This window comes from Triticum urartu, chromosome 7 (assembly GCF_003073215.2).
Source record: "Triticum urartu cultivar G1812 chromosome 7, Tu2.1, whole genome shotgun sequence".
In the NCBI taxonomy this organism is placed as follows: domain Eukaryota; kingdom Viridiplantae; phylum Streptophyta; class Magnoliopsida; order Poales; family Poaceae; genus Triticum; species Triticum urartu.
The window spans coordinates 113,289,431-113,361,519 of record NC_053028.1 but is presented as its reverse complement, the minus strand read 5'-3'; the positions used below and the strand labels follow the sequence as shown (position 1 = coordinate 113,361,519).

General features: G+C 44.6%; 3 protein-coding genes and 1 long non-coding RNA gene across 4 annotated transcripts; 2 read left to right on the top strand and 2 right to left on the bottom strand.

Moving 5' to 3' along the window:
- Nucleotides 1-46,604: 46,604 nt before the first annotated feature.
- LOC125523690 (inositol-tetrakisphosphate 1-kinase 4-like) lies at nucleotides 46,605-47,978 on the bottom strand. The gene has a single exon (XM_048688750.1). It carries the CDS (start codon nucleotides 47,799-47,801, stop codon nucleotides 46,773-46,775), a length of 1,029 nt encoding a protein of 342 aa, XP_048544707.1. The 5' UTR covers nucleotides 47,802-47,978; the 3' UTR covers nucleotides 46,605-46,772.
- Nucleotides 47,979-53,898: 5,920 nt separating this feature from the next.
- Nucleotides 53,899-54,874, top strand: LOC125525459. The gene is made up of 3 exons (XR_007291304.1): nucleotides 53,899-53,965; nucleotides 54,055-54,208; nucleotides 54,677-54,874. It is a non-coding gene; the product is annotated as an uncharacterized LOC125525459 (long non-coding RNA).
- Nucleotides 54,875-55,021: 147 nt separating this feature from the next.
- Nucleotides 55,022-57,520, top strand: LOC125518507. Its single transcript, XM_048683331.1, has 8 exons — nucleotides 55,022-55,126; nucleotides 55,226-55,411; nucleotides 55,511-55,808; nucleotides 55,896-56,635; nucleotides 56,715-56,813; nucleotides 56,885-57,141; nucleotides 57,246-57,321; nucleotides 57,401-57,520. The coding sequence occupies exons 1-8, from the start codon at nucleotides 55,022-55,024 to the stop codon at nucleotides 57,518-57,520; spliced, it is 1,881 nt and encodes a 626-aa protein (XP_048539288.1).
- Nucleotides 57,521-65,505: 7,985 nt separating this feature from the next.
- LOC125523814 (protein FAR1-RELATED SEQUENCE 5-like) lies at nucleotides 65,506-70,068 on the bottom strand. The gene is made up of 7 exons (XM_048688884.1): nucleotides 69,902-70,068; nucleotides 69,638-69,805; nucleotides 68,267-68,531; nucleotides 67,468-68,158; nucleotides 66,896-67,353; nucleotides 66,560-66,794; nucleotides 65,506-66,394 (listed from the first exon to the last, which is right to left on the bottom strand). Exons 1-7 carry the CDS (start codon nucleotides 69,928-69,930, stop codon nucleotides 66,357-66,359), a joined length of 1,884 nt encoding a protein of 627 aa, XP_048544841.1. The 5' UTR covers nucleotides 69,931-70,068; the 3' UTR covers nucleotides 65,506-66,356.
- Between the last annotated feature and the right edge of the window lie 2,021 nt (nucleotides 70,069-72,089).

Sequence of the window (72,089 nt, the reverse complement as noted above, 5' to 3'; positions counted from 1 at the left end):
GTAGGAAAAGTACTGTCAGAGGTCTTCTACCTCTCGACACGGGCATGAGTATGAAATACCAATTTCAACTCTTAGAACATCTTATATGCTCTGTGGCGTTCAAAACGGTTTTGAAGTCCTGGTTCTAAGCTGTAAAGCATGGTGCACTAAACTATCAAGTAGTCATCATACCGAGCTTTACCAAACGTTCATAACGTCTATATCTGCTCCTGCAATAGGTCCGTCACCTAGCGGTGCATCAAGGACATAATTCTTCTGTGCAGCAATGAGGATAATCCTCAGATCACGGACCTAGTCCGCATCATTGCTACTATCACCTTTCAACATAGTTTTTCTCTAGGAACATATCAAAAATAAACGGGGATCTACATCGCTAGCTATTGATCTACAACATAGTTATGCAAATACTATCAGGACTAAGTTCATGATAAATTAAAGTTCAATTAATCATATTACTTAAGAACTCCCACTTAAATAGACATCCCTCTAGTCATCTAAATGATCACGTGATCCAAATCAACTAAACCATGTCCGATCATCACGTGAGATGGAGTCGTTTTCAATGGTGAACATCACTATGTTGATCATATCTACTATATGATTCACACTCGACCTTTCGGTCTCCAGTGTTCCGAGGCCATATCTGCATATGCTAGGCTCATCAAGTTTAACCCGAGTATCGTGTGTGCAAAACTGGCTTGCAACCCGTTGTATGTGAACGTAGAGCTTATCACACCCGATCATCACGTGGTTGTTCTAGCACGAAGAACTGATCGCAACGGTGCATACTCAGGGGAGACCACTTATACCTTGAAAATTTAGTGAGATCATCTTAAATGCTACCCGAAACTAAGCAAAATAAGATTATATAAAGGATAAACATCACATGCAATCAAAATATGTGACATGATATGGCCATCATCATCTTGTGCTTTTGATCTCCATCTCCAAAACACCGTCATGATCTCTATCGTCACCGGCATGACACCATGATCTCCATCATCTTGATCTCTATCAATGTGTTGTCACATGGTCGTCTCACCAACTATTGTTTTGCAACTATTTCTATCATATAGTGATAAAGTAAAGCAATCTTATGGCGCTTGCATCTTATGCAATAAAGAGACAACCATAAGGCTCCTGCTAGTTGCTGATAACTTTAACAAAACATGATCATCTCATACAACAATTTATATCTCATCACGTCTTGACCATATCACATCACAACATGCCCCTTATAAAAACAAGTTAGATGCCCTCTACTTTGTTGTTGCAAGTTTTACATGGCTGCTACGGGCTGAGCAAGAACCGTTCTTACCTACGCATCAAAAACCACAACGCGGATTGCTTTTTGATCTTCAGAAAGAACCCTATTCATTGAATCCGATTCAACTAAAGTTGGATAAACGCACACCCACCAGCCACCTGTGTGCGAAGCACGTCGGTAGAACCAGTCTCGCGTAAGCGTACGCGTAATGTCGGTCTAGGCCGCTTCATCCAACAATGCCGCTGAATCAAGAATCAACTAGTGACGGCAAGCAATATGTATATACCGACGCCCACAACTCCTTTGTGTTCTACTCGTGCATATAACTATTGGGTTTCGTAGTAATTTCAAAAAATTTCCTACGCACATGCAAGATCATGTGATGCATAGCAACGAGAGGGGAGAGTGCTGTCTACGTACCCACGCAGACCGACTGCGGAAGCGCTGACACAACGTAGAGGAAGTAGTCGTACGTCTTCACGATCCAACCGATCAAGCACCGAAACTATGGCACCTCCGAGTTCGAGCACACGTTCAGCTCGATGACGATCCCCGGACTCCGATCCAGCAAAGTGTCGGGGAAGAGTTCTGTCAGCACGACGGCGTGGTGACGATCTTGATGCACTACAGTAGCAGGGCTTCGCCTAAACTCTGCTACAGTATTATCGAGGAATATGGTGGCTGGGGGCACCGCACACGGCTAAGGAATAGATCACGTGGATCAACTTGTGTGTTTCTGGGGTGCCTCTGCCTCAGTATATAAAGGAGCCAAGGGGGAGGGGCCGCCGGCCAGGAGGTGGGCGCAGGAGGAGTCCTACTCCTCCCGGGAGTAGGACCCCCCCCCCCCCAATCCTAGTTGGACTAGGATTCCCCGAGGGGGAAAGAGGGAGAGGGGGGCCGGCCACCTATCCTAGTCCTAATAGGACTAGGGGAGGGGGGAGGCATGCGGCCACCTTGGTCTGCCCCTTTCTCCTTTCCACTAAAGCCCATTAAGGCCCATATGTCTCCCGGGGGGTTCCGGTAACCTCCCGGTACTCCAGTAAAATCCCGATTTCACCCGGAATACTTCCGATGTCCAAACATAGGCTTCCAATATATCAATCTTTATGTCTCGACCATTTCGAGACTCCTCGTCATGTCCGTGATCACATCTGGGACTCCGAACAACCTTCGGTACATCAAAATGCATAAACTCATAATATAATTGTCATCGTAACCTTAAGCGTGCGGACCCTACGGGTTCGAGAAAAATGTAGACATGACCGATACACGTCTCCGGTCAATAACCAATAGCGGGACCTGGATGCCCATATTGGCTCCTACATATTCTACGAAGATCTTTATCGGTCAGACCGCATAACAACATACGTTGTTCCCTTTGTCATCGGTATGTTACTTGCCCGAGATTCGTTCGTCGGTATTCCAATACCTAGTTCAATCTCGTTACCGACAAGTCTCTTTACTCGTTCTGTAATACATCATCCCGCAACTAACTCATTTAGTTGCAATGCTTGCAAGGCTTAAGTGATGTGTATTACCGAGAGGGCCCAGAGATACCTCTCCGACAATCGGAGTGACAAAACCTAATCTCGAAATACGCCAACCCAACATGTACCTTTGGAGACACCTGTAGTACTCCTTTATAATCACCCAGTTACGTTGTGACGTTTGGTAGTACCCAAAGTGTTCCTCCGGTAAATGGGAGTTGCATAATCTCATAGTTATAGGAACATGTATAAGTCATGAAGAAAGCAATAGCAACATACTAAATGATCGGGTGCTAAGCTAATGGAATGGGTCATGTCAATCAGATCATTCTCTTAATGATGTGATCCCGTTAATCAAATAACAACTCATTGTTCATGGTTAGGAAACATAACCATCTTTGATTAACGAGCTAGTCAAGTAGAGGCATACTAGTGACACTTTTGTTTGTCTATGTATTCACACATGTATTATGTTTCCGGTTAATACAATTCTAGCATGAATATAAACCTTTATCATGATTATAAGGAAATAAATAATAACTTTATTATTGCCTCTAGGGCATATTTCCTTCAGTCTCCCACTTGCACTAGAGTCAATAATCTAGATTACACCGTGATGATTCTAACACCCATGGAGCCTTGGTGCTGATCATGTTTTGCTCGTGGAAGAGGCTTAGTCAATGGGTCTGCAACATTCAGATCCGTATGTATCTTGCAAATCTCTATGTCTCCCACCTGGACTAGATCCCGGATGGAATTGAAGCGTCTCTTGATGTGCTTGGTTCTCTTGTGAAATCTGGATTCCTTTGCCAAGGCAATTGCACCAATATTGTCACAAAAGATTTTCATTGGACCCGATGCACTAGGTATGACACCTAGATCGGATATGAACTCCTTCATCCAGACTCCTTCGTTTGCTGCTTCCGAAGCAGCTATGTACTCCGCTTCACATGTAGATTCCGCCACAACGCTTTGTTTAGAACTGCACCAACTGACAGCTCCACCGTTTAATGTAAACACGTATCCGGTTTGCGATTTAGAATCATCCGGATCAGTGTCAAAGCTTGCATCAACGTAACCATTTACGATGAGCTCTTTGTCACCTCCATATATGAGAAACATATCCTTAGTCCTTTTCAGGTATTTCAGGATGTTCTTGACCGCTGTCTAGTGATCCACTCCTGGATTACTTTGGTACCTCCCTGCTAGACTTATAGCAAGACACACATCAGGTCTGGTACACAGCATTGCATACATGATAGAGCCTATGGCTCAAGCATAGGAAACATCTTTCATTTTCTCTCTATCTTCTGCATTGGTCGGGGATTGAGTCTTACTCAATTTCACACCTTGTAACACAGGCAAGAATCCTTTCTTTGCTTGATCCATTTTGAACTTCTTCAAAATTTTGTCAAGGTATGTGCTTTGTGAAGGTCCAATTAAGCGTCTTAATCTATCTCTATAGATCTTAATGCCCAATATGTAAGCAGCTTCACCGAGGTCTTTCATTGAAAAACTCTTATTCAAGTATCCTTTTATGCTATCCAGAAATTCTATATCATTTCCGATTAGCAATATGTCATCTACATATAATATCAGAAATGCTACAGAGCTCCCACTCACTTTCTTGTAAATACAGGCTTCTCCAAAAGTCTGTACAAAACCAAATGCTTTGATCACACTATCAAAGCGTTTATTCCAACTCCGAGAGGCTTGCACCAGTCCATAAACGGATCGCTGGAGCTTGCACACTTTGTTAGCTCCCTTTGGATCGACAAAACCTTCTGGTTGCATCATATACAACTCTTCTTCCAGAAATCCATTCAGGAATGCAGTTTTGACATCCATCTGCCAAATTTCATAATCATAAAATGCGGCAATTGCTAACATGATTTGGACAGACTTAAGCATCGCTACGGGTCAGAAGGTCTCATCGTAGTCAATCCCTTGAACTTGCCGAAAACCTTTCGCGACAAATCGAGCTTTGTAGACAGTAACATTACCGTCAGCGTCAGTCTTCTTCTTGAAGATCCATTTATTCTCAATTGCTTGCCGATCATCGGGCAAGTCAACCAAAGTCCACACTTTGTTCTCATACATGGATCCCATCTCAGATTTCATGGCTTCAAGCCATTTTGCGGAATCTGGGCTCACCATTGCTTCTTCATAGTTCATAGGTTCATCATGATCTAGTAGCATGACTTCCAGAACAGGATTACCGTACCACTCTGGCGCGGATCTCACTCTGGTTGATCTACGAGGTTCAGTATTATCTTGATCTGAAGTTTCATGATCATTATCATTAGCTTCCTCACTAACTGGTGTAGGTGTCACTGGAACAGTTTTCTATGATGTACTACTTTCCAGTAAGGGAGCAGGTATAGTTACCTCGTCAAGTTCTACTTTCCTCCCACTCACTTCTTTCGAGAGAAACTCCTTCTCTAGAAAGTTTCTGAATTTAGCAACAAAAGTCTTGCCTTCGGATCTGTGATAGAAGGTGTATCCAATAGTTTCCTTTGGATATCCTATGAAGACACATTTCTCCGATTTGGGTTTGAGCTTATCAGGTTGAAGCTTTTTCACATAAGCATCGCAGCCCCAAACTTTTAGAAACGACAACTTTGGTTTCTTGCCAAACCACAGTTCATAAGGCGTCGTCTCAACGGATTTTGATGGTGCCCTATTTAACGTGAATGCGGCCGTCTCTAGAGCATAACCCCAAAACGATAGCGGCAAATCAGTAAGAGACATCATAGATCGCACCATATCTAGTAAAGTACGATTACGACGTTCGGACACACCATTACGCTGTGGTGTTCCGGGTGGCGTGAGTTGCGAAACTATTCCACAATTTTTCAAATGTACACCAAACTCGTAACTCAAATATTCTCCTCCACGATCAGATCGTAGAAATTTTATTTTCTTGTTACGATGATTTTCAACTTCACTCTGAAATTCCTTGAACTTTTCAAATGTTTCAGACTTTTGTTTCATTAAGTAGATATATCCATATCTGCTTAAGTCATCTGTGAACGTGAGAAAATAACGATATCCGCCACGAGCCTCAATATTCATCGGACCACATACATCTGTATGTATGATTTCCAACAAATCTGTTGCTCTCTCCATAGTCACGGAGAACGGTGTTTTGGTCATCTTGCCCATGAGGCACGGTTCGCAAGTACCAAGTGATTCATAATCAAGTGGTTCCAAAAGTCCATCAGTATGGAGTTTCTTCATGCGCTTTACACCGATATGACCTAAACGGCAGTGCCACAAATAAGTTGCACTCTCATTATCAACTCTGCATCTTTTGGCTTCAACATTATGAATATGTGTGTTACTACTATCGAGATTCAACAAGAATAGACCACTCTTCAAGGGTGCATGACCATAAAAGATATTACTCATATAAATAGAACAACCATTATTCTCTGATTTAAATGAATAACCGTCTCGCATCAAACAAGATCCAGATATAATGTTCATGCTTAACGCTGGCACCAAATAACAATTATTTAGGTCTAATACTAATCCCGAAGGTAGATGTAGAGGTAGCGTGCCGACTGCGATCACATCGACTTTGGAACCGTTTCCCACGCGCATCGTCACCTCGTCCTTAACCAATCTTCGCTTGATCCGTAGTCCCTGTTTCGAGTTGCAAATATTAGCAACAGAACCAGTATCAAATACCCAGGTGCTACTGCGAGCATTAGTAAGGTACACATCAATAACATGTATATCACATATACCTTTGTTCACCTTGCCATCCTTCTTATCCGCCAAATACTTGGGGCAGTTCCGCTTCCAGTGACCAGTCTGCTTGCAATAGAAGCACTCAGTTTCAGGCTTAGGTCCAGGTTTGGGTTTCTTCTCTTGAGTAGCAACTTGCTTGCCGTTCTTTTTGAAGTTCCCCTTCTTCTTCCCTTTGCCCTTTTTCTTGAAACTAGTGGTCTTGTTGACCAACAACACTTGATGCTCCTTCTTGATTTCTACCTTCGCAGCTTTCAGCATCGCGAAGAGCTCGGGAATAGTCTTGTTCATCCCTTGCATATTATAGTTCATCACGAAGCTCTTGTAGCTTGGTGGCAGTGATTGAAGAATTCTGTCAATGACGCAATCATCTGGAAGATTAACTCCCAATTGAATCAAGTGATTATTAAACCCAGACATTTTGAGTATATGCTCACTGACAGAACTGTTCTCCTCCATCTTGCAGCTATAGAACTTATTGGAGACTTCATATCTCTCAATCCGGGCATTTGCTTGAAATATTAACTTCAACTCCTGGAACATCTCATATGCTCCATGACATTCAAAACATCGTTGAAGTCCGGATTCTAAGCCGTAAAGCATGGCACACTGAACTATCAAGTAGTCATCAGCTTTGCTCTGCCAGACGTTCATAACATCCGGCGTTGCTCCTGCAGCAGGCCTGGCACCCAGCGGTGCTTCCAGGACGAAATTCTTCTGTGCAGCAATGAGGATAATCCTCAAGTTACGGACCCAGTCCGTGTAATTTCTACCATCATCTTTCAACTTTGCTTTCTCAAGGAACGCATTAAAATTCAACGGAACAACAGCACGAGCCATCTATCTACAATCAAACATAAACAAGCAAGATACTAATCAAGTACTAAGTTTCATGATAAATTTAAGTTTAGTTAATCAATTTAATTAAAGAACTCCCACTTAGATAGACATCCTTCTAATCCTCTAAGTGATTACGTGATCCAAATCAACTAAACCATAACTGATCATCACGTGAGATGGAGTAGTTTTCAATGGTGAACATCGTTATGTTGATCATATCTACTATATGATTCACGCTCGACCTTTCGGTCTCCGTGTTCCGAGGCCATATCTGTATATGCTTGGCTCGTCAAGTATAACCTGAGTATTCCGCGTGTGCAACTGTTTTGCACCCGTTGTATTTGAACGTAGAACCTATCACACCCGATCATCACGTGGTGTCTCAGCACGAAGAACTTTCGCAACGGTGCATACTCAGGGAGAACACTTCTTGATAATTTAGTGAGAGATCATCTTATAATGCTACCGTCAATCAAAGCAAGATAATATGCATAAAAGGATAAACATCACATGCAATCAATATAAGTGATATGATATGGCCATCATCATCTCGTGCTTGTGATCTCCATCTCCGAAGCACCGTCGTGATCACCATCGTCACCGGCATGACACCTTGATCTCCATCGTAGCATCGTTGTCGTCTCGCCAAGCTTGTGCTTCCACGACTATCACTACCGCTTAGTAATAAAGTAAAGCATTACATCGCGATTTCATTGCATACAATAAAACGACAACCATAAGGCTCCTGCCAGTTGCCGATAACTCGGTTACAAAACATGATCATCTCATACAATAAAATTCAGCATCATGTCTTGACCATATCACATCACAACATGCCCTACAAAAACAAGTTAGACGTCCTCTACTTTGTTGTTGCAAGTTTTACGTGGCTGCTACGGGCTTAAGCAAGAATCAATCTCACCTACGCATCAAAACCACAACGATAGTTTGTCAAATAGACTCCGTTTTAACCTTCGCATGGACCGGGCGTAGCCATACTTGGTTCAACTAAAGTTGGAGAGACAGTCGCCCACAAGCCACCTATGTGCAAAGCACGTCGGGGGAACCGGTCTCGCGTAAGCGTACGCGTAATGTTGGTCCGGGTCGTCTCGTCCAACAATGCCGCCGAACCAAAGTATGACATGCTGGTAGGCAGTATGACTTATATCGCCCACAACTCACTTGTGTTCTACTCGTGCATATAACATCAACATAAATAACCTAGGCTCGGATGCCACTGTTGGGTTTCGTAGTAATTTCAAAAAAATTCCTACGCACACGCAAGATCATGTGATGCATCGAAACGAGAGGGGAGAGTGCTGTCTATGTACCCACGCAGACCGACTGCGGAAGCGCTGACACAACATAGAGGAAGTAGTCGTACGTCTTCACGATCCAACCGATCAAGCACCGAAACTACGGCACCTCCGAATTCGAGCACACGTTCAGCTCGATGACGATCTCCGGACTCCGATCCAGCAAAGTGTCGGGGAAGAGTTCCGTCAGCACGACGGCGTGGTGACGATCTTGATGCACTACAGCAGCAGGGCTTCGCCTAAACTCCACTACAGTATTATCGACGAATATGGTGGCTGGGGGCACCGCACACGGCTAAGGAATAGATCACGTGGATCAACTTGTGTGTTTCTGGGGTGCCTCTACCTCAGTATATAAAGGAGCCAAGGGGGAGGGGCCGCCGGCCAGGAGGTGGGCGCAGGAGGAGTCCTACTCCTCCCGGGAGTAGGACTCCCCCCCCCAATCCTAGTTGGACTAGGATTCCCCGAGGGGGAAAGAGGGAGAGGGGGCCGGCCACCTCTCCTAGTCCTAATAGGACTAGGGGAGGGGGGAGGCGCCCGGCCACCTTGGGCTGCCTCTTTCTCCTTTCCACTAAAGCCCATTAAGGCCCATATGTCTCCCGGGGGGTTCCGGTAACCTCCCGGTACTCCGGTAAAATCCCGATTTCACCCGGAACACTTCCGATGTCCAAACATAGGCTTCCAATATATCAATCTTTATGTCTCGACCATTTCGAGACTCCTCGTCATGTCCGTGATGACATCCGGGACTCTGAACAACCTTCGGTACATCAAAATGCATAAACTCATAATATAACTGTCATCGTAACCTTAAGCGTGCGGACCCTACGGGTTCGAGAACAATGTAGACATGACCGAGACACGTCTCCGGTCAATAACCAATAGTGGTACCTGGATGCCCATATTGGCTCCTACATATTCTACGAAGATCTTTATCGGTCAGACCGCATAACAACATACGTTGTTCCCTTTGTCATCGGTATGTTACTTGCCCGAGATTCGATCGTCGGTATTCCAATACCTAGTTCAATCTCGTTACCGGCAAGTCTCTTTACTCGTTCTGTAATACATCATCCCGCAACTAACTCATTTAGTTGCAATGCTTGCAAGGCTTAAGTGATGTGTATTACCGAGAGGGCCCAGAGATACCTCTCCGACAATCGGAGTGAAAAAACCTAATCTCGGAATACGCCAACCCAACATGTACCTTTGGAGACACCTGTAGTACTCCTTTATAATCACCCAGTTACATTGTGACGTTTGGTAGTACCCAAAGTGTTCCTCTGGTAAACGGGAGTTGCATAATCTCATAGTTATAGGAACATGTATAAGTCATGAAGAAAGCAATAGCAACATACTAAACGATCGGGTGCTAAGCTAATGGAATGGGTCATGTCAATCAGATCATTCTCTTAATGATGTGATCCCGTTAATCAAATAACAACTCATTGTTCATGGTTAGGAAACATAACCATCTTTGATTAATGAGCTAGTCAAGTAGAGGCTTACTAGTGACACTTTTGTTTGTCTATGTATTCACACATGTATTATGTTTCCGGTTAATACAATTCTAGCATGAATAATAAACCTTTATCATGATTATAAGGAAATAAATAATAACTTTATTATTGCCTCTAGGGCATATTTCCTTCAATAACATCTACGCATAAACCTGGCTCTGATACCACTGTTGGGGAACTTAGTAATTTCAAAAAAATTCCTACACACATGCAAGATCATGGTGATCCATAGCAACGAGAGGGAGAGTATCGTCCATGTACCCTCATAGACCATAAGCGGAAGCGTTATGAGAACACGGTTGATGTAGTCGTGCGTCTTCATGATCCGACCGATCCATGTAACGAACGTACGGCACCTCCAAGTTCAGCACAAGTTCAGCTCGATGACGGCTACGATATAATCGAGGTGGATTATGGTGGAGGGGGGCACCACACACGGCTTGGAACAATCAACTTGTGTGTCCTAGGGTGCCCCCACCCCGCCCCCGTATATAAAGGAGCAAGGGGGAGGCCGGCCGGCCCCTGCAGGGCGCGCCAGGAGGAGGAGTCCTCCTCCTAGTAGGAGTATGACTCCCCTTTACTACTCCTACTAGGAGGGGGAAAGGAAGGAGGAGAGAGAGAAGGAAAGGGGGGGCGCCCCCCTTCCCTAGTCCAATTCGGACCAAAGGAGGAGGGGGCGCGCGGCCTGCCCTGGCCGGCCCTCTCTCTCTCCACTAAGGCCCATGTGGCCCATTACTTCTCCGGGGGGGCAGTTCCAGTAACCCTCTGGCACTCCGGTTTTCTCTGAAATCACCCGGAACACTTCCGGTATTCGAATATAGTCGTCCAATATATTAATCTTTATGTCTCGACCATTTAGAGACTCCTCGTCATGTCCGTGATCACATCCCAGACTCCGAACTACCTTCGGTACATCAAATCACATAAACTCATAATACTGATCGTCAGCGAACGTTAAGCGTGCGGACCCTACGGGTTCGAGAACTATGTAGACGTGACCGAGACACGTCTCCGGTCAATAACCAATAGCGGAACCTGGATGTTCATATTGGCTCCTACATATTCTATGAAGAACTTTATCGGTCAAACCGCATAACAACATACGTTGTTCCCTTTGTCATCGGTATGTTACTTGCCCGAGATTCGATCGTCGGTATCTCAATACCTAGCTAAATCTCATTACCCGCAAGTCTCTTTACTCGTTCCGTAATGCATCATCCCGCAACTAACTCATTAGTTACATTGCTTGCAAGTCTTATAGTGATGTGCAATACCGAGAGGGCCCAGAGATACCTCTTCGACAATCGGAGTGACAAATCCTAATCTTGATCTATGCCAACTCAAGAAGTACTATCAGAGACACCTGTAGAGCACCTTTATAATCACCCAGTTACGTTGTGACGTTTGGTAGCACACAAGGTGTTCCTCCAGTATTCGGGAGTTGCATAATCTCATAGTCATAGGAACATGTATTAGTCATGAAGAAAGCAATAGCAACAAACTAAACGATCATCGTGCTACGCTAACGGATGGGTCAAGTCAATCACATCATTCTCTAATGATGTGATCCCGTTAATCAAATGACAACTCATGTCTATGGCTAGGAAACTTAGCCATCTTTGATTCAACGATCTAGTCAAGTAGAGGCATACTAGTGACACTCTATTTGTCTATGTATTCACACATGTACTAAGTTTCCGGTTAATACAATTCTAGCATGAATAATAAACATTTATCATGAGATAAGGAAATATAAATAACAACTTTATTATTGCCTCTAGGGCATATTTCCTTCATCTTCTTCCTCCCCTCGCTCCCCACTACCTCAATCCTCTACCGTCGCCACCGCATTGCCGTCGCCGTCCTCCCTCCTCCTTCCTCGGTATGCCTTCCTCCCCCCGCACCCTCCTCCTCCCTCGTCCTCCGGCCGCCCCCTCCTCCCTCCTCCTCCTCCTCCTCTCCCCCTCTCCCCCTTCTCCTCCGGCCGCCCTCCACCCCCTCCTCCTCTCTCCTCCCTCCTCCTCCCTCCCTCCTCCCCCTCGTCCTCTCTCCTGCCTCCTCTGATCCTCCTCCCTCCCCACCTCCTGCTTCCTCCTCCCTCCCTCATGTAAATTAATAAAAATTCAAACTAGCTAGGTTAACTAGGTTGGCTAGCTAGGTTAACTAGTTTAATTAGGTTAATTATCTAGGTTAACTAGCTAGGTTAACTAACTAGGTTATTTATAGTAAGAGCTTAATAGAACTAGGTTAATTATCTTGGCAATTTTTTTCCCAGCTCGTCGTTCTGCTAACGTTCGATCACTGATGGTACTTCCTGACCGCTCCGCTTCAATAAATGACTTTCCAATAATGTGCTCATAGTTGGTTTTCGACGGAGATGGTGGTGGTTTCTTCAGGGCATCGAGTGTGCGCTTTGCTTTCACCGGATCTACCTTCTCCTCCGAAAGTGGATGTTTCTTTGCTTTCACCACTTCAAAGAAGTCCCTCACTTTGGCTTCCACAATCTTCACGTTTTCCTCCACGGACCTCTCATATGGTAACTTCTCTAGAGGCTTTAGAGATGGACCGAATCTTAATAGCCTCCCGCCTCTAGCTGTACTACTAGATGCCAGAGCAGATGGAGCGGCTGCGGCTGTCTTGTTTGCTTGCTTACGAGGCAGAGGAGAACGAGTACGACGCGTCCGAGCAGCCGAGCGGCGGCGGGTCTCTTTCTCCCTTGCTGATGAGGCGGAGAAGGAGGAGGCTAGCTGCTCGGGCGCGCCGGTGTAGGCGGAGAAGGAGGCGGAGTGCCGCCACGCGCCGGAAAGGAGGCAGAGTGCCTTGATCACTCGCTGGAGGAGGAGGAGGAGGCGGAGGCGTCCAGTTCGGAAGCTTGATGAGGTCCTTCTGCCATAGGCATGGAGTCTTCAAAGCTGAACCCAGCCAAGTCTCCCCTTCACCGGTAGGGTGGTCAAGCTCGAGGTCCTCAAATCCCCCCGTTATTTCGTCCACCATCACCCTAGCATATCCTTCTGGAATTGGACGACAGTGAAAAGTTGCGTCGGGGTTCAAGAGGTTGAACAGAGCCGACAGTCGCCTTGACTTTGAAGTTCTGCCATTGCATCATAAGGTGGCAATGTTGAGACTCCGTGATAGCATCCACGGGGTAGCTAGCAGGAGCCATGAAGACAGGCTACAGCTGAAGCAGCTCGGTGGAAGCCATGCTGCTTCTCCGCTGAGATGGCGGAGTAGCTTCGGCAGGTCGCTTGCTGCGATATGCTTCTCGTTCCTCTATTGCTTGTACTCTTGCGTGCAGCGCATGCAGTTGGGTCTTCTCCACTTTCTTCCTCCTCTCCTGGCATTTTTAACCTCCTGCGTCCGGAAACCCAGCCTTCCACGGAACGGAGCCTAGCGTGCCTCGTGTCCGTCTAGGGTGCTCAGGATTCCCGAGGGCCATTGTGAGCTCGTCATTCTCTTTGTCTGTAACAAACGTCCCGTCCTGCGCTACGGTGATATAGTACTTAAGCTTCATGACGGGTATTCTCATTTTCTCTTTCGTCCAAACGCACTTGCCTGTTACAGGGTCCAAGCTTCTGCCAACCCCGAAGAACCAAGTCCGGCAATGGTCTGGCTAGTGCAATGTCTCTGGTTCGACCCCTTTATATCAAGCAGGTCATTCTAAGCCTTGGCCCACAACGGCCGGGCTTTGAGGAAGCCACCTGACCCCGTGCGATGGTGATGCTCCTTCTTCGCAATATTTATCTTGTTTCTCGCTAACAACTGCTTACTGTTCTCCGATGTCTTGTGGGCCACAAATGCGTCCTAGTGATCTCTGATATTCTCATACCGGCCGGTGAATTCTGGTGTCTCTTCTTTGTCGACAAACATTGTTTTCAGCTCATTCTTCCACCTCCTGAATAGTTCTGGCATCTTCTTAAGAGCATGAGACTTGATCAATTGCTCTTTAACTGGCTTCTCCGGGTCCTCCTCTAGCGGTTGGGTGAAATTGAAGGAAATATGCCCTAGAGGTAATAATAATGTTATTATTTATTTCCTTATATCATCATAAATGTTTCTTATTCATGCTAGAATTGTATTAACTGGAAACTTAGTACATGTGTGAATACATAGACAAACAGAGTATCACTAGTATGCCTCTACTTGACTAGCTCGTTGAATCAAAGATGGTTAAGTTTCCTAGCCATAGACATGAGTTGTCATTTGATTAATGGGATCACATCATTAGAGAATGATGTGATTAACTTGACCCATTCCGTTAGCTTAGCACAATGATCGTTTAGTTTGTTGCTACTGCTTTCTTCATGACTTATACATGTTCCTATGACTATGAGATTATGCAACTCCCGAATACCAGAGGAACACTTTGTGTGCTACCAAACGTCACAATGTAACTGGGTGATTATAAAGGTGCTCTACAAGTGTCTCTGATGGTACTTGTTGATTTGGCATAGGTCGAGATTAGGATTTGTCACTCCGATTATCGGAGAGGTATCTCTGGGCCCTCTCTGTAATGCACATCACTATAAGCCTTGCAAGCAATGTGACTAATGAGTTAGTTGCGGGATGATGCATTACGGAACGAGTAAAGAGACTTGTCGGTAACGAGATTGAACTAGGTATTGAGATACCGATGATCGAATCTCGGGCAGGTAACATAGCGATGACAAAGGGAACAATGTATACCGTTATGTGCTTTGACCGATAAAGTTCTTTGTAGAATATGTAGGAGCCAATATGAGAGTCCAAGTTTCTCTATTGGTTATTGACCGGAGATGAGTCTCGGTCATGTCTACATAGTTCTCTAACCCGTAGGGTCCGCATGCTTAACGTTCGGTGACGATCGGTATTATGAGTTTTGATGTATTGAATGTTGTTCGGAGTCCCGGATTATCAGGGACATTACGAGGAGTCTCGAAATGTTCAAGACGTAAAGATTGATATATTGGAAGGCTATATTCGGACATCGGAAAGGTTCTGAGTGGTTCGGGTATTTATCAGAGTACCGGAGAGTTACGGGAATTCGCCAGGGAGTATATGGGCCTTATTGGGCTTTAGGGGATAGAGAGAGGGGAGGTTGCACGCCCCCCAAGGCCTAGTCCGAATTGGACTAGGGGGAGGGGCGGCGCCCCCTCCTTCCTTCTCTTCTCTTTTCCCTTTCCTTCTCTCCTACTCCTACTACATGGAAGGGGGGATCCTACTCCCGGTGGGAGTAGGACTCCCCAGGGCGCGCCATAGTAGAGGGCCGGCCCTCCCCCTCCTCCACTCCTTTTTATACGGGGGAGGGGGGCACTCCATGGACACACTAGTTTATCATTGATCTTTTAGCTGTGTGCGGTGCCCCCCTCCATGATAATCCACCTCGGTTATATCATAGTGGTGCTTAGGCGAAGCCCTGTTCCGGTAGCATCATCATCACCGTCATCACGCCATTGTGCTGACGAAACTTTCCCTCGAAGCTCTACTGGATCATGAGTTCACGGGACGTCACCGAGCTGAACGTGTGCAGATCGCGGAGGTGCCATACCTTCGGTGCTAGATCGGTCGATCGTGAAGACGTACGACTACATCAACTGCGTTGTCATAATGCTTCCGCTTACGGTCTATGAGGGTACGTAGACGATACTGTCCCATCTCGTTGCTATGCATCACCATGATATTGCGTGTGCATAGTATTTTTTTTTGAAATTACTGCGTTCCCTAATAGTGGCATCCGAGCCAGGTTTATGCGTAGATGTTATATGCACGAGTAGAACACAAAGGAGTTGTGGGCGTGGGTATATATATACATATATATATATATATATTTCTTGCCATCACTAGTTGATTCTTGATTCAGCGGCATTGTTGGATGAAGCGGCCCAGACCGACATTACGCGTATGCTTATGCGAGACTGGTTCTACTGGCATGCTTCACACACAGGTGGCTAGTGAGTGTCTGTTTCTCCAGCTTTAGTTGAATCAGATTCAATGAATAGGGTTCTTTTTGAAGATCAAAAAGCAATCACTATACCGTGTTGTGGTTTTTGATGCGTAGGTAAGAACGGTTCTTGCTCAGCCCGTAGCAGCCACGTAAAACTTGCAACAACAAAGTAGAGGACATCTAACTTGTTTTTGCAGGGCTTGTTGTGATGTGATATGGCCAAAACATGATGAGATATAAGTTATTGTATGAAATGATCATGTTTTTATTGAAGTCATCGGCAACTGGCAGAAGCCTTATGGTTGTCTCTTTATTGCATAAGATGCAAGCGCCAAATGATTATTTTACTTTATCGCTATGTGATAGCAATAGTTGCAAGAGCACTAGTTGACGAGACGGCCATGTGATGACACATTGATAGAGATCAAGATGATGGAGATCATGCTGTCATGCCGGTGACGATAGGGATCATGATGGTATTTCGGAGATAGAGATCAAAGGCGCAAGATGATCATGGCCATATCATGTCACATATTTTGATTGCATGTGATGTTTATCCTTTATGCATCTTATTTTGCTTAGTTTGGCGGTAGCATTATAAGATGATCTCTCACTAAATTTCAAGGTATAAGTGTTTTCCCTGAGTATGCACCGTTGCGACAGTTCATCATGCCGAGACACCACGTGATGATCGGGTGTGATAAGCTCTACGTTCACATACAACGGGTGCAAGCCAGTTTTGCACACGTGGAATACTCGGGTTAAACTTGACGAGCCTAGCATATGCAGATATGGCCTCGGAACACTGGAGACCGAAAGGTAAAGCGTGAATCATATAGTAGATATGATCAACATAGTGATGTTCACCATTGAAAACTACTCCATCTCATGTGATGATCGGACATGGTTTAGTTGATTTGGATCACATGATCATTTAGATGACTAGAGGGATGTCTATCTAAGTGGGAGTTCTTAAGTAATATGATTAATTGAACTTTAGTTTATCATGAACATTGTCGTGATAGTATTTGCATAACTATGTTGTAGATCAATAGGTCGCGATGCAGCTCCCTGTTTATTTTGATATGTTCCTAGAGAAAAACTAAGTTGAAAGATGTTAGTAGCAATGATGCGGATTGGATCCGTGATCTGATGATTATCCTCATTGCTGCATAGAAGAATTATGTCCTTGATGCACCGCTAGGTGACAGACTGATTACAGGAGCAGATGCGGACATTATGAACGTTTGGCGAGCTCGATATGATGACTACTTGATAGTTTAGTGCACCATGTTTTACGGCTTAGAATCGGGGCTTCAAAGACGTTTTGAATGCCACGGAGCATATGAGATGTTCCAAGAGTTGAAATTAGTATTTCAGACTCATGCCCATGTCGAAAGGTATGAGACCTTTGACAAGCACTTTGCCTACAAGATGGAAGAGAATAGCTCAGCTAGTGAGCATGTTCTTAGAATGTCTGAGTACTACAACCACTTGAATCAAGTGGGAGTTAATCTTGCAGATAAGATAGTGATTGACAAAGTTCTCTAGTAACTATCACCAAGTTACTGGAACTTCATGATGAACTATAATATGCAAGGGATAACGGAAACGATTCCCAAGCTCTTTGTGATGCTGAAATTGATGAAGGTAGAAATCAAGAAAAGCATCAAGTGTTGATGGTTGACAAGACCACTAGTTTCAAGAAAAGGGCAAAGGAAAGAAGGGGAACTTCAAGAAGAACGAAAAGAAAGTTGCTGCTCAAGTGAAGAAGCCCAAGTCTAGACCTAAGCCTGAGACTAAGTGCTTCTACTGCAAAGGGACTGGTCACTGGAAGAAGAACTGCCCCAAGTATTTGGCGGATAACAAGGATGGCAAAGTGAACAAAGGTATATTTGATATACATGTTATTGATGTGTAATTTACTAATGTTTATAGCAACCCCTCAGTATTTGATACTAGTTCAGTTGCTGAGATTGGTAACTCGAAACGGGAGTTGCAGAATGAATAGAGACTAGTTAAGGGTGAAGTAACGATGTGTGTTGGAAGTGGTTCCAAGATTGATATGATCATCATCGCACACTCCCTATACTTTCAGGATTAGTGTTGAACCTAAATAAATGTTATTTGGTGTTTGTGTTAAGCATGAATATGATTTGATCATGTTTATTGCAGTACAGTTATTCATTTAAAGTCAGAGAATAATTGTTGTTCTATTTACATGAATAAAACCTTCAAATGGTCATACACCCAAGGTGAATGGTTTATTGAATCTCGACCGTAGTGATACACATATTCATAATATTAAAGCCAAAATATGCAAACTTAATAATGATTGTGCAACTTATTTCTGGCACTGCTGTTTAGGTCATATTGGTGTAAAGCGGATGAAGAAACGCCATGCTGATGGGATTTTGGAATCACTTGATTATGAATCATTTGATGCTTGCGAGCCATGCCTCGTGGGCAAGATGACTAAAACTCCGTTCTCCGGAACAATGGAGAAAGCAACTGACTTATTGGAAATAATACATACTGATGTATGCAATCGATGAGTGTTGAGGCTCGCAGAGGGTATCGTTATTTTCTGACCTTCACAGATGATTTCAGCAGATATGGGCATATCTACTTGATGAAACATAAGTGTTAAACATTTGAAAAGTTCAAAGAATTTCAGAGTGAATTAGAAAATCATCGTAACAAGAAAATAAAGTTTCTACGATCTGATCGTGGAGGAGAATTTTTGAGTTATGAGTTTGGTCTTCATTTGAAACAATGCGGAATAGTTTCGCAACTCACGCCACCTGGAACACCACAGCGTAATGGTGTGTCCGGACATCTTAACCGTACTTTATTAGATATGGTGCAATCTACGATGTCTCTTACCGATTTACCACTATCGTTTTGGGGTTATGCATTAGAGGCAGCTGCATTCACATTAAATAGGGCACCAACTAAATCTGTTGCGACAACGCCGTATGAACTGTGGTTTGGCAAGAAACCAAAGTTGTCGTTTCTTAAAGTTTGGGGTTGCGATGCTTAAGTGAAAAAATTTCATCCTGATAAGTTCAAAGCCAAATCGGAGAAATGTGTCTTCATAGGATACCCAAAGGAGACAGTTGGGTACACCTTCTATCACAGATATGAAGGCAAGAAATTTGTTGCTAAGAATGGATCCTTTCTAGAGAAGGAGTTTCTCTCAAAAGAAGTGAGTGGGAGGAAAGTAGAACTTGATGGGGTAACTGTACCTGCTCCCTTATTGGAAAGTAGTTCATCACAAAAATCTGTTCCTGTGACTCCTACAACAATTAGTGAGGAAGCTCATGATGATGATCATGTAACTTTAGATCAAGTTACTACCGAACCTCGTAGGCTTGAGGCCATGAAATCTGAGATGGGAATCCTGTTCTGGATGTCATGTTACTTGACCATGTTACGGTAATCCTGTTCTGGATGTCATGTTACTTGACCATGACGAACCTACGAACTATGAGGAAGTGATGATGAGCCCAGATTCCGCGAAATGGCTTGAGGCCATGAAATCTGAGATGGGATCCATGTATGAGAACAAAGTATGGACTTTTGATTGACTTGCCCAATGATCGGTGAGTCATTAAGAATAAATGGATCGTCAAGAGGAAGACGGATGCTGATAGTAGTGTTACTATCTACAAAGCTCGAATTGTCGCGAAATGTTTTCGACAAGTTCAAGGTGTTGACTACGATGAGATTTTCCCACTCGTATGGATGCTTAAAAGTATGTCCGAATCATGTTAGCAGTTGCCGCATTTTATGAAATCTGGCAAATGGATGTCAAAACTGTATTTCTTCATGGATTTCTTAAAAGAAGAGTTGTATATGATGCAATCATAAGGTTTTTTTGATCCTAAAGGTGCTAACAAAGTGAGCAAGCTCCAGCGATCCATCTATGGACTGGTGCAAGCATCTCGGAGTTGGAATATATGCTTTGATAAAGTGATCAAAGCATATGGTTTTATACAGACTTGTGGTGAAGCCTATATTTACAAGAAAGTGTGGGAGCACTACAACATTTCTGATAAGTATATGTGAATGACATATTGTTGATCGGAAATAATGTAGAATTTTCTGGAAAGGATAAAGGAGTGTTTGAAAAGAGTTTTTCAAAGAAAGACCTCGATGAAGGTGCTTACACATTGAGCATCAAGATCTATAGAGACAGATCAAGACGCTTGATAAGTTTTTTCAATGACTACATACCTTGACAAGATTTTGAAGTAGTTCAAAATGGAACAGTCAAAGAAGGAGTTCTTGCCTATGTTGCAAGGTGTGAAGTTGAGTAAAGACTCAAAACCCGACCATAGCAGAAAATAGAAAGAGAATGAAAAGTCATTCCCTATGCCTCAGTCATAGGTTCTATAAAGTATGCTATGCTGTTTACCAGTCCTATTGTATACCTTAGCATCTTTTTGGCAAGGGAGTACAATAGTAATCTAGGAGTAGATCACTGGACAGCGGGCAAAATTATCCTTAGAGGACTAAGGAAATATTTCTCGGTTATGGAGGTGATAAAAGAGTTCTTCGTAAAGAGTTACATCGATGCAAGCTTTTTACATCGATCTAGATGACTCTAAGTCTCGATCTGGATACATATTGAAAGTGGGAGCAATTAGCTAGAGTAGCTCCGTGCAGAGCATTGTAGACATAGAAATTTGTGAAATACATACGGATCTGAATGTTGCAGACCCGTAGGCTAAACTTCTCTCACAAGCAAAACATGATCACTCTTTGGGTGTTAATCACATAGCGATGTGAACTAGATTATTGACTCTAGTAAACCCTTTGGGTATTAGTCACATGGAGATGTGAACTAATCACATAAAGATGTGAACTAGATTATTGACTCTAGTGCAAGTGGGAGACTAAAGGAAATATGCCCTAGAGGCAATAATAAAGTTATTATTTATTTCCTTATATCATGATAAATGTTTATTATTCATGCTAGAATTGTATTAACCAGAAACTTATTACATGTGTGAATACATAGACAAACAGAGTGTCACTAGTATGCCTCTACTTGACTAGCTCGTTGAATCAAAGATGGTTAAGTTTCCTAGCCATAGACATGAGTTGTTATTTGATTAACGGGATCACATCATTATAGAATGATGTGATTGACTTGACCCATTCCGTTAGCTTAGCACGATGATCGTTTAGTTTGTTGCCACTACTTTCTTCATGACTTATACATGTTCCTCTGACTATGAGATTATGCAACTCCCAAATAACGGAGGAACACTTTGTGTGCTACCAAACGTCACGACGTAACTGGGTGATTATAAAGGTGCTCTACAGGTGTCTCCGTTGGTACTTGTTGAGTTGGCATAGATCGAGATTAGGATTTGTCACTCCGATTGTCGAAGAGGTTTCTCTAGGCCTTCTTGAAGGAAATATGCCCTAGAGGAAATAATAATGTTATTATTTTATTTCCTTATATCATGATAAATTTTTATTATTCATGCTAGAATTGTATTATCCGGAAACATAATACTTGTGTGAATACATAGACAAACCAAACGTCAATAGTATGCCTCTACTTGACTAGCTCGTTAATCGAAGATGGTTATGTTTCCTAACCATAGACATGTGTTGTCATTTGATTAATGGGATCACATCATTAGGAGAATGATGTGATTGACATGACCCATTCCATTAGCTTAGCATCCGATCGTTTAGTATGTTGCTATTGCTTTCTTCATGACTTATACGTGTTCCTATGACTATGAGATTAGGCAACTCCCGTTTACCGGAGGAACACTTTGTGTGCTACCAAACGTCACAACGTAACTGGGTGATTATAAAGGAGCTCTATAGGTGTCTCCAAAGGTAAATGTTGGGTTGGCGTATTTTGAGATTAGGATTTATCACTCTGATTGTCGGAGAGGTATCTCTGGGCCCTCTCGGTAATGCACATCACATAAGCTTTGCAAGCATTACAACTAATGAGTTAGTTGCGAGATGATGTATTACGAAACGAGTAAAGAGACTTGCCGGTAACGACATTGAACTAGGTATTGAGATACCGACGATCGAATCTCGGGCAAGTAACATACCGATGACAAAGGGAACAACGTATGTTGTTATGCGGTCTGACCGATAAAGATCTTCGTAGAATATGTAGGAGCCAATATGAGCATCCAGGTTCCGCTATTGGTTATTGACCGGAGATGTGTCTCGGTCATGTCTACATTGTTCTCGAACCCGTAGGGTCCGCACGCTTAAGGTTTCGATGACAGTTATATTATGAGTTTATGCATTTTGATGTACCGAAGTTTTTTCGGAGTCCCGGATGTGATCACGGACATGACGAGGAGTATCGAAATGGTCAAGACATAAATATTGATATATTGGAAGCCTATATTTGGATATCAGAAGTGTTCCGGGTGAAATCGGGATTTTACCGGAGTACCGGGAGGTTACCGGAACCCCCCGGGAGGTATATGGGCCTTAGTGGGCTTTAGTGGAACAGAGGAGAGGTGGCCAAGGCTAGGCCGTGCGCCCCTCCCCCCTAGTCCAAATAGGACAAGGAGAGGGAGTGGCGCCCCCCTTCCTTCTCTCTCTCTCCTCTTTCCCCCTTCCCGAATCCTATTCCAACTAGGAAAGGGGGGAATCCTACTCCCGGTGGGAGTAGGACTCCTCCTGGCGCGCCCTCCTCCTAGCCGGCCGCACCTCCCCTTGCTCCTTTATATACGGGGGCAGGGGGCACCCCTAGACACACAAGTTGATCCACGTGATCATATTCTTAGCCGTGTGCGGTGCCCCCTTCCACCATAATCCTCGATAATATTGTAGCGGTGCTTAGGTGAAGCCCTGTGACGGTAGAACATCAAGATCGTCACCACGCCGTCGTGCTGACGGAACTCTTCCCCGACACTTTGCTGGATCGGAGTCCGGGGATCGTCATCGAGCTGAACGTGTGCTAGAACTCGGAGGTGCCGTAGTTTCGGTGATTGATCGGTCGGGCCGTGAAGACGTACGACTACATCAACCGCGTTGTGCTAACGCTTCCGCTGTCGGTCTACAAGGGTACGTAGATCACACTCTCCCCTATAGTTTCTATGCATCACCATGATCTTGCGTGTGCGTAGGAAAATTTTGAAATTACTACGTTCCCCAACAGTGGCATCCGAGCCTAGGTTTTATGTGTTGATGTTATATGCACGAGTAGAACACAAGTGAGTTGTGGGCGATATAAGTCATACTGCTTACCAGCATGTCATACTTTGGTTCGGCGGTATTGTTGGACGAAGCGGCCCGGACCGACATTACGTGTACGCTTACGTGAGACCGGTTCTCCCGACGTGCTTTGCACAAAGGTGGCTAGCGGGTGACAGTTTCTCCAACTTTAGTTGAACCGAGTGTGGTTACGCCCGGTCCTTGCGAAGGTTAAAACAGCACCAACTTGACAAACTATCATTGTGGTTTTGATGCATAGGTAAGATTGGTTCTTGCTTAAGACCGTAGCAGCCACGTAAAACTTGCAACAACAAAGTAGAGGACGTCTAACTTGTTTTTGAAGGGCATGTTGTGATGTGATATGGTCAAGACATGATGCTAAATTTTATTGTATGAGATGATCATGTTTTGTAACCGAGTTATCGGCAACTGGCAGGAGCCATATGGTTGTCGCTTTATTGTATGCAATGCAATCGTGCTGTAATGCTTTACCTTATCACTAAGCGGTAGCGATAGTCGTGGAAGCATAAGATTGGCGAGACGACAACGATGCTACGATGGAGATCAAGGTGTCGCGCCGGTGACGATGGTGATCACGACGGTGCTTCGAAGATGGAGATCACAAGCACAAGATGATGATGGCCATATCATATCACTTATATTGATTGCATGTGCTGTTTATCTTTTATGCATCTTATCTTGCTTTGATTAACGGTAGCATTATAAGATGATCTCTCACTAATTATCAAGAAGTGTTCTCCCTGAGTATGCACCGTTGCGAAAGTTCTTCGTGCTGAGACACCACGTGATGATCGGGTGTGATAGGCTCTACGTTCAAATACAACGGGTGCAAAACAGTTGCACACGCGGAATACTCAGGTTATACTTGACGAGCCAAGCATATACAGATATGGCCTCGGAACACGGAGACCGAAAGGTCGAGCGTGAATCATATAGTAGATATGATCAACATAGTGATGTTCACCAATGAAACTACTCCATCTCACGTGATGATCAGACATGGTTTAGTTGATTTGGATCACGTAATCACTTAGAGGATTAGAGGGATGTCTATCTAAGTGGGAGTTCTTTTAGTAATATGATTAATTGAACCTAAATTTATCATGAACTTAGTACCTGATAGTATCTTGCTTGTTTATGTTTGATTGTAGATAGATGGCCCATGCTGTTGTTCCGTTGAATTTTAATGCGTTCCTTGAGAAAGCAAAGTTGAAAGATGATGGTAGCAATTACACGGACTGGGTCCATACCTTGAGGATTATCCTCATTGCTGCACAGAAGAATTACGTCCTGGAAGCACCGCTGGGTGCCAGGCCTGCTGCTGGAGCAACACCAGATGTTATGAACGTCTGGCAGAGCAAAGCTGATGACTACTCGATAGTTCAGTGTGCCATGCTTTACGGCTTAGAATCGGGACTTCAACGATGTTTTGAACGTCATGGAGCATATGAGATGTTCCAGGAGTCGAAGTTAATATTTCAAGCAAATGCCCGGATTGAGAGATATGAAGTCTCCAATAAGTTCTATAGCTGCAAGATGGAGGAGAACAGTTCTGTCAGTGAGCATATACTCAAAATGTCTGGGTATAATAATCACTTGATTCAATTGGGAGTTAATCTTCCAGATGATTGCGTCATTGAAAGAATTCTCCAATCACTGCCACCAAGCTACAAGAGCTTCGTGATGAACTATAATATGCAAGGGATGAATAAGACTATTCCCGAGCTCTTCGCAATGCTGAAAGCTGCGGAGGTAGAAATCAAGAAGGAGCATCAAGTGTTGATGGTAAACAAGACCACTAGTTTCAAGAAAAAGGGCAAAGGGAAGAAGAAGGGGAACTTCAAAAAGAACAGCTAGCAAGTTGCTACTCAAGAGAAGAAACCCAAACCTGGACCTAAGCCTAAAACTGAGTGCTTCTACTGCAAGCAGACTGGTCACTGGAAGCGGAACTGCCCCAAGTATTTGGTGGATAAGAAGGATGGCAAGGTGAACAAAGGTATATGTGATATACATGTTATTGATGTGTACCTTACTAATGCTCGCAGTAGCACCTGGGTATTTGATACTGGTTCTATTTCTAATATTTGCAACTCGAAATAGGGACTACGGATTAAGCGAAGATTGGCTAAGGACGAGGTGACGATGCGCGTGGGAAATGGTTCCAAAGTCGATGTGATCGCAGTCGGCACGCTACCTCTACATCTACCTTCGGGATTAGTATTAGACCTAAATAATTGTTATTTGGTGCCAGCGTTAAGCATGAACATTATATCTGGATCTTGTTTGATGCGAGACGGTTATTCATTTAAATCAGAGAATAATGGTCGTTCTATTTACATGAGTAATATCTTTTATGGTCATGCACCCTTAAAGAGTGGTCTATTCTTATTAAATCTCGATAGTAGTGACACAAATATTCATAGTGTTGAAGCCAAAAGATGCAGAGTTGATAATGATAGTGCAACTTATTTGTGGCACTGCCGTTTGGGTCATATCGGTATAAAGCGCATGAAGAAACTCCATACTGATGGGCTTTTGGAACCACTTGATTATGAATCACTTGGTACTTGCGAACCGTACCTTATGGGTAAGATGACAAAAACACCATTCTCCGGTACTATGGAGAGAGCAACAGATTTATTGGAAATCATACATACAGATGTATGTGGTCTGATGAATGTTGAGGCTCGTGGCAGATATCCTTATTTTCTCACCTTCACAGATGACTTAAGCAGATATGGGTATATCTACTTAATGAAACATAAGTCTGAAACGTTTGAAAAGTTCAAAGAATTTCAGAGTGAAGTTGAAAAACATCATAACAAAAAAATAAAATTCCTACGATCTGATCGTGGAGGAGAGTATTTGAGTTACGAGTTTGGTGTACATTTGAAACAATGTGGAATAGTTTCGCAACTCACGCCACCCGGAACACCACAGCGTAATGGTGTGTCCGAACGTCGTAATTGTACTTTACTAGATATGGTGAGATCTATGATGTCTCTTACTGATTTACCGCTATCGTTTTGGGGATATGCTCTAGAGACGGCCGCATTCACGTTAAATAGGGCACCATCAAAATCCGTTGAGACGATGCCTTATGAACTGTGGTTTGGCAAGAAACCAAAGTTGTCGTTTCTGAAAGTTTGGGGCTGCAATGCTTATGTGAAAAAGCTTCAACCTGATAAGCTCGAACCCAAATCGGAGAAATGTGTCTTCATAGGATATCCAAAGGAAACTATTGGATACACCTTCTATCACAGATCCGAAGGCAAGACTTTTGTTGCTAAATTCGGAAACTTTCTGGAGAAGGAGTTTCTCTCGAAAGAAGTGAGTGGGAGGAAAGTAGAACTTGACAAGGTAACAGTACCTGCTCCCTTATTAGAAAGTAGTACATCACAGAAACCTGTTTCTGTGACACCTACACCAATTAGTGAGGAAGCTAATGATGATGATCATGAAACTTCAGAACAAGATACTACTAAACCTCGTAGATCAACCAGAGTAAGATCCGCGCCAGAGTGGTACGGTAATCCTGTTCTGGAAGTCATGCTACTAGATCATGATGAACCTACGAACTATGAAGAAGCGATGGTGAGCCCAGATTCCGCAAAATGGCTTGAAGCCATGAAATCTGAGATGGGATCCATGTATGAGAACAAAGTATGGACTTTGGTTGACTTGCCCAATGATCGGCAAGCAATTGAGAATAAATGGATCTTCAAGAAGAACACTGACGCTGAAGGTAATATTACTGTCTACAAAGCTCACCTTGTCGCAAAAGGTTTTCGGCAAGTTCAAGGGATTGACTACGATGAGACCTTCTCACCCGTAGCGATGCTTAAGTCTGTCCGAATCATGTTAGCAATTGCCGCATTTTATGATTATGAAATTTGGAAAATGGATGTCAAAACTGCATTCCTGAATGGATTTCTGCAAGAAGAGTTGTATATGATGCAGCCAGAAGGTTTTGTCGATCCAAAGGGAGCTAACAAAGTGTGCAAGCTCCAGCGATCCATTTATGGACTGGTGCAAGCCTCTCGGAGTTGGAATAAACGCTTTGATAGTGTGATCAAAGCATTTGGTTTTGCACAGACTTTTGGAGAAGCCTGTATTTACAAGAAAGTGAGTGGGAGCTCTGTAGCATTTCTGATATTATATGTAGATGACATATTGCTAATCGGAAATGATATAGAATTTCTGGATAGCATAAAAGGATACTTGAATAAGAGTTTTTCAATGAAAGACCTCGGTGAAGCTGCTTACATATTGGGCATTAAGATCTATAGAGATAGATTAAGACGCTTAATTGGACTTTCACAAAGCACATACCTTGACAAAATTTTGAAGAAGTTCAAAATGGATCAAGCAAAGAAAGGATTCTTGCCTGTGTTACAAGGTGTGAAATTGAGTAAGACTCAATCCCCGACCAATGCAGAAGATAGAGAGAAAATGAAAGATGTTTCCTATGCTTCAGCCATAGGCTCTATCATGTATGCAATGCTGTGTACCAGACCTGATGTGTGTCTTGCTATAAGTCTAGCAGGGAGGTACCAAAGTAATCCAGGAGTGGATCACTAGACAGCGGTCAAGAACATCCTGAAATACCTGAAAAGGACTAAGGATATGTTTCTCATATATGGAGGTGACAAAGAGCTCATCGTAAATGGTTACGTTGATGCAAGCTTTGACACTGATCCGGATGATTCTAAATCGCAAACCGGATACGTGTTTACATTAAACGGTGGAGCTGCCAGTTGGTGCAGTTCTAAACAAAGCGTTGTGGCGGGATCTACATGTGAAGCGGAGTACATAGCTGCTTCGGAAGCAGCAAACGAAGGAGTCTGGATGAAGGAGTTCATATCCGATCTAGGTGTCATACCTAGTGCATCGGGTCCAATGAAAATCTTTTGTGACAATATTGGTGCAATTGCCTTGGCAAAGGAATCCAGATTTCACAAGAGAACCAAGCACATCAAGAGACGCTTCAATTCCATCCGGGATCTAGTCCAGGTGGGAGACATAGAGATTTGCAAGATACATACGGATCTAAATATAGCAGACCCGTTGACTAAGCCTCTTCCACGAGTAAAACATGATCAGCACCAAAGCTCCATGGGTGTTAGAATCATTACTGTGTAATCTAGATTATTGACTCTAGTGCAAGTGGGAGACTGAAGGAAATATGCCCTAGAGGCAATAATAATGTTATTATTTTATTTCCTTATATCATGATAAATGTTTATTATTCATGCTAGAATTGTATTATCCGGAAACATAATACTTGTGTGAATACATAGACAAACCAAACGTCACTAGTATGCCTCTACTTGACTAGCTCGTTAATTGAAGATGGTTATGTTTCCTAACCATAGACATGTGTTGTCATTTGATTAATGGGATCACATCATTAGGAGAATGATGTGATTGACATGACCCATTCCATTAGCTTAGCACCCGATCGCTTAGTATGTTGCTATTGCTTTCTTCATGACTTATACATGTTCCTATGACTATGAGATTATGCAACTCCTGTTTACCGGAGGAACACTTTGTGTGCTACCAAACGTCACAACGTAACTGGGTGATTATAAAGGAGCTCTACAGGTGTCTCCAAAGGTAAATGTTGGGTTGGCGTATTTCGAGATTAGGATTTGTCACTCCGATTGTCGGAGAGGTATCTCTGGGGCCTCTCGGTAATGCACATCACATAAGCCGTCCAAGCATTACAACTAATGAGTTAGTTGCGAGATGATGTATTACGAAACAAGTAAAGAGACTTGCCGGTAACGAGATTGAACTAGGTATTGAGATACCGACGATCGAATCTCGGGCAAGTAACATACCGATGACAAAGGGAACAACGTATGTTGTTATGCGGTCTGACCGATAAAGATCTTCGTAGAATATGTAGGAGCCAATATGTGCATCCAGGTTCCACTATTGGTTATTGACCGGAGACGTGTCTCGGTCATGTCTACAATGTTCTCGAACCCGTAGGGTCCGCACGCTTAAGGTTTCGATGACAGTTATTTTATGAGTTTATGCATTTTGATGTATCGAAGTTTGTTCGGAGTCCCAGATGTGATCACGGACATGACGAGGAGTCTCGAAATGGTCGAGACATAAATATTGATATATTGGAAGCCTATATTTGGATATCGGAAGTGTTCCGGCTGAAATCGGGATTTTACCGGAGTACCGGGAGGTTACCGGAACCCCCCGGGAGGTATATGGGCCTTAGTGGGCTTTAGTGAAAGAGAGGAGAGGTGTCCAGGGCTGGGCCGCGCGCCCCTCCCCCCCTAGTCCGAATAGGACAAGGAGAGGGGGGGCGCCCCCCTTCCTTCTCTCTCTCCTCTTTCCCCCTTCCCGAATCCTACTCCAACTAGGAAAGGGGGGGATCCTACTCCCGGTGGGAGTAGGACTCCTCCTGGCGCGCCCTCCTCCTGGCCGGCCGCACCTCCCCTTGCTCCTTTATATACGGGGGTAGGGGGCACCCCTAGACACACAAGTTGATCCACGTGATCATATTCTTAGCCGTGTGCGGTGCCCCCTTCCACCATAATCCTCGATAATGTTGTAGCGGTGCTTAGGCGAAGCCCTGCGACGGTAGAACATCAAGATCGTCACCACGCCGTCGTTCTGACGGAACTCTTCCCCGACACTTTGCTGGATCGGAGTCCGGGGATCGTCATCGAGCTGAACGTGTGCTAGAACTCGGAGGTGCCGTAGTTTCGGTGCTTGATCGGTCGGCCCGTGAAGACGTACGACTACATCAACCGCGTTGTGCTAACGCTTTCACTGTCGGTCTACAAGGGTACGTAGATCACACTCTCCCCTCTTGTTGCTATGCATCACCATGATCTTGCGTGTGCGTAGGAAAATTTTGAAATTACTACGTTCCCCAACACTTCTCAGTAATGCACATCACTATAAGCCTTGCAAGCAATGTGACTAATGAGTTAGTTGCAGGATGATGCATTACGGAACGAGTAAAGAGACTTGCGGGTAACGAGATTTAGCTAGGTATTGAGATATCGACGATCGAATCTCGGGCAAGTAACATACCGATGACAAAGGGAACAACGTATGTTGTTATGCGGTTTGACACCGATCTGGATGACTCTAAGTCTCGATCTAGATACATATTGAAAGTGGGATGACTTAGTTAGAGTAGCTCCGTGGAAAGCATTGTAGACATAGAAAATTTGCAAAATACATACGGCTCTGAACGTGGCAGAACCGTTGACTAAATTTCTCTCACAAGAAAAACATGATCACTCTTTGGGTATTGATCACATAGCGATGTGAAATAGATTATCGACTCTAGTAAACCCTTTGTGTGTTAGTCACATGGAGATGTGAACTATTGGTGTTAAATCACATAACAATGTGAACTAGATTATTGACTCTAGTGCAAGTGGGAGACTAAAGGAAATATGCCCTAGAGGCAATAATAAAGTTGTTGTTTATATTTCCTTATATCATGATAAATGTTTATTATTCATGCTAGAATTGTATTAACCGGAAACTTAGTACATGTGTGAATACATAGACAAACAGAGTGTCGCTAGTATGCCTCTACTTGACTAGCTCATTGAATCAAAGATGGTTAAGTTTCCTAGCCATAGACATGAGTTGTCATTTGATTAACGGGATCACATCATTAGAGAATGATGTGATTGACTTGACCCATTCCGTTAGCTTAGCACGATGATCGTTTAGTTTGTTGCTACTGCTTTCTTCATGACTTATACATGTTCCTATGACTATGAGATTATGCAACTCCCGAATACCGGAGGAACACTTTGTGTGCTACCAAACGTCACAATGTAACTGGGTGATTATAAAGGTGCTCTACAAGTGTCTCTGATGGTACTTGTTGATTTGGCATAGGTCGAGATTAGGATTTGTCACTCCGATTATCGGAGAGGTATCTCTGGGCCCTCTCTGTAATGCACATCACTATAAGCCTTGCAAGCAATGTGACTAATGAGTTAGTTGCGGGATGATGCATTACGGAACGAGTAAAGAGACTTGTCGGTAACGAGATTGAACTAGGTATTGAGATACCGACGATCGAATCTCGGGCAAGTAACATACCGATGACAAAGGGAACAACGTATATCGTTACGGTTAGACCCATAAAGATCTTCGTAGAATATGTAGGAGCCAATATGAGCATCCAGGTTCCGCTATTGGTTATTGACCGGAGATGAGTCTCGGTCATGTCTACATAGTTCTCAAACCCGTAGGGTCCGCAAGCTTAATGTTCGGTGACGATCGGTATTATGAGTTTATGTGTTTTTATGTACCGAAGGTTGTTCGGAGTCCCGGATGAGATCAGGGACATGACGACGAGTCTCGAAATGTTCGAGACGTAAAGATCGATATATTGGAAGGCTATATTCGGACATCGGAAAGGTTCTGAGTGGTTCAGGTATTTATGAGAGTACCGGAGAGTTACGGGAATTCGCCGGGGAGTATATGGGACTTATTGGGCTTTAGGGGAAAGAGAGAGGGGAGGCTGTGCCCCCAAGGCCTAGTCCGAATTGGACTAGGGGGAGGGGTGGCTCCCTCTTCTTCCTTCTCTTCTCTTTTCCCTTTCCTTCTCTCCTACTCCTACTACATGGAAGGGGGGGATCCTACTCCCGGTGGGAGTAGAACTCCCCAGGGTGCGCCATAGTAGAGAGCCGGCCCCCCTCCTCCACTCCTTTATATACGGGAGAGGGGGCACCCCATGGACACACAAGTTGATCATTGATCTTTTAGCCGTGTGCGGTGCCCCCCTCCACCATAATCCACCTCGGTTATATTGTAGCGGTGCTTATGCGAAGCCCTGTTCCGGTAGCATCATCATCACCGTCATCACGCCGTTGTGCTGACGAAACTCTCCCTCGAAGCTCTACTGGATCGTGAGTTCGCGGGACGTCACCGAGCTGAACGTGTGCAGATCGCGGAGATGCCGTACCTTCGGTGCTAGATCGGTCGATCGTGAAGACGTACGACTACATCAACCGTGTGTGTTGTCATAATGCTTCCACTTACGGTCTACGAGGGTATGTAGACGATACTCTCCCCTCTCGTTGCTATGCATCACCATGATCTTGCGTGTGTGTAGGAATTTTTTTTGAAATTACTGCGTTCCCCAACAGAAATTTGCCTTTAGCGCGGTCCAAAGATCATATTTCTGCATATCATTGACGTAAGAGACCTCAGGGTCTTCCTTCTTAGGCTTCAACCATTGCTGGATGCTGATCGGGATCTTGTCCCTAATAAGAAACCCGCACTGAGCAGCAAATGCTTCCTTTGTCCGGATGGGTTCAATCGGTTGGCCATCGCGCGCAATTGCTATGATCGTGAACCTTTCATCCGGGCACAACTTTTTCTTTGGGCCTCGTTTCTTTACCGAAGTTGTGCTCGATCGAGAGGGCTAGAAAAAAGAAGAAAGACGAGAGTTAATATGTGTACATACCAAAACAATGAATGCATCAATTAGCTAGTCAGCACAGGCTATATATATATATATATGTGGCCGGACTCTGTTCGGTCACAGGAGCCGTCATCACGGTCTCCTTCTTGCACCGGCATTCGGTCACCGGAGCCATCATAATCATGTATTTCCTCCTCCATTGTTTGATCACTGTAGCCTGCTTCTTCACCCTGTCCTTCCAGACCATCACTGTCGTTAAGATACGACATGACATCACCTCCGCCTAAGATTATGTCCCCCAACACATGTTCTGCTGCCTCGTCTCGTCCGTGCTCCATTGTTTCTGCAAATATTACAACATGAAAATTATTATACAAACATGACAGCAGGTGGATATATTAGTGGCAAACGTAGACCTAGCTACCTAATCACAATAAGGAATCATATTAGTGGCCTCGACGCTTCTCTTTGGTTTGGGGTGGCCTCGGCAACACTTCTAGGGTTCGGGGTGGCCTCGACGACAACGCTCTTTTAACTTGGTAAATTTGGCTGGCCTCGGCAACGCTTCTAGGGTTTGGATCAACTTGTGCACATCCATAATGGGGGCATTCTTGATAAATCTAGACCCTCGACCCCTGGATTACCCCTGACCCTCGACCCCCTCATGTTACATTTGTCTAGTGTCAAAGGATTCAATAAAATCATGTCTTCATCATTTGGTGAAAGTAACAGGCGCATGATGGTACGAAGTTCTGCGAAGTTGTTCTGGAACAGAGTCCCAGATAGGATAATTCGCTTTTTTGTACAAAGTTCAACAAGAGCCTTCCGAATATCGCTATTTGGAAGGCCTTTGCTGAAATTCATACAAAAAGGCGAATTATTCTATCCGGAACTCCGTTCCAAAAAAACTTTGCACAACTTAGTATCATCACACTACTAGGGAAAATCTTATACAAAGAATCTTAGCAGCAGCAAGGTTTAAAAACAAACGCTACTGCTAATTAGCAGTAGCGGGCTCCAGAAAACCGCGCTACTAATAGCCCAGTAGCAGTAGCGCTCTAGGTGAAATGAATGCTAGTACTACAATTGCCACGGTGTTGCCCTCAGGCTAGATATAGTAGTAGCGCCCTTGTCCTGGACGCGCTACTGCTAAAGTACTTAGTAGCGGCATTTTTCTTTAAAACTCGCTGCTGCTAAGTATCATCCCTTCTTGCAACTAATTAAGTTTAGTCCCATACTGCTAAGCGAACAAGGTGTTTACCACCTTAAATATGTTACTTCTCAAACTATCTCAAGCGCTTGGTCTTCATTGAACTGTATGTGTAGGATTTGTGGCTGCAATATGAATCTTCACCTGTGCCTATACAGGTATGGTGAGGATTCATGTTGACTATTTAGATTCTACACAAAAAGATCAATGATGACCGATGTATATTTTTGATGTTTTTAGATGCTTAGCCTTAGCAGTAGTGTTTTTTCAGGAAAAAGGGCTATTGATATTGGGCTTAGCGGTAGCGCGCTCCCTGTGCCCACGCTACTGCTAGACCAAAACAAAACAAGCGCCCCCCCCCCCACACGCTCATCTCTCTCAGTCGTCCCCCTCCGCCCGACGCCGGCAGCTACGGTTAGGGTTTCTCCTCCGCCACCGTGCGCCACCACCACCGCCGCCGAAACTAATGCTCCTCCCCCCTCTTGCCGCCCCTCTTCTAGGTGCTCCTCCACCCTCTCACCGCCCACTCTATCGCTGCCCACGAGCTCTGGCCGGGCGCCTTTGGCCGACTGCCCTTGATCCCCTCGCCGGCTGCTGTCGTCGCCCCCTCTCATAGGAAAGTCACCGACCTTCCCCTCGTCAGCACCCCCGACCGAGGTCACCATGCCATACCCCCTCCTTGTCATAACTAGATGCTTTTGTTTTTCTATAATAAGTTATTTTTTGCAAAATGTAGGCGCCAATTTAGTTGAAATGCTTTGGTAGGTGGTACAAGTATTTAGTTTGCAAGTGCTAAGTTAATCCCAATTAAATTTGCCACTTGTTTTTTAATCAGTTATCTTAGGCAATAGGCGCCAAATTAGATGAAATGTGTTTTGCTAGGTGGTACCTTGATTTGGTAGATAACTTATTACAGATCTTAGGATTATACCTTTGGTAGGGGACAAATAGTTTTTTTGGCGATAGGTGCCCCTAAAATTGCTTCTCGCGGAAGAATCTCTTCATCTAGAGATATTCTAGAAGGTTTTAGTAAGCTAATTGAGAACTTGTTGTCCGTGAGTCTTGTTGGCTGATTTGGCATTGGCCTGCTAGCTGTTGGTTCTATTATAGAAGGTGTTAGTAAGTTAATTGAGAGCTTGTTGTTTACTTTTTGGGATCGGGTTCCACTATGAAAATATAACTGAAGAAGAACCAAAAATATCACATGCTACTGTTTTTCTTTCCTATGAAGTGGATCGTTAATCCTTTGCTCATATTGCTTTAGAAAAATGGCGCCACTACCACCACCACCATGTCGACTATGCAAGTCAAGGTGCGCCAACAGCCTTGCAAATGGCAAGCTGTTCGGCATCTACTTCCAGCCGAGTTTCCGTCATGCGGCGGTAAGAAATTAGATGAAATGTAACAACTATTTTATTTTTAGTGTTGGCATTACTGCATTGTGTCATTTTGCTTTTTTTCACACAGATCGTCCCATGTAATGTGAGGTTGAAATTCAACAAGCTGATAGGATACACTGTGACATTTGAGGCTCCTGGGGGGCCGTACACTCTGGAGGACGAGAAAGGACGCAATATGTCGCAGATTGGAGGAGATGGATGGGCCCGTTTCCTTGCCCGCATGCGTCTTACTAGTGGTGAGTTGATCAGCTTCTCCTTCAAAGCAGAAAGACCCAAGATGGCTGTCATTTATCTCAACCTGGTGGAAGATGATGAAGATGACGAAGATAATGAAGATGACGAAGATGATGAAGATACTAAGGACCCACTCGATGAAGATGATGAGAACCCACTTCATGAAGCCATCGTAGCTCAAAGAATGAGGTTGAGCAAGGAGGAGGTGTGCAACCTATGGGACATAATTCCGCCACGTGATGACTTTGTCGGGGTGCCATTCGTGACCCGCCTGATAAGTACCATGGTCGATCGGCATGAAATGGTATGTCATACTGAATGTAGTAATTTGATGATATATATATGCTTTACTGTTATACTTACAAATGCAAATTATCCGATGATATGCTTAGTGAATCCGATGATATGCTTAGTGAATCCGATGATATGCTTAGTGTAGAGTCCAATGATATGCTTTGTGGAATCTAGTGTAGAATCCAAGGAACTATTAGTAGTGTAGATAATCCATATATACTTATTAGTAGAATTCATGCTTAATTAGTACAAATGCATAGTACTGTGTCTTTTGATAGTGTAGGAATCTATACTTAATAGAAATATATTTGCAAGAGTATGTGCGAGGCTATTTATTAATTGATATGTTTTTCTTATTTAGAAATTGCCAAAGAACCTATCTGTGAGTTGTGGTATCAAGCCTAATGAAGAAGGCTCAGCTGGACTACACCTTACCGCAAGGGGCTCCGTCACCACCTGTACTTACTGCATGGACACAAACGGTCGCACACACTAAAACTCGGTTGGGTGGAAGAGAATCCTCGTTGGCAAGAATCTTCGTGTTGGACAGGCCATCCTAATTACTATCAGGAACACCCACTGCCCAGGCTTGAGGATGATGATCGTCGTCGATACCATCTAGCTAGAACTACATATGTGTGTGTGAATATATCATCTAGAACTACATTTGATGATCATCGTCGATATCATGTAGAACTACATATGATGATCGTCGTCGATATCATCTAGAACTATATATGATGATCGTCATCGATATCACCTTTGTATTGCTTGAGGATGCATATGATGATCGTTATCGAGTAATTTGGAACGGAGCTAGTACTACCTAGTACCTATAATGCTTTATGAAATTGATATCAAGTAGTACCTAGTATCTGAAAATTGCAGTTTATTGAAACTGAAACTGGGTAGGAAACTGGTTAGGAGGCGGGGGAAAATGATGAAACACATAGCAGTAGCGCGGTGCTAGGAATGCGCTACAACTAGGTAATAGTAGCGTGTTCTGGAAAAGCGCTGCTGATATAGTCAATAGTAGTAGCGCGGATGCAAACCGCGCTACTACTAACAGTTAGCTGTAGCGCCTTATTGGTAGCGCGGCTTCCCGTGCTGCTGATAGCCTCAAAACCCGCGCTACTACTAGGGTTTTCCCTAGTAGTGTCATGCCCCGGTTACTTCCGGCTAATGATGAAGCCATGGATTTCTTCAATACTTTGACACTAGGCAACCTCTCGACCCCTCGGTGACCCTCGAACCCTCGGTGACCCTCAAACCTCTACCCTAGTTCCAGACCCTCGAACCCTCGGCGACCCCCACCCTCCTCTTCTTCTCCTTTCTTCTTCTCCTTCCTCTTCTTAATTTTTTTCCTTATTTTCCTTCTTCTTCTTTTTTCAACTATAATGCACTATAAATCAACTAACCTAAAATGCACTAACATAAATCAACTAACTCAACATATGAAGAAGGAAATGTTATCGGAGCGGGGGTATATCGACCCCCCCCCCCTCTTGTATCCACATACATACATCTATACATACATACATCCATCTACGGATCATCATTGGAAAAAATGCATACATCCATGGATCATCATTTCTCATATATATCCATCTATAGCCACATACATATATAAATAGAAAAATGCTATGAAAAAATACATATATGAACAAAAATACATATATACTTGGTAAATATTCTATGAACATCATTTCTCATATATATATATATATATCAATGCATAAATCCATGGATCATCATTGCTCATACATCCATAGTCATATATAAAAACTTTCTATATATGAACAAAAAAACATTTTTGACATCTAAATTTCTTTTATGAACAACTAAAAACATCTGAAAACAGCATATAAGAACATCTAAAAATATCTAAACAAATAGCATATATATATATAACAAAAATAATAAAGGAAAGCTAGGGGTCGGCCGGGCAGAGGGGCATGGAGGCGGCGGCGGGGCAGGGCAGGGGCGCAGGTGCGCGAGGCAGGGCAGCGGTGCGGGAGCAAGGCAGGGCAGTTGCGCGCGGCAGGTGCTCACAGGGGGTGGCGGGGCACGGCGGGCGCCGTCGGGGCGGGCGCGCGCAAGGGCACGGGGAGCGGCGCCGGCGTCGAGGCAGTTGGCGTCGAGGGCGTCGGCGGCGGCAAAGTTGGGCGGCATCGGGCGGCGTCGGGGCGGAGGACGGGTGGCGGGCGGCATCGGATGGCATCGAGCGGTTTCGGGGCGGCGTCGGGGCAGGGCGCGGCGTCGGCGACGGCGACGAGGAGTGGCCTGGTGGCGTCGGGGGAGAATGGGAGCATTTGGGATTTTTCTAAGTGTTGGCTTATATAGCCACATCTTTGGTCCTGGTTGGTGCCACCAACGAGGACCAAAGGGGGGTATTCATACCGGTTCGTCCCACCAACCGGGACCAAAGGGGGGTATTCGTCCCGGTTGGTGCCACCAACGAGGACCAAAGGGGGGTATTCGTACCGGTTCGTCCCACCAACCGGGACCAAAGGGTGGCACAGCAGTGGTGTGGTGGGAGTTTAGTCCCACCTCGCTAGGTGAGAGAGCTCATCACCTGTTTATAAGCTGCGTTGCGGCTCAAGTGCTGAGCTCCTCTCTAATATGCAGGCAGTACTTGCCTACACTTGTCATTGCCATGTTGGGCCTGCGGGCCTGCATCATGGACCATGTACAGATGGGCTTCTAGTCGTATGCAGGCCGTGTGGCCCAGTAGGTGGCATTTTTTATTTTTTCTAGTATTTTTTTGTTTTTTGAATTATTTATTTTCTTTTGATTTTTGCTTTATTTTTTATTCTATTTTCTTCTAGGTCAGAATAATTATAAACTTTTGTTAGTACCATTAGTTTCCAAATTTGAATACTTTAAATTTGAATTCTTTGAAATTTGTATTGAATCACTAGTTTGTGGATAAATTCACTATAAAAATATATTTTGAGTGATTCTTTTTCCTGCTATTTAATATTACTATGTTTTATCATTATATTAAAAAACAGATTTTCCTATTTTAGTTTCTATCAAAAAATTCTTTATGAAAATTCTTTTTTCTACTAAAGTTTCTAAGAAAAAATTCTTTATGATAATTCTTTCTCCTTTTCATGTTTTGATAGTTCTTTCATGCTTTTAGTTGCATAAATTTTATATAATTTAAGTTTAAAAAATACTAGAGGTTTATAAAAGCTTTTTAGTTGATTTCTTTTACTATTAGAGTTTTATAAAAACTTTTTTAGTTGATTGTTTTTGCTATTGAAGAATATTATAGTTTTGTTTTAGTTGATCATAACATAATATTTTAATTGATTATTTTAAGTTCATTATTTTTGCTATTAGTTCATTCTTTTTGCACTAAATGACCCTGAAATTCAAAAGCACTACAAATGAACTCTGAAAAGGTTGAAAGTTGGCATGGTATCATCATTTCACTCACATAGCATGTGCTAAAAAGTTGAGAGGGTTACGGGAAAAACTGGATACACTTCATGTACAAAATGGACAATCTCTTTCGAAGTATCAGGGTTTTGGATGAAAATCCATATGTTACAAAGGGATTTCAATTTTTTTGAACTTATTTGAACTCCAGACTTTTTGTGTGTTCAAAATGCACCATTCAAAGCCACATCATCAATTTTCAACGATTTCTGACTTCATTTGTTATTTTTTCATGCATTTACTGATATTTTTAGCTAAATGACACTGAAATTAAAAAGCACTATATATGAACTCTAAAAAGGTTGAAAGTTGGCATGCTATCATCATTTCACCCACATAGCTTAAGCTAAAAAGTTGAGAGGGTTACGGGAAAAACTGGATGCACTGCGTGCATTATATATAATTATGTGTGTCAAAAACCATTACAGATTCACATGGATAGATAAGTGACCAAATTAATAGAAGTTCATCATCACATTAAAAACAAAGTACATACATAGTTCTCATTGAACAACATATAGCTCTCCAGAGCATCTAGTTAAACCATACATTGAAACTATGTAAAACCTTTCAATGCAACAACAAATGCAATCATAATCACAACCAAGGTAACAATTGATCCAACGGCATAATGATACCAAGCCTCGATATGAATGGCATATTTTCTAATCTTTCTAATCTTCAACTGCATTGCATCCTTCTTGATCTTGTGATCACCAATGACATCCGCAACATGTAACTCCAATATCATCTTCTCCTCCTCAATTTTTTTATTTTTTCCTTCAGGTAATTGTTTTCTTCTTCAACTAAATTTAACCTCTCGACAATAGGGTCGGTTGGAATTTCCGGTTCAACTACCTCCTACATAAATAAAATCTATGTCACATTGGTCGGCATAATTTTCATAAACAATAAATGAACCAAATAGTTAAAAAAGATAATATATACCACATCTGAATCATAGACAGGACGAGGGCGGATACCAAAACCATTGCACTATATAATAAGAAGCAATAATAAAAGTAAGAAAATTAGACAAGTATCTATCTAAAGTTACAATTCTTTTCTTTTCGAAAGAAGATAAGAACAAGAGGCTCACCACGGTGGTGCTGGCGACGAGATCGGCGCGGGCGATCGACGACGGTGAAGACGGGGACGGGACGTGATGGACCGCTGAACCTATGCAAATCTTGGGGAAAATGGAGCTTGGAGGTCGAGCTTCGAGAGGAGAAAGCTTAACTACTGTGGCTCGGGCATTTCATCGAACACCTCATGTGCATAGGAGGTGAGCTAGAGCACCCAAATGCCCTCTCCTCGCCGGCCAGAAAAAACAGAGCATTGTGGAGTGCTCTGCTGCGGCGATGGGGTATATATATGCAACTCATTTGTCCCGGTTCGTGGCTGGAACCGGGTCTAAAGCTCCCCCTTTTGTCCTGCTTCGAGCCACAAACCATGACCAATGTATGTGGGCCAGGAGCGAGGCCCATTGGTCCCGGTTTGTGCCAGGAACCAGGACAAATGTGTCCAGACGAACCGGGACCTATGCCCACGAGGCCCCGGCCGGCCCCCTGGGCTCACGAACCGGGACGTATGCCCCCATGGGTCCCAGTTCGTGGCCGAACCGGGACTCATGGGATGCCAAGCCCGAACCAAAGCCTTGTTTTCTACTAGTGTAGCAAGTGCTTAATAGAACTTGTTTATTTATAGCAAGTACTTAATAGAACTAGTTTATTTATAGTAAGTGCTTAATAGAATTAGTTTATTTATAGTAAGTGCTTAATAGAATTTATTTATTTATAGTAAGTGGTTAATATATTTTGTTAGAAATCAAGTTTGCCCCTGCCTCATCCCTGCAGTAGTCCCCATCGTCGACCCCTTAAGACCTCTAGGTGAGAATAGCCAAATGATAATGTGTTGTAAGTGTCGATGATGAAAATGCTAGTGCTATATAGTTGCCATGCCATTGATGTCGATGATGATGCATTCTAAATATAGAAGATGTCTTGGTCTTCTTGTTTGCAATGTGCCTCCGAGTGGCCTATGTTTTGCAAGAATGTTGATTCGTTTCCGTCCCCGCAAATTTCAGGCGCTCGATATGTCCTGTCTTTAGCAAAGGTCATGCCGAAATTTTTCATGAATTTTAGCATGACTTGTGCTACAATGTAGGGCATATCGAGTGCTTGTGATTTGGCAGAACAGGAATTCAATGATATTTCGACAAAATAAAGGGCATTTTTTCTATGTCATTGCTCGATATATGGAACGGGTTGACTTTAGGTCTGTTTCGGCTCCTTGTGTGTCTTTTAGTGAGGGCCACCATATATATATTTGAGAGAGTAAGAATGCCGACTGTTGTTGTGGGGGTCGGTTCTCCTTCTTCTCTTTGTGCTAGACCTTTGTTACGCACTAGGGGAAGAAGGAGTAGCGAGCATCATCGACGGTCGAAATGGTGAGGGAGTGTCCACCATATATGAGAGAAGAAGAATGCTGACTGTCGTGAGGGTCGATTCTCCTTCTTTCCCTTGTGTTAGATATTTGTAATGCACCAGGGAAAGGAGGAGTAGCGACCATCACCGATGGTCGCAATATCAGAGAGGGAGTGCCCACCATATACGTGAGATGAAAGTTTAGGAAGGAAGACTCGACAGACCTAAAGTCAACCCGTTAGATATTGAGTAATAGTGATATGTGTGTTGAGTTTCCTGGTAGTTGCCTTCGATTGATTTTCAATTAATGTTTCAACTATGAACATAGGAAATGTCCGACGACGGAAGGGAATTCGTTATGTGTGAATACTGCGAAGACGAGCGTGGCCTGTGCGACATGCCTCACCTAGTTGGTGGTAGGCGCTTCAGCATCAAGCTGGATGAGGCCTTCGAAGTGGATACAGTAAGTCACAACGACAAGTATTTTTTCGTAATTAAGCATGACTTCTGCTTCTTTTGCTTCAACTTATAATTTTAATTTTTTGCTATTCTACTACCGTATCCCTGCCATGTAAAAATTTATGTCTTGGATAAGATTGGTTTCAGTACTATGGAAAGTATGGAGGTAAAGAGAGTTCACTTGAGGACCGAGCATGGTTATACTTTTGCCGTAAAATTATACAATGCAGACACCTACACCTATTTTGAATGCAAAAATTGGAGAGCACTATGCAAGGCTTATGCATTTGAGCCCGATATGCTTATCACCTTTGATATTCGTCCGGAAGATGATATTGAAGGTAATATCGACATCTGAGTCAATGTGCAGACGCCTCCAGTTCTACCATTATGTGAGTTTCTCAACCATATTTATTAAGTAATTTATATTGTTTATTTAAAAATAGTTGACAACTAATTTCTATTGAAAACTTATTTCCATTCAAGAAAACCTGTCCAACGCTTGGTAGACAGCACATACTACTGTCCCGGGGCTGAATTAAACTGCGACGAGATAGATCATTCTATTTCATGGCTTGAGAATTTTGATACTGTTAAGACATTTTATTTTCCTGGACGTCAAGATATTAGTACTCAAAACGTGCGAGCACTAGTCTGCGTATTGAACTACGGTCACATCTATTTAGGAATGATGGTAAGATTTTTACTATTTGTCCTCAGAGCATCTTTTGCATATATTATTTTTTAAGCTAAACTTCATTACTAAGTATGTTACTACGATGTTCTTCAACAGGGACTCTCGATGAGTGTTGTGCCTCGTTGGATCGAGCCTAAAGGTCGCATGACATGAGTGCATTCATCACTTCTCGAAGCGATGAAGTCTTAATAGTCAAAGATTGAAGCAAAATTGTGAAGGATCGCAGCAGAGAAGTACTAGGGGGCAGCAATCAGAAGTGCATCCCACAATTAGGAGACAGGTTCATCTTCATGCTCCAATATGATGAAGCAGGAGTGCTACACATGTTTTATGCTATTTTACCTGAGAGAGAGAGCAGCAGGAGTGATTAGCTAGCTAGAATGAGTTTGAAGATGATGATGTGCTACACTATGACTATGATGATTAAATAGCTAGTGTTGCTGGTAATGACTATGATGATTATTAATTATTAGCTAGTGTTGGTGGTGATTATATAGCTACACTATGACTATGATGATTAAATAGTGTTGGTGGTAATGACTATGATGATTATTAGCTAGTATTGTTGGTGATGATATGATGCAAGAATTTTTATATTAATACGATGATGATGTTGATCATGATTAACATTATGATTTGTTATTATGATCATGATTAGTTATTATATCACTGGTGGAAGGAACGCGGATTAGATTCTTGTGAATGGATCAAAAGTGACCAAAAATTGAATTAGTAGGATCGTCGTCCTAATTCAACTTTTGATTCATCCAAATAAATATAATCCATGTTTCTTCCTCACAATGATATATTAATTCATCATGGACATAATGATATAACAACCTCTTAATTGGTACTGTATCAAAATTTGTATAACGACATATAAATACACTACAAATAAAAAAATAAAAAACAGAATAGTAGTAACGCTGGGCAGGAAAAAACGCTACTACTAGTTAGATTAGCAGTAGCGCTTGTATGAAGAGTGCTACTACTAAGTAGCTATAGCAGTAGCGCGGGAGGGAACACAGTAATGCTAAGTGTTAACTATAGCGTCGTATCAGTAGCCTCAGACCCACGCTACTGCTAGGCTTTTGCCTAGTAGTGAGAGTACATGCTTTCAGGGTGTGTCATTGAATTATCCATCATGCTGCTATTTTTCTATTCACAAATAGTTACTTCCAGATCATTTAGTTTGTTGTCTCTGCGATGTTAGGGCTCCTACGATTCAATAGATTTTCATAAGAATTTTGGAGGATTAGAATCCTTAGGAATTTTTCCTATATTGGTTGTTTGATTCATAGGATTGAATCCTATAGGAATTTTTCTAAATATTTTTTTACTACTTCCCATAGGATTTCTAGCATCTACTCAAACCTTTTTGAAAGAATCTTTTGTTTTCCCTGTGATGCAATCAAACAGCCCAAAAATCTTGTAGGGTTGAGATGAGCATGAAATTCCAATCCAAATGTTTTCCATATTTCTCTGTCCTTAGCATCCTGTGAATCAAAGACGCCCTTATAGTGTTAAAGTGAAATTGTTTTTTCAACATAAGTAGTGATGTTGTCCTTGCATTTTGCAGGCCACAACGGTAGTTGTAGTAAATGCCAAAGCTTTCCTCCTTTATAAGTGAATGGGCAAGAACTCAAAGAATGATTCATGAACAAAGGGTGGTGAACAATGACACATTGTATAGAGACTGGAGAGAGAATTTTGGGGTTAGTAAGGGGTGGAAGACAATTTGAATATGTTTTTGGCACTGCATTGATAGCCAGCACCTAGTTGTGAAAACTTGATGATGAATATGTTGTGTTATAGAATGAAGATGCAAGGATTGGGGGGGCATTAGAAAAAAAGATATGCCGTGAGATATTAAAGCGATATGTGGGATATTCCAATCCATTTTACAAACAGGTTGCCGGTTTGTGTAATAGCTGGGCCGCACTGGGTCTTAGCTGCCACCGTGCACACCACCAAGATTCCGCGACACAGTACCGTCGGTGTCTCGTTGCGTCCATGGCACAAATGTCAAATACAACAAAGAAGTTAAGCAACCTATATGAAACCATTTTTATTAGTTATCTGCAAATTGAGATTAATGGTTTTCAAGATAATCATTTTGATGTTTCAACGTTGCATTGACGTGTTGTCATGTTGACACCATAGTCTTCTTTTCCTCTCATACATGCATCCATACAGTGGCCTTAATGTGCTAGTGCTAACTATTAGGGTACTAAAATTTTCCATGTTCTCTCAATTTCTTGACTCATTTTTCTCCGACTCTCATGCAAGAAGACCAGACTAAATGGCAAATAAACTCTTTTTGGCCCCTCCTTGCTTCAACATTTTTATTTTGTGTCACCCTGGATTCTCCTCAAGTAGATTCAACATTATTATTAAAGGGAACCATGTCCAGTGTTTTTTTTAAAAAAAAATAGCAACAGAGCTGCTAAGATTCCATTGGCAGAAGAAGAAGCCGTTGGCTGAAACTGCTTGGTTTTTTTTAAGGGAAACCGGATGAAAACATGCACAAAGGGCACACAACAAGAAGCTAAAGTAGGTAAAAGCACGAGATGACATACAAAAATGCCAAAAGACCGAGAAAACACAAAATAAAAAAATAAGTAGAGACTACCTATGGGGGAATGAGCGTTGCTCGACTTTCGTCAAGAGAAACTGCACACTTGCAACGAGGGTGACGCCCCAGACAAACCACCACCACTAGACATGGAGCCGGCATACCGTCACCATGTGCATTTCTGCATGTCCTAGCTGAAGGGCAACCGGCATCACCGTGCCCCGGATAGAGCCAGCCCAAGTCACTGTGCCCAGGAGCCCATCTAGGGTGCCGCCACGACCAACACCACTACAGCTGCATCTTGCCTGCATCCTGCACCCCGCCAGCAACCACGAGGCGCTGCAAGAGGCTGCCACTGAAGCAGAACACCGAGCATCACCTCGTCCTCTCTCCAACAATGCTAGATTTAGGCCATGGTCACTTGGTCAAAGAAGGTGGGCGCCATGGCCCAAGGCAGCTAGTAGGAGGCCCGAGGCATCTCCTCGACCTAGTAGCACTGCTCCGTCGCAACTCTGTCGCTTGGGCCTAGATCTGGCCCGCAAGCCTGCAGCCACCGCAGCGCACCAGAGCGCCTAAACCCTAAACCCCCACCAGAGTGTTGTGCCTACCAAAACTGATTCATGCACGATCCTTGTGGCCGATGTATGCACGACATAGAAATACAGCGGCAGATATCCCGATGTATGCACGCATGTCCGGCTGGAATTAGTTTATCGTGCATGAGTTGTCTAAGATTTTGTCGTGTGTATAGCACGGCTCTGTGCCTACCCACCACCACGAGCCAAGCCACCATCCCAAACCATGTCCCTGTGAGTGGCGAGGACGAACCTTGGCTTATCCATCCGAGGCACATCATCGGATGGTGATTAGAGGGGTGGGGGTAGAGGAGAGATGCGGGTGACAGCGATTAGGTTTTTTGTTTCTGGCCGCTGTACCACGAGAAAGGGATAGTGTAGCTGGAGCAGCACGAGAAAAAGGACCACCACCGTAGTGCTACACATGGCCACTGATAACGGTGGCGTAATGGGCGCTATCAATGTCAACATCGGCACAGTTGCACCGTTTGCGTTGCATGGGGACACCAGTGTCATGATCAAAAAGGCAAGAGCTGTTCAGATGTTGCCATCACCCTAAATTTCCAAAGCCAACGAGGCAAAGATCATTATTCGTTACTTTAGGAATGCAAAATTGATCTAGTACTCTAGTAGAACAACAAAAATCATACGACAGAGAGTACAGAACGTCCTCTCATGCACGCTCAGACAACGTTGGAGGCTTGGGTACCGTTTGCCTCGTCACGTGTAGCAGCGGCGGCGCCACGAATCATCTCGTCGAAGAAATCCGTGAGGGCGATCTCGTACCCCGGCAGCTTGTTGAACCCCGGGAAGTAGTTGATGTCGATGATGAAGTACTGGCCCCCGGCCTTCCTCCCGCGGATCATGTCGAAGTTGAACAGCTGCAGCCCCAGCGCGCGCCTCAGCCCGCGCCCGACCTCCTCCACGAACCCCGGCGGCGGCATCTCGGCGTCGTCGCCCACGTCGTCGTCGGTGTCGGCGTGCACCGTCGTCAGGCTGGACACGTTGTGGAAGGGCACCGACGCGTCGCCCTCCAGGTGCAGCAGCCGCTCCGCCGGCACGTCCGGCAGGCTGCGCCGCCGCACGCACGTCGCGTGCCCGCCGATCACGTAGATCTTGAACAGCACGCCGCCGTGGTTCACGAACTCCTGGAGGACCAGCGGCGGGTGCAGCACCGAGAGGCCCGCGCGGCGGTAGATGAGCGACATGGCGTGGGAGCTGACGCTGCCGTCGACGTCCAGCGGCTTGGCGATGAGCGGGAACTGGAGCGCGCCCACGACGCCCGGGTCGGTGAGCGACGCGGCGTCGTCGATGGCGACCTGGCGGGGCGCGCCCAGGGAGCCCACGCGGACGGTGGCGTTGAGCTCGGAGACGACGTCGAGCATGGAGCCGCGGTCGAGCAGGCGGCCGATGGCGGCAGGAGGATCGACGACGGGGACGGCGGGGTGGGCCGCGGAGAAGGCCTCCAGCTGCGCGCGCCACGCCTCGTCGTAGAGCTTGTGGATGAGGAGGTGGAAGGGCCCCTGGTCGACGAGGGGGCGGGAGGGGTCGACGGCGACGAGCCGCATGCCGCGCTCCGCTGCCAGGGCGACGAGCGACGGCTGGATGACGGTGTCCAGCTTGTCCGGCTGCATCGCGTAGCCGATGGTGTAGGTGTGCGGCGGAGATCGTGTCGGCGCCGGTGCCTCCTGCTCGGCCGCCATTCCTCCCATGGCTAGCAAGCTTATCTACACTCTGCTCTGCTCTGTGTCTTTGTTTTGTGCCTTTCCCCTGCTCACAGCACGCCTGGATTTATACTCATGGCGGGTTGGTAGGAAGGGCATATTCGTGACGGGCTGGCATACTTTTTCTGCTCATGAATTTCTTCTCGATCAAGCATACAATTATGTTCCTACGCGCCGAATGGGAATCGCGTAGGTGCTTTCGGCTAGTCGGCCGAGGGGTGATCGACATGGAGTTGGACTTCGCCCACCGCAACACATTCGCTAATCGAAAATCTCCGTTTACCCTGCGCTCACTTTTTCTAAGCACCGCTTTCAGTTGAAGAAAGAGAGCCTTGTTAGGCCAGGACCATAAAACGATCACGATATCTGTCTGTGAACACGCCTACAGGAACCGGCCATCTAACCATATCCATATACATATTAAATCAAATTTTAAAAAAAGAATGAGCTTAATGAAAACCTGGCGATTTTAATTTAAACCGGACCAATTGATTACTCCCTCCGTTCCAAAATAGATGACTCAACTTTATACTAACTTTAGTATACAAAGTTAGCTCATTTATTTTGGAACGGAGGGAACACATTTTAAACATATTTTAACTAAACCAAGGTTGAATAAGACTTTTTAACCTAATCTAAATGATCGCCCGTGGTGTCGAAGTCTGTGTCTCACGTCATGTCTTTTCCATGTCCAGCAAACTCACCGGCAGTGTAGCAATGGGAGGGGAAGAATAAGAGTGGCTTACCCAAGCCGTGGTTGCGTTCCATGTGCTACTCTTCATCGCCTGAGTTCGTCGTGTTGATGGCGTTGGATTTGATGGGCTTGCATCCTGGCCATGGCGGCAGGGCATGAACAATTGTGGTGGCATGGTCGACATGGAGCTGGCACTGTCCACGGTCTCCTACGCCTCCTCTTCGACCACCTCCGCTTCGATATATGTGAACATGGCGTCACTCACTATCAGCCCGCATGACGCGCTGACGCCATCGTTCGCAGCGGATCGCAAACGCCGCTAATGGATAGGTACAACGCCCGCTGCTCATTCAGAAAGTCTGGATCCTCCGCGACCATGCCAACGACGGACTCGTTGTTCGCTTTCTCGCCGGCGATTTCCACCTTCATGAACCTGTGCTCGCCGAGGAGCCGGAGATTGTAGCTTTGGTTCTCCCGCGCTTGCTGGGACACCGACACCGGCAGGATAGATATCCGAACCGGCCAACCAACAATGTATGTTGTCAATAACGTCAATTGTATCTGTATTTCCACCTGATCACTTGATCAAAATGTTTCCATATGCTCTCTGCTAAATCAATGAAGCCGGCCAATCTGGATCTTTAAAAAAAAACGTGAGTTGTTGCTTTCAGCCATATTACAGTTGGAGAAATCGATCAAATAAACGCCGACATTTCCTTGCTTAAAGAAGGTTGGTGAAGAGGGATAGGCAGATACAAAATACCCCTATATATTGCTAGTGGTGATCTAGCATCACCGCTAGTCGTTGTGCAGCTTCTCTGGCACTGACAGAATGAATCCCGGTGCCGTTCGAAAACAGAGCTTTGCGCATCAGTAGGCTAACTAGGAATGGAAGGCGTTAGGGAATGCAGCAATGAGACAATTGTTTGTAGCACATGTATCTCCATCGGCCATATCCACGGTGGATTTGATTGATCTGTTGAACGTTTTCTGCAGTGATCAAGCACGGACCACAAGAGCCTCCTCCAAATTTGATGCGTTACGTCACTTCATTGTCGACCTTCTTTCTGTTCGTTCTTTGCCTTAATTTTGCCGTGCGCTAGCGCATGGACTAGGTGATGCTAAAATGGCAGAATCAGATTTAGTAGGATACTAAATAGTCACATTATGGTGGCAACTTGTTCTCGAAAAGGAATATTATGGTTGAAGTTGGATCATTGGTTGTCCTAGTACGTACTGGAGTGTTACATACTGCGAAATAGTGTAATTTCTGTACAAATTTGTCCATAATTTTTTTAAACTATATTGTGTTTCTTCTTTTAGGGTAGTGCCAATACCCTCATTTGATTTTTCTTTAGGAAAACTTCTGTTTTCATTTTTCTCTTAGTTTTCTTATTTTGTACTTGAACTACTCGAACATCTTATATTTAGAAACGAAGAGAGTAGTCTATGTCTTTGTTTATGGAAAAGCAAAAGACCAGCTGAGTGATCGGAAAAATATGCCATTTGTCCAACTGAGGCTCCCTTTTGAGAAACCATAGAGAAATGATATGTCCTTGCTTCCATTGAGATTTACTGGCGAAATTATGGTTTGACACAGTTGCCGTGTATGGTTGCAGGCACTCTAACCATTTGAGTAGAGAAGCAATCGGTCAGATCAAAGCATGCAGTTTTCGAACAACTTAATTGGTGGCGAAACGCAAAGTAGCCCTCTCACTCTTAGGATGCGTATTTACCGACAGGCTTATGATATTTTATTTTGGTATAAAGGATGAATTTTATTGATTCAAAATGAAGCATCAAGTCGATGTAAATACAATGAACACACATTCGATCTGTGCATAGCTATGTGAGTTGCACACAGCCAATACCAACACATACAAAGAAAAAATAAACACGCCGGCAAAGAGCGTCACGTAAGACCAAAGTTATTCCTAAGCGAGAAAAAAGAGCAAACAAAATAGCGATCGGCAGACTAGAACGACAACCGTATCCACACCAACCATCTTTTGATACCACAAGGATAATAATGTTCTTCAATAGCAACGTCTTTAAGAAGGAAACGACGCTCAACCGTCATCCTCACCGGATCCAACCACCGGAGGCTAGATTTCAAGGTTTCACCTTGAAGAACAGGTCCAAGCATATTCAAGCAATGCCTTCAACAAGGTAACGACGCAAAAAATATCGCCGTTGACAGGTATAGCCCACTCGAATCAGACCTAAGTTTTTCACCCCGGAGCTCGAGACTGGGTACTCAAAAAGCACCACCAAATGGGAGTCAACCATGTGTTATCACCACCACTTTTCCACAATCCCGTCAACTACATGCGCCGGGCTAGAAACCCCATTGTTGCCACTTCACGACCATATCCTCTTCACCAGTCGCCGTTCATAGATTGCATCTCACCACCGAAGGCAAACTGGCCGGAGTGAGTGCCACCAAACCCACAATGGAGTCTTTCTGCTGCATCCTGCAACCTTGCTAGAACAAGCCACCGGCACTAGGCATTAGATCTATAGAGAAGAATCCTCACGAAGATGCATCGGTGGCACCACAATCTATAGCTCAAGTGAGATAACACCACCACATGCAGTAACTTGCTCCCCGTCGTAGGGAATAATTCCGAGGCCAGACCACCGCATGCATCCAAGGCGAGCGGCGTGTCCTCATCGACTCCCCATGGGCTTATGGTCTGATGGCAGAGTTTCAGATGTAAAAATATGTGTCGGATGTGAAAAACAATTGTACTGATCAGACCATGTAGTTGTTGAACTGAATTTAGCAGTAGATGTACTTATTTTTATCAAAAAGACTAGATTAGTTATTGGAACCGTCCAACCAATAATGTATGTTGCCAATAATGTCAATTACTGCTTGTAGCAATGGTACAATTGCAGAAATTTATCAAATAAACGACAACATCGGTTTACTTAAGTGAGTGGTGAAGAGAGATAGTCAGGTTCCCCTATATATTTGTCGTGACGTAGCATCAACACAAGTCTTGTGTGGCTGCTTCTTCACCAATGTGAACCTTGGTACAGTTACAAAATGCAGCTTGGTGTGACATTGAGAGGCTAATTAGGAATGGAAGGTGTTAGGAATGTAACGAATGAAGCAACGAGATAAAAAGTTGTAGCACATGTAGCTGTTGTGTTCACAGTGCAAGAGGTGTCTAGTGTGCTGGATCGTTGCTTTAAAATTTTGATGCACGGGACGGACACGCACCACGACAAACCTCCTTAAAATTGGATTTGTTCTACCGACATACAATGTCTTTCTCTATACTGTTCCGCTTGTCACATGCCTTAATGTTGCCATGTACGAATTAGGTAGGATGGTAAACTTCGTGGTGGTCAACTTGTTTTAGAAAACATTGTGGATGGCCAACTCACTTAAATTGTTAGGGAGCCTCTATTTATCAGTGAGTTCATTTTCTATTTGTCTCTAGGCCGAATATCTGGTCCAATTGTGCAACGACGGGTGTGATGCTCTGAATTTTTTATTCAGTTCCCAGTAATTCGATCAATTCCCTTTGATTATTGGATGCAATATATCTGCTGGCTCACTACCAATGTCAATTCCACACCTCCCACAGCCATGGGTTTCAGTGAAGGGAGACTTAACATACTCTATGTTGATTGGTTGATGGGCATGGGATTTCATATGGGAAGGAGAAAGGGAGTAGGCATGCCGAATTCTCAAAGATTTCTTCCTCAGGAACCAGGATAATTTAAGTGAGGAGAGGGAATTAGTTGCCCACCAAACCCATGAAGCTGGGAAAAACCTTGTGTCCCCTATTAGCATCATATCAAGGTTACCAGCTCAGGACCCCCTACCGAAATCTCCCGAAATCAACTTCGATAGTGCCAGGAGCAGCGCTGGTCGCAGATGAGTAAGAGGCGCACCCGCAGTTCTATGCCAACATCTAGCACGAGAGTAGTGGCTCCGAATGTATTCCATGCCGAGACATGGGTGGCCACCCGATAACCATGTCACTGGTCTAAGGTGGGAAGCCGTACCACCAGTCTGCTATTGTCTTTTTGCCCTAGCGAGAGTACTGGCAGATATGGACTATCGATCGATCTGTGATCGAGATACCGATTGAATACCGCTCCCTCCAGGGTGAAAATTCTTGTCCTGGTCCTTTATTGGTCTAGGTCAGCAACGACAGACTTGCGTTATTACCTTCTTGAAGGCAGTGCCTTCTTGTTGTGGTGCCGGTCTTCATTAGTTGGCCTCGGCAACGGATGAAAATCCTTGTCCCGACTGTCCCCGCCAGACATGATGACGGCGGCGTGAGGAAACTGATGTTGCTATGGAAGAAGTCAACTTCGTCATTGGTGTTCTTTAATATCTTGTAAAGTTTCGACCCTGGTTAACTTTGTTATGTTTTTTTCGAAAAGGGGGACTCTTCGGCCTCTACATCAGAATGATACATACGGCCATCTTATTAATCAAATAAAGAAGTGCCAACAAGATTTCATAGTCTTCAAAAATAATGAATAGCAAAGAAAGCTCACATAGAGCTAAAAAGAGGCTAGAAACACCGAAAAATGCCAATAGCGGCCGCGCTGCAGGCAGGCCGCTATCTCTGGGCGTCGCTTTCCCATATGGATCCGTGCTGCCAGTGTATACACCACGTATTTGATTTATTTTTGGCCCGTATTGGCCCAGCCATGGCCCACGCACATGCAGAAGGGACCTAGGCCTCAGAGGGAAAGCTGACATGTACTTGATGGGCGGCCTTCGTTTGGTACCTGTTCGGAGATGTGCGTGCATGCATGATTCGTAACAAGCGTTGGACATGGGCGACCACACGTTCAGCAAGTGATGACGTGGATCACTATCGTCCAGCCAACACACACTTTTCGCCCACATGTTTGTTACCAGGCACCAAGCATGTTTAACTGTTTCGACCATTTGACTTTGCTTGACACTTTTGACAGTATTACTAGCTAATTACAGATTCACAAAACAGTATCACAATCATGCCACGACATTTTTCATTTGTTCATCAAGTTAGAGAAAGTGGAACAAGTTTAGGCAGCATCATATGTTAGATCAGCGATTTTTCGCACAGAAAAAAGAATCGCCGTCATGTTCACGTTTGTATGTTTACTCTAACCAAAACAACCCAATTAGTGGCCCTGATCTACACGAGGTACAGGTTTCGTGGAACAGCACACATCCGTGCAGGCCGGGTCGCTTTCCCCTGAGACGTCTCGTCACGTAATTTACTACGCCCTCACATCACCCCTCGTCCTTGTCATCTACCTCCACCCACCTCAAGCAGAGGCAAGGCAAACACAGGTCTCTGTTCTTCGCCGCCCAAGGAGAATCCACCAGATGGACCAAGGCGGACGAAGAACCCCCTCGCCGTAGAGCTGGTCGACAGCGGCGAGGCTTGTCCTTCTCCGTCAGTCTAGCAGGGTAACATCCCAAGTAGGGCAAGAGGTACTCACCCGAATCACACCCCTAGCATTTAAATGTTCGATTGTAATGCTCGCTCGCCATTGTTCTTAGATCTTGCTTTCATTATCTAGGTTTTTCATTCAAGGGTGGATTAGTCGTAGAGGGCGAAGATGTCTGACTTATTTAGCGGGATCCAAGCAGCTATGGTTATCAATTGAGTAGAGAATAGTGAGCAGTCACCTGAAGATTGGAACAGCGACTGTGATGGATCCGGTGGTTCAACAGGTTTGACTGGCACCCCGTGCTTCACGTCCAGGCTTTCTTTGCTAAAAGTTGGATCGGTCATAGGCCAGTTTAGTGATTTTAAGCGGCAGTTAGTCAGGGGAACCGGTTTTGATGGAATGTTAGAGCTTAAATCATGGCAGAAGATCAGCCTTAAGTACAGCGCGTACCTAATGGACAGAGTTGATGTAGATTCCAGCATAATAAATCTAGAGGGCCAAGGTGTTCTTGGATTATGTGACCAGCACCTGAACTATGTCTTTGGCATCCCATGTGGAAATTCAGTCATACAAGGTGAAGGCGTAGAGCCGTCTGAAGCATGTATTGAGTACACGCGTGTGTCTGCATCATTTAGCGAGAGAGGCACGCACAATCTTAAAGCAGCTGAGGCGTACTTAATTTGAGACATAACAGAATCATCCCCTCAAATAGAGCAGGACTGTTTCAAAATTGCTTTTGTTATTTTTGTAGTCGGTCATGTGCTTGCCCCCACTGCTAAGCACGATTACATATCCATAGACTTCTGGGCTGCACTGAGTGATATCAGCAAGATAAAGGATTGGAATTGGGGAGGATATGTACTCAAGAATCTGTTCCAAGCTGTTAAGAAGTTCAAGGCAGATGTGTCCAAGAGAAACCCAACCGTCCACATAGTTGGTTGTCATCTGTTCCTGCAGGTATTTTCATGAAGTACATTTTTGCACATTCACATTATTCAGAATCGGCATGCTAATTTTTTTTTGCTTACTGGTGTTTGTATCACATCTTTTCGTACTAGACAGCCTTGATCTCGGTGTTCTAAACATGCTGCGAGACATGACGCCGCGGATAGGTCTGTACGACTACGATTTGATGAAGAAGATGGTGGACAAAATTACAGTTAATGTTGGCGCCGGTGAAGTTTCCTACCACGGTGCAACGGTAATCACTCCCCCACACAAGTGCTAAATATATTTTCAGTTTGCACATGCAATTATTTGTCATCCATGTCATGCAATGACCATCTTCGCAACTCAACAGGTACGGACCGAGCTGTCAGTGAGCAATCTTATTAGCTTCCCTTCTAAGGAAACTTTCACAGCGAAAGCAGCAAAGCCGGCGCCCAGAAGGGCAAATGCCACATACGCGCCGATGTTGCGAAGTAGTTATACCAAAACCGGGCCGCAGGAGTTTTCAAATTACATACGAACATGGTACCCAAGCATTGTAAGTCACTTCTATTCAGTTAAGAAAGCATCCACACATTTTGTAGCATCAACTTGTCACCCCTCGCATCTAACCCCATTTTTTATGTGTAACATATAGTCAGCGGAGAAGCTTGGTATACTTCTGCGGGAGCAGAACGCCCGTGGCCTAGCAAGCATATCAGAAATGCGTCAAGTGTTCCAGTCCAATATGTTTACTTTCACAGACAAGCTTATGGCATGCTTAGCAGATAGTTGCACTTGTTGCAAGGCACATGGGAACAAAAAGTGCATCTTGGAAAAGGACGGCACAAACACTTGTGATGCACCGCCTCATGTACCAACTGACCAAACTCAATTCAGCACCCCATTAGTCAGCAAGATAGGTCCTCGACTACCACCACCAGGCAACCCTGCAGGTAAACAATCCATCATGCTTACGTTTTCAACATTGAAATGCATATAAACGATTATCCAATCTCACACTACTCATTCTCCCTTGGCAGGTTGCCTATCTGCCAATAGTTCCGCGTCTAGGAAAAGGGATGGAAGTTTATCATCAAGCGTACAGTCGGGCACAGCAAAGAAAACATGTTCACGTGAGGCGCAGAACGTCCTCGCCGCAACACCAACATATGGGCAAGAACCACTCAACCAAATTGCCATATCCCAGGATGCAAGCCTCAATGAAATTGCAAGCAAGATCGTTGCATTTTACGACAACCTTACAGCCATCTTGGTTACTTACTATGCTGAGATGCGGCCAGCCCCCGGGTTCATATTGTTTGGATCAACCACCGATAGAGCACATGTGAAGATCGATCTACCTCAATGCAATTTTGGAAGAGATCCGTGGGTAGCTGGATCAGTCCCAGTACCACCAAATCCAACTGTACTCAGGGCCATAAGAGACTGGATGACTGCAGCCTCGATGCTAAACCTTGAGAGGCAAGAACGCATCCCCTGTGCATTAAAGATTTTACTGAATGCTCACAAGAATTTTTCGTCTTCTCATTTAGTAACTGCATCTTTCCAATCAAATCGCTGCAGGAAATGGATCATGCATCCTAAGCCAAGACTCATAGCATTAGAGGGGGTTGAAATCCAACGTCAACTTGCATCTAACGATGCAATGACCCATGAGATGGCTACAGCTATTTTCCGCAGGCTTGGCCAGATTGACTCGTTTTTCTCAAAGGACACTCCTGGACTGATATGGAGGAAATTCCTCGAGCCTGACTTTGCTGTGAGTATTTCCAGCACCTCCCCTTAATTCTCCACCCTTTTCTGTCTTGATGACAACCCCCCAAACCGCATATGTGCAGACAACTGTTTTGGCGAATGCCGACCCATTGACTGTACACTCAATCAGGGGTAGCTTCCAAGAAGGAACAGCATCCTGCAATCCAGCTTCGTGCCGAATGGTAGGTGTTTTTAGCAGAGCTAGTGTCAATTTTTACGATTCCAACTCACTGATATGCCTATATATATGCAGTGGTACATCCCGACGATACTACCTGATTGTTGGACTGTATATGCATTTGATATGCTGCGGAAAAGAATCATCGTATTCGACCCAACAATTGGGCCATTTGGGTATAGCAATCGGCGAGTCAGCATGCATGAATTTGTTAGCAACAAACTGCATGCCGCGTTGTTCACATGCCTCCAGAATTTCTTCAGCTCTTGGCATTGTGAATCAAGCCACTGGGGGCGCACTTTTCCGATCATAATGAGGGAAAACATTGAGAAGTATGCACTTTGACTGTCGACCACCCGACCTTCATAATTAACAGATATATTTGACTGATTCTTTTAACTGTTATTATTGTCTTCTTCGTCCCTCCGAAATGCAGAGAGCAGACCGGGCTGTGCGCCACCTTTTTTGCATGGAATTATGACGGCGACAAACTGCAGACACCACTGAACAAAGTATGTTTCTAATAGGTCATACCGTATGGAAACTGCATGCTTGTTTTTTTTTGCTAATTCACACCATCTCTTCCTCTAGGACATGCTCGCATCACATAGCAGCTTGATGATCTACGAACTAATGAGGATGCAAGGTAACCAAACTCCAGTGGAAAACGACGCCCTTGAAGCTGTCAAAGGATCGTTCATTGCTCTTTAGAAAAACTTACCTTTCTTTGAACGTCCCTAACTATTGGAAAAACCTCTCTATCTGGTTTGTAACAATCATTTAGGACAGACCTGGACCAAAACTATGTCTGATTATCGACTCCCTCGTATTGTATCAGATGCGAATCTTTTTTAGCATGGCTGGTAGAAGCAGGAGTTCATATGCAACTATTATGCAATATATTAGAAGTTCATACATATTAGAGGTACAAGATAAACATCTTAGGAGACAAGCAATGGCAACTGCTCTACTACATCTGCTAGGGTTACAATTATCACATCTGGAGCACAATCTTTCACATCTAGAACACAAGGCTTACACCTACTTGTGGATGCAGTTACAAGATTGTTGCTCCTAACCATAGAAGCACTTGTAACAGAATGCTGCCAGCAGCACGAACATTGCAAATGCCTTCACGTAGCCAGATCCTTGATTTAGAGCTAAATTATCTGTAGGAGCAGGAGCAACTTCTAGCTGGGGAGTTTGGTGTTGTGGCACTGCACTTGCTGCATCACGCAACTCTGAGCTGATCCTCTCTAACTGACGCACCCTGTCGCGGAGATCAATGATGAGTTGTTTGAGGAATGGTTCCTCAATTGGATCGTCATGCCACTCGTACATTTCACAACCTCCCATCTGACGGGAGTTGAGCACAAAAAAATGTCAGTGGGGAAGAACCAAGAATCAGCCAAGGCAGCAACCAAAAACGACAGTTATCAGGACACATACCCGTGACTTGGCGCATGTCTTGTATCTTCTCCCAGGGTTATCGTCGCTCCAGGAGATCCACATGGCAGCCTTGGGTTTCTCCTTGCACCAGCATGGCGTCGCAGGTTCATAGTCCAGTGGACCCACCCTGTATCTCACCGGTGACCTGCTTGGGGAGGCCCAACGCCTCTGGGATGAAGAAGCACACCTTGAGCTCGAAGAGAATGACGAAGACATTTGTTGGGGAGGATTTGATGCTGGTGGAGTGAAGCCCAACGGAGTGTAGGCAGCATGCTGTATATATAGCCAAGGGCTCCCACCAACGGTCACTTTTTGAAAGGAGTGGTGGGCAACGGCTCTCACCTGTGTTTTTCTAATTGTTTTGCATGGCAGGCCCGTCACGTGCCAATGGCACTCTTGCCAGCTTCCACGGTAATTCACGGATAGTAATGTTAACATTTTCAAACCGCATAATTGCAGGCACGCTAAAACTTTGGCACACATCATTCTTAACAAACACTTGCTAGTCATAGGTTTCAATGGCTGGTACAGTTCCATGCCAAAATACTTATAGAATTACTAGGTTCAACACACGACACAGTGCAAAGCACATGACACAATGCATGGGCTTACAGAACTGTCAACAAGACAGTTACAAAAAGGGCAGAACAATTGATCCTCACGCTAGAGAATAAAACATGTCCTTGCCAGAAGCAGCTCCAAAAGCGCGACACGTCGACAGCAAGGAGTCCAGCGTTCTACTCCTCCTCCTCCACTTCCTCCATGAATCCTGGGTGATCAGCCGTGTTGCCCGAACAGGCTAGTGTCTCATAGAGCATCCTCCTTCGACGCAGTGGAAGACCAACCTTTGGCACCACACGCGAGCAAAACGGTCAGTTGATAATTTTTTTCATTATGAGCACTAATGCATCTACACAAAAAGGTTACGTAGGTAGTTGGAATCTTACATGCGGAACGGGTTCCTCCAACTCATAAGCGTTGAAGTTGTCAGCATAGTATGCAATGTAGCCAGGCGATTCACCGCTGCAAATCACAATACGATGAGGAAGTTGGTTAGCATCACACCTAGCAATAAAAAGCGTGAAATGATGTACACGTGCACCCACCTGCCGCAAGCTATGTGCATATCAATGTTGTACCGAACAGTCCATTTGGAGATATCCATGTCCCAGCCATCCAACAATAAGGTGCCCAGGATTTTGAGTCCTTTAAGCAGCATGTGAACTGTTGACCCATGCTTCGACTCGTACACTGGGGATCCCACCTGTGTGTAGAATGGGTCCATCACCGTGACCCTGGTCAGCTCCATGTCGAAGGCGTACAGGGACCAATCGTGAGCAAGCCACACAGGGATCAAGATCTGCAGTGCATGCACGCAGTTTTAGTGTTCCAGCCATATAGAAGAAATGAAGATGCCGGTAGAAACGTAGGATTGTACGTACCAGACGGCACATGCATAGTGGGAAACCAAGCTTGGGCGTCGAAAGCAACCCAATGAGCACAACGCGCGCGTGCTCAGTATCAATATTTTCCATATGGAGCTGCAAAAAATACATGCACGCAAATCTATTAGTTTGAATCACCATTCACTCGCAGTCCATATCATTTTTTCTGCATGGGCTGAACTTACCGAAACATCAGGTGGTAGTAATCCTCTCCAGTTTGGGAGATCAACTCTCTGCATCATGCTCCTCTCCCTGTCGTTCCATCCACGCACCCATGCATTAAGGCCTGTGTACATCATCTCACCATGCAAGCTGAATTGGTACTTCATCTTATGCCCATCCAGCCTGAGCACCGTGGGGTTGTGATGCTCGAACCAAGTTCTATTTAAGGACAAGAATTACTCACACGGTTAGCAGCAACCAAGTTCACACTTTCAATATGCAGACGTGCAATCATTGGAAACAAACGCACCTGCTGAGCTCAGACGGCTCAGTGAGGAGTGCAACGTTCTCATACAAATCAACACATACATGGTTTGGGTAAAAAATGCTGTAGATCCAGCTCAAATGGAGAGTAGCCGTAATCACGTGCAGGTGGCAAAGCTGGAACAACCGCTACAAGCACGTCAACACACATACGTTAGCTAGACGACTTTTAAATTGTTTGAACAAGTCAACCACATGTTTGCACTAACCAAGAGGGGCCGGCTTGCTTTGTTCCCCTACATGAGGCAGTGCCAACCTCCTGTTCCCTATTGGCGTGGTCGTGGCAATTCCTGCAGCCTGGTCATTTTGTAGCTGCAATGCATCCGGCACAACAGTTGCACAGATCAAAGAAGGATGAAGCTCTCATCATAAGCGAGGCACTTTTTTGTCAGCGTCGAGGATTTAACTCATCGGGTTAACAACATTACCTTCAGTCATATCAGTGTCAACAGGCGCCACCATCGGATGAAGCTCTCTAGAGGAAGAACCTCCCACTCCCAGCACCTCATGCATGGTGGTCTGTCTAGTGCACCTACGGTACACCACTGTTTTCAAGATGGGCAAGGCACCCATGTGAGCGCATGCAAGCTATCTGATCATCAATGCATTTTTTTAACCATGTAAAGGATATCGTCACTCACCGTCAATAGCCGGCCCCTTTCCTTTGTGGTCCACAATCATAGGCTTCTCCTCTGGTTCATCAACTGGCCCGTGGACAGCAATTTCTGCATACAAAATCAAGGCACACTCAATTTAGTTTAGTACCCTCACACAATCAAGTTAACTTCGGGATCATCAGTCATTGTCACTACCTTTCCCAAGCAAACTCACATGCACCCAAGGGCATGCGTTCAGGTCAGCTCCTTGCACCGCCGTGGTTGCAGCGGCCACACCAGGCGTTTCTGAAAAGAACAGGCAACAAAATGGTGATCAGATTTTTTGTGGCCAACCAATGCTTTTTTGGAAAACTATTTGGTTTTTGTTTCGAGGGGTACTACGCACCTGGTTGGACACGTATGGCCTCTTTAACAACAACCACTGACATCAAAGACCTCGCAGCTTCGCGTGAAGTTTCAGCCAGATCTTGGGCAACATCTAAGCAATAAACAAGAACAAAATCAGCATGACAATCAAATGACAATCAGTATTGTTTCGCATGGCTTTCGAACAATCAACCAAAAACACAACCCCACAGCGACCTAGGGTCCATGGCTCACGCACACCATGCATGGATGGCCCACGTATGTCATGCATGCAGGAGTAAACAAACCCGTGCGTAGCGCTCGCCCATGCATGCATGCTCTCCCCGTGCGCATCAACACACTACCCAATTAACACAATTTAACAGTTGCGTTTTTTGATGGCTTGGGATAAAGATCACCTGTCCTCGTCCTTGGACGATGCGAACTCTTGCTCACGTTAGGAGATGCTGCTGCCATTGGAGCTTGTCTCTTCACCCGCTCCATGAAATCATCAAGTGTGTCCTCGAGGTCTCTATGCCGTTTAGCATCCGCCTTGTTCTTGATTTCTTCAAGCACTTTGCCCTGCGTCTCCTCCACCATCTTGAGGAATTCCTCCTCCCGCTGCTTCAGTCGATGATGCACTGCCTCCTCCATCGCATCAAGAATCTACGACAGCAGACAGCAACAAGACAACTCACTTAGTTAGTACACGAGGACAAAATAGCAAGTTGGATCACAAGCCAACAAGTTTGGATGGCTAACCTCTGCAGGTATCACTTGCTCATGGGCCACACCAAATCCAGGGGGAGCAGCATGCACACTAGAACTTGGCGTGGTCCAGCCTTGTGCTTGAGCTGGGCTAGCAGAAACGACATTAAATGCCGGCAATCTAGGAACATCCGCGGCCTGCAAGGGAATAATCGAACTGGATCTTAGCAACCACACTACATTTATTGAAGTATCATTTAAGAAGAGAAATGTACCTCAAACCCAGCGTCCACACCATTCCTTGTTGCATGCTTTTTGATCTGCAGTTTCATCATCAAATCCGAGTATGATGCTAGACGAGGGAACGGCAGCGCCTCTCGCCCCTCCATCCCGTGCTCATTGTAATCGCAGAAAATAATCTATGTTCATTCCGACAAACAAAACAGAAATGCATCAGCTAGATTGTTCAGAAACAAACATATTTGCAATATTGAACGGAGAAGCATCTCGCTAACCTGTGGGACAACAAGGCAGCCCTGCAGAGAGAGCTGAGTTGGGTCGTGCAGTAGATCCTCCCTCAGCTTGGCCGCACCCTCTCTCAGTCCCTCCACGACATAATCGCAAAAGTCATAGTCGGAGATTTGGTTTGGCTCAGCTAGCACCGGCAGCAGTTCATTTGCAATTTTTGGGTGTGCTCCCCTGGGTAGGAGAAACGACGACGCGGCTATGATTGTACATGCCACCATCATCTTCTCTCTCTCTGCTCCTACTATCGCCACCTTGCTTGCGTTTTGGATGATTTTCTTAACTCTGACCACAAGGATCTTACAGGTGCGAGACATGTTTGTCTCTAATCTCACATGCAAGTTCTCTAGCAAGCGTTCCCGGTCTGCTAAGCAAGCGCCGCCCGGGATATCTATCTTCCTACCACATGGATTCAACCCTATGCACTTTGCCACCTCCCTAGAGTCTATCACAACGTGATTGCCATCACCCATGTCCATCTTCATGGTTTTGGGATCGATCCTAGCTAAGAGGGACATGCTAAAGATACGGTTGTTGTTCCCCATATCCTTTATCTTGCAGATTTCTTCCATGCCTATGCCGAAGAACACACCTTTGATGTTTGGACTCCATTCTCCGGCGATGGAATGGAGCAGCCCGGCATTGTACGCCGTGTTCAGTGCAGGCACCTTCTTGGCGGCCAGCATGGTCGACGAAGAAGCTCCATCTGGCGCAGCTGGAGGCGAGGAGAGCTTCGGGCGGCGCCCCTTCTCTACCAGAAGACTGCAATAATGGCACACAAACAAGAAAGAGGAGCAAGTGAGATTTTTGAGAGAATGGATCAGGTGAAGGGAGGAGAAAACCGAGAAGCCATGGAAGGACTAGTACAAACCTTTGCTTCCTCTCCTTCCGTCCAAACGCCAGATGCAGTGGTGCCTCGCCTCTGTGCTACCACTCTTGGGCACAGGGAGCACGTTTTATACACATGCGCCAGTACGAGGCGACAGTGTGCTCACCTCCACACCCTGACCAAGTGGCTACAAAATGTTCCACGTATGCCTATTGGAAGCACCACACTTCTATCGTCCGTTTATCTCGTTTTTTAGATTTGTTTAGGAAGTCGCAGAACACCAAGCAAAACGTTTAATCAAGCACATATCTATTGTTGAGCAAAAAATAATGGACACAAATAAAAATCATCAGGCAAAGCAACGACCAGATTTTTTCGGGTGCACTAGACATACGGACAACAGATGGAACTACAAATACAAGTGGCGATCACCACCACTAATGGCCTCACGTACATTTAGTTAACTGTCTAAGCAGAACATGCGACCTCAAGCTGTTTCATGGATTAACCTAATACATTATCTCATGGTCCAAGTACATTTAGTTAACTGTCTAAGCAGCACATGTCATATCTTTGGACGCTTGCATGGAGGACTCTCAGCGTCATCTTCCTCGCACCTAGGTTCAGCAGCCCACGTCCCTGATAGGTGATCCCCATCCAACAGCTCGCATGCACCCACCGGCCCCGCATGCCCCATGCAGGGGTCGAAATCTGCTGTCTCTTCCTCCAGCCACCAGAGCGGGATCTCCATGTCCAGATCAGCCTGGGAACAGAGATTTTGATCCTGGTGGATTAGAACAAATGCAAACGCTTGCACAATTGCTGTAGGAAAAGCTAAGGAAAACCCACATTCTCAAATGATGCACCACCGGAAACAACCTCTTCTTCGCCCCCCGCGCCTTGTGCCATCACACTAGCCTATGCGTGTCAATGCATGATTGTTGTGAGACAGGGGGACATAAGAAAAATGCACTGAAATTATGGTAAAGATCAATGACCTCGTCAACCAGACTGTCAACTACAGACGAAGGATCAGGGAAAACGAGAGCATCCAAACCTACAGCGTCACTAACCACCTGCGAAGAAGTAGTAAAGTGCAGTAGATGACTCGTTTGCCATGCATGCATGATCAAGTGTAAGTAAAGTGTAGTAGATGACTCGTTTGCCATGCTAACCTCCAAGGTGACGTTGCTAACCTGCACCCTGCCTGCTGTCAAGGTGGAGCCAGATGTTTCGGTCAGCTCTGAAGCTGGCGAAACTGTGCTGCTGGGCGCCATCTCTACTCTCGTTTGGATGGATTTCCACCCCGGTGCGCCACGTACTTATATAGATAGCGAAAATTTTCGTTTTCCCTCCCAAGTAACCACATTCAAATTTTGAACCAACTTGGTGGGATGGGAGCCAAAGTTTCAGTTTTGAATTGTGTGGATCGAAAGCACACACGCGACGCCTAGCCTTTCTCTCCCCTATCGTCCATGTCTCTCTATGCGCGTTAATGCGGGAACAGATGGACGGCGCATTGTACCTGTGCACACATCTTGTCACCAACTGCCGGGCGTCCTGCAGCGAGAAAAGGAGCGTCATGATGCCCAGCATGAAAAGATTTCGGGAGCAGTGCTTCCATCACCTGTCAATTCATACAGCCAATGGCATGCATCTCCTATGCATGGACACCGCTCCCCTCCCCCAACGCCTCCATGCCATCCATGAAAACAGGCAAACTAGCCGATCAACGCAAACGCACAGCACAGTGGCAAGTGACTAACCCCTATTTTTTAGCAGTAAGTATTTTTTTTTCTATCGCTCATTGGAAAATAAAAAAAGCTTACCATATCTTACTGATTGTGTTTTTGCAAACGAAAAACACAGGCTGATGCCACGGCCAGCCAAATTCATCGCATGCCATACCTGTTCTTGTAGTTAGCAATTCCCCAATGGAGAGAGGGCGCGGCCATTCAATGCATGTACCATTCGCCAGGCTCATCTGTGTCCGTCAGAACAGGTGTGCTCACCCGGGAGTCACGCTGTAATGGATGGGCCTAGTCAAAGCTAGGATAGTGGCCCTGTCAATCCGGAGTTCACCCACGCACGTCTGCTTGCTTACCTGTCAGGATTCCTGGTCATGTACACATGGAAGCCATAAATTAGCGAGATCAGAATTATTGGAACTATTTTTGTTTGGGATTCAGAGTTAGGTACACATGGGAGCCATAGATCACCGAGATCAGTATTCTTTGAACTGTTTCTCGTTACATGAGGCCGACCAAAGGACACAATCAAACACAACCAAAAGGCAAGCTCAACCAGCCATCATGATGGGTAAGTTTTAGCTTAGTGTCTCAAATGAAACCAACACTAGCATGAAAAAATAAGCAACGTCTCAAATGAAACTAACACAATAGTGATCATAACAGACCAAATAAAACAGTTTTAATTGTCAACCGAGTGCAAATGACACAATGATGATTGCACAATAAGACAGTCCTGACAAAGAAACAGCACGACTTATGAATTCAGTTCCTTAGAGAAAGTTCGGTTCAAAAGGTCCAGATTTCCTCGTGCCACAGTTATTGCGTCGATGCCCAAGCACACCACAATTTGTACACTTCGGCAATTTCCTCGGCATTTTCGGCACGTCGCCTCTTTCTGGGCAAGTTGTGCACTTGTGACCTTGCCCCCTGCAAATCGTGCAAAACCTTGATCTTTTCAACTGTTGCTCGTAAGGAGCTTTGTCCCGGCTAGTTGTAGGTCTGCCTCTCGGGCGCTTATTCTGCTGCCCAGCTATCCCTGAACAGCTTGATTCACCATCACAAGCAGGCTTGGTGCTGCCCCCTTGGATCTGAAGCGTCTCTGCCTGTTTCTGAACTAAAACCTGATTTTGTTGCTCCCTCTCTGCTAGCCCCATCCCGTCCTTCTCGGCGCTTAATGGCAACAGAGTGGCTTGCACCTCCTTCATCATGGTCATGAAAACATCATAGCACCTAACATTGCTATCGCCAAGCAGCACGCATTCTAGTGCCTTCGTGTACATTGTGTGATGTCTGAATGTATCACTTGAAGGAGGCCCTCTGTCTTTATTGTACCTGACCAAATGTGCAGGAAAAACATCATTTGCGTCTCTTGTCCAGTGTTTCATTATATGCTTATCTGGTATCTTCGACAGGCGGAAGAGGATCATAACCTGCACGCAAAAAACAGTAAATTGTTCTCATTCCACTAGTTTTTGTTTCGAAACCAACATGTATTTTCACTATCGAGAACAAATAGCCTATTCGTAAGATGCAAATGTTCACTTGCAATGCATGGCAACAAACCAAACCAGAGTGTTCAAACATGCCGCACTCACAGCTGAAAAAACTCGCTTCATCATCCACTTGGATCGTGAACTCAACCTTACTCCATTTCTCTCTGGCTGCAGCATCTACATGTGTTGATTTGTAAACCTTCTTCGCTACAATCTCATCCAATACATGTGCACCACACTTGTATAGTTCTTCACCAAACTTCTCGAACATAGCTCTGGTGTACACCTTGCTAGCATGCCTCTCTATCGGTAGGTTAAGTCTAAGTGACACACCACTCTGCAAACAAAATAACCACACATTAGTAATTGGCACCAGCTCTATCAGACAATTTATAGCATGCACAATTGTTGAAGCAAATGCAGAGGATGAAAAATTACCAGCAATGTTCTCTTCTCCTGGAAGCTCTGCTCTGACTCCCGGTCAAACTGGAGTTTCTCAAATTGTCTCAAAAACAGGTGCATAGGACACCCTGGCGGCACATACCCCTTCAACATGTGATTGGCGCTCTCACTCCGCTGTGTGCTAGTCATTTTTGCACAGAACACTCCTCTAAAATATGGCTTTGCCCACTTATGGCGCACCTCATATATGTGCGTCAAGAATGGATGCTTCTTCAAGGAATACTTTTCCAGCATCTGCTGCCAACCAGCTTTGAATTCTTCCTCCATGATCATGTGGTGTACTAGCTTGTGGAATTCCAATTTAAAGTCACTGTTCTTGCTCCACAGCACACCCATCGACTCCTTTGCCTTCTTCAAAACATGCCATTTGCACCAGCGGTGCACTGTGTTGGGTAGTTCTGCCTCTATAGCCAGCTCCATCGCTCGTGCCTGATCTGCATTATTTCATCGATGGCACACATTCTATTGGTTAGAACTTTTTTTCCTATATAAAAATAACAGATGCATGCATAAGATGGTAAACAACAGAGCTTGACGGGGGTACTAACCAGTAAGGATTGTCTGTGGGTGTTTCCCGCCAACCATACGGATTAACTCTTTAAATATCCACTTGAATGTGTCCTCTTTCTCGTCTCTCATCATGGCACCACCAAAAATTATGCTTTGGAAGTGGTTGTTTACACCAACGAACAGTCCAAATGGCATGTCGTAAAGATTAGTGCGGTAAGTTGTATCAAATGTGATTGCATCCCCAAAACACCTGTAATGGTCAAACCCTCTGCTTGTTACCCACATCAGTGTTTTTACCCTGCTCTCATCATCCACTTGTACTGTGTAATTGAAGTCAGGATCATTAGCCTTCATTTCAGCTAGAATCGCCATCGTCTTGACTGCATCCTCCTCAGATTGCTCTTTGTTCAGCTTCCGACAAAGAGTCTTCAAACACCTCTTCGTAAATGGCACATTATCAACTGTCCCAAAAAAACTGCCAACAATGCTGAACACTTTCCCAAGACCAACATTGTTATCTCTCAGCTGTTTCACCAGGTCCTTTGTGTATCTGTCTATATGCTCATGCGACTTCCAGTGCATTTTCTGTCCACATGTCAACGACAACGGGTGGTTATGGTCATCTTTGTGTTCTGCTATGTACCACCCCTTGTCATTTGACCGCAGCAGCCTGATCATAGCATTGCATCCGCATCTGGCCGAGCGGCTGTTTTCCCTCAATGGTTTCCCCTGCAAGGTTAAAACGGACAGTAGAAAATGTCATCAGTCTATCTATCACGACATAACAATCAGTCACCCAATGATGCGAATACTTTGACAGTTGTTCAATTAACATACCGCACAAGCACACACAATCTCTTGCATGCATCTCTTCCTTTCAACATTCAATCTGCTCTTGGCAAGTCTAACACCAAATCCGCACTCCCAGGAATACAGATTATAGAATTCATAAGCTTCGTCCAAGGAGTCAAAGCTTGTACCAATGCTTGGGTACACAACAGGTCCATCCCTCTTCTCTGTATAAGCGCGGACAGACAATTCCAGAGCTGAAATCCTGTTTGGATTCATCTCCCTTTCCTCGGGAGCTTTACCCACCCTGACCCTGCATAACCATCTCGGCAGGAGATGACACACAAGAAAACAACTAATTAAAACCATTGCCTTTTGGAAGTACATTAATAGTCACATAAAAGATCTAAGCAGGAGACTAGTGCGTGTATAATATTCGGCACAGGCAGTCTCAAGTTCCTCGACCGTCAACAGAAAAGCTCCAAGCATCATACAGACTAACAAGCTGTCGTAAAATAATCAACTACGTAGCCCAATAAAAACTCACAAGAATAAGATGACCAATTCCTCAAACTAATCAATCGTCAAAAGCTTTCAGGAATCAAAATCCCAATGGTTCATGTACAAAATCGGTTTACGAAACCTCACAGTTCTCTCTTCTAGTTTCTCAGCCATCGACAGACCAGCTCCCAGCATCATCTAGACTAATAACCTGAGATCTATATAAAAATAATCAACTACGTAATCCAATACAGCTTGGAGTAATCAGCAGAACAAATTCTCAAACTAAACAACCATCGAAAACTCCCAGGAACCAAAAACAAAAGACTGATGAACAAATTCAGTATATGAAACCCACTAGTTCACTTACAATAATCAGGTGCTTGGGAATCTAACAAATACGGAGAGAAACTACATCTAAATAAATTATGAATCCTTCATGAACCCCAACGACAACAGATATATCTATGAATAATATGACCAAGTCCTTTAACTAATCAATCGTCAATAGCTTCCAGGAATCAAAATCCCCATGGTTCATGTACAAATTCAGTTTAGGAAACCCCATAGTTCTCTCTTCCAGGAATCAAAATCCCCATGGTTCATGTACAAATTCAGTTTAGGAAACCCCATAGTTCTCTCTTCCAGTTTCTCAACCATCAACAGACCAGCTCCCAGCATCGTCTAGACTGATAAGCTGAGATCCACAATGCTCCCAACCACGTAATCCAATACAGCTAGCAGTAATCAGCATAACAAATTCTCAAACTAAACAACCGTCAAAAACTTCAAGGAACCAAATCCCAAAGCCTCATAAACAACCAACTGCTTTCTGTAACTAAGGACGTGCCTAGGGTAGAGATCTAAGATTGCAAAACAAGAGACAAAGAAAAAAAGAGGGGATTGATTTTCACTGACCTGCGCGTCCAGCCGCTGGTGGCTTCAGAGCACACCTCGCCCACCACTGCATCCACATGCGGCCGAGCACAACCGGCGGCAGCGAACACGTCGTTTGGGACGCTCATGGAATCCTGGGACTCCAATGGCAAGACGGAAGTGCTCCTCGCACCGGACGCAGCAGAAATCCTATGAATTGACGGAGTGGCCAACTCGGTGAGAAATCCCCCAAATCTGTGCCGGTTAGTAGCAAAGACGGTTGGTCGGAGGGAGAACAAAACGTACCCATTAATCTCGACACCATTGGTAGACATCTCGCCGGCGCCGGAACAGCACGGCCGCCGCTGTTAGACGAACTGATGCAGATTGGAATGGAGAAGACGACCCGCTGCGTGGCTGTGGTTTATCCCACGCCACCCAACCCAGCTGCGCGAGGGGGTGTGCCTGACAAGATTCTCTCACATGTGCTGTTTCGAAGGACCTAAAATGGGCCCTAACCTTGGTCCAAGCCAACGACGCGCGGGGACAGACGCTTTGGATGGGCCGCACACAATACGCCTACATATCCACTAGCCGTATCGCGGGCTGTATTTCAGTCCATAGGCCTGCCACGCACTGACTGGGGTGCACATCCCAAGGCCCAAACCAACGCCCACGATACCGGCCTGCCTGTGGCTCGGCCTCTGAAAATCCGCACTCCTAGAAACACCAACTAGCCATGAACAGACGCCACAACTGGCTGGCTAAAACTAGGTAGGTAAACTAAATGCCTATCCTATTACATGACTGCCATCCAAACCGGTTGAAGATATCCCGAGCTACCATCTCCCAGCGGAAAGATCCAGTAACCAAATGCTCTCTGGCCTCCGTCGGGGTGAGTAGCGACCACGAACGGATCAATGCCATAGTTCGGAATATAACCTGCAAAAATTGGATACATGATATTCTGTTAAAAACCAAATCATTTCTGCAAGTCCCGATAGTCCACAACAAAGCGCAAACTCCAACCCGAATGTGTCTCGCTAATTCGGGCTCAATCCCATTAAGCCATGTCCCAAATAACGCGTTAACAGAATTTGGTTGATTGATATTAAAAGCAATCTGGACCGTCTGCCAAAGCACTTTGGCCAACGGGCAATCAAAAAAAAGTGCTTGATTGTCTCATTCCGATCACAGAAACTACACCTAGTAGGTCCTTTCCAATTATGCTTTATCAAGTTGTCCTTTGTTAAAATAACTTGTTTATGCACAAACCACATAAACACTTTTATTTTCAAAGGAACCTTGACATCCCAAACATGCTTGGAGGTAGGAATGGAGTTCGAATTAATAACATCAATATACATTGATTTAACAGTGAATACTCTAGACTTAGTCAATTTCCAGCGTAATTCATCGGGTTGTTGAGAAATCTGGACCTCCATCAGTCTCCTAACTAGACGGAGCCATTCTTCCCAACGATTGCCCGCTAGCGTCCGCCGAAACCGAATATTAAGGGGGATAGATTGAAATACCAATGCGACGAAGACCTCTCGTCGTTGAACGATACAGTACAAAGACGGATATTGAATGGCCAAAGGTGTCTCACCGAGCCAAGTATCCTTGTACTTTGCTTAATAATTAATAAGATTGGTTGTGTGCATCATAATGATGCTGAGGCTGGGGTTTGAGCTTCCTTTTCAAGAGAAAAATGTAACGTAAATAGAGAAAAGGAGGCATTTGTGTTTGGTGCAACCATGCAAGGGAATCCAGTTTGCGAGAGTTTCTAATCGAGCCGGCGTATATTGAGTCTCCAAATAACCGGAGAGGATCGATCTACAAAGGAGCATTGAACTCCAGGCTAAATCACGGCCTTGACATCAAGCGGCAATGAGTTAAGGCCGATCGTCTAGGCGAACAGAATCAATTCGGTAGCTAGCTAGCCAATAGGGCCTGGAGAATTATTTCACCGTCGCGTGAAGAAGACATGTTGATCTACCAGAGTTCCATACATAGTAGCCATTCATAGTCAGCAAAGTACCACAATACGAATGTAGCGTACCATTTTTAAAGATGCTCATTGAAGCAAGCGTCAATATAGAAGGCTTACCATCCTTATAATAAGAGGTGCTGCAACTTCGAGTCAGGTCATTGTTGGGCATCTCCCATGGGCAATGCCGTGTAGAACTCAACTCGTCAAGATTGCATGGTAGTGCTTGGATAACTAGGAACGAAAGGCATATGGGAATTGGGCTACAGCATTACCACGATTGATCGTGCAGCTAGGTGCGTTGGTACTTGGACAATGTATGAACCATGGGTAACACAACAAAGATTGTGTGGGAAGTACAGTGCAGAAGGAGACCTAATTGAATTGCCAACCGCATGGATCGATATCCAATCATTGTTGTCCTTGTTGTAGCAAGCTGCAAGGGAACCTCCTCTATGTATGTTGTTGGAATTGCACAATGTATTGCTCATGTGCAAAGACACG

Bases quoted from the DNA above. Each gene is read 5' to 3' on its own strand.
- LOC125523690 (XM_048688750.1), bottom strand. From the start codon at position 47,801: ATGGGAGGAATGGCGGCCGAGCAGGAGGCACCGGCGCCGACACGATCT.
- LOC125518507 (XM_048683331.1), top strand. From the start codon at position 55,022: ATGACGCCGCGGATAGGTCTGTACGACTACGATTTGATGAAGAAGATG. The intron at 55,127-55,225 runs GTAATCACTCCC...GCAACTCAACAG, and splicing joins TTTCCTACCACGGTGCAACG to GTACGGACCGAGCTGTCAGT. The intron at 56,814-56,884 runs GTAGGTGTTTTT...ATATATATGCAG, and splicing joins ATCCAGCTTCGTGCCGAATG to TGGTACATCCCGACGATACT.
- LOC125523814 (XM_048688884.1), bottom strand. From the start codon at position 69,930: ATGTCTACCAATGGTGTCGAGATTAATGG. The intron at 69,806-69,901 runs GTACGTTTTGTT...GTCAATTCATAG, and splicing joins AATGGTGTCGAGATTAATGG to GATTTCTGCTGCGTCCGGTG. The intron at 67,354-67,467 runs GTTAGTACCCCC...GAAATAATGCAG, and splicing joins CCCACAGACAATCCTTACTG to ATCAGGCACGAGCGATGGAG.